Here is a 72,089-nt window from a genome sequence, read left to right as displayed (position 1 = left end):
GGTTGGTATATTTAAACAGATTTATCCAAATTTCCCTTTTCTTTTAGGAGGTTTTTTTTTTTGTTGTGTGAAAAAGTAAATAAATTATATATCCCCGTACGTTTTTTTTCATTCAAACAAACACAACTACACAAGGTTTGGTGAGAGATTGGATTGTTGAGGGAGTAGGTTGAATAAAAAGCAATCATTAAAGCATTATTATCCCCATTTTCACGTTAAATTTGCCTTAATTTTCACATGTTAGCTTTTAAAGTCAACATTTCCTAAAGAAATATTATTATTTACATAATTAATCTTAATGCGACTAGACATGACATTTATATTTATATTTATAGTATACTTAAAATGCATTTTCAGATGCACTTACATAAATCACTGTCGTAAAAATGTATTGCTTCTCATGCAAGTGGTACATCTTTTCTAGTATTTATTATTTGACATTCAAATTTTTCAATATTGTCACATTATTGTAAAACTTTTATCAAGTGAGAAAAGGCTAATATTTAACCATTCTCCCTGATATGAACTTAAATCGAGTGATTTATTAGTTAGTTATACGCTCTTAGATATTCTTTTATTTTAGACTTTGTGATGTGGGCTGTTTGGGGGCGTTATCGAGCAGCCACATAAGCACGATGACGCCTTGCATATCGCGTTGAGGCTTTAAAAGGAGCGCCATGGAGGGGTGCCACCATGTTAACAAGCCATTTCCCCTATCTTGTGGGTCATCATTTGTTCTTTTTCTCTGTCTACTCCTTAATTATTTCTTTCACTTCACAAACATCCTCTAGCTATTTTAAAACTAGTTAATCCGTAATGTTCAAGTTAAGGATGACTTAGTTAAAACCCCACAACTTAAAAGTAGATGTTTAGCAACTCAAAACCACCGTAACTCAAGTGACTTGGAGTATTTTTATCATGTAAGAAGAAATTTAGATTTCAATTTTTTTATCAACATTCTTAGTATTATAATATAAATTATTGCTCTTTATAATCAAGAAATTTTTCTTAGTAAGTAGTTTTGGTTAATTTTAAGTTTATAAAATGTGAATTAAGGCCTAAAATTGGATTGTTCAAATATATAATACTGCATCAAACTTATAATATAAACTCATGTTGAAAGTTTGATAATATATTTTAGATTAATTTTATTGATAATATTTTGGCATGTTTTGAGAATTTTAATATATGGAAGTGCAAGTTAGTTTATAGTCATGTGGTTAAGAAATTATGACATTAGAAAATGACTGAATTGATGAGTCATTTGAAAAATTAGTAACTAAAAGTCTAAAACAGAACAATCAAAACAAAGCACTAGTTGAAAATTCCTAAATCACTCAAATTCTTCAACCCTTTGCAAACAAATATTCAGTTTCTTTAAACATTGATTGATGATAATACAAAATCATTTCAAAGAAAACTTATTATTCGATCAAGAACACAAGAAAAAAAAACGCAGACGACGAAAATTACTAATGATGCGCATTCAGAAAGGCGTCAAGCTCCGGCACGGTTGGAAGCGCAGGGATCGCACCCTTTTTGGTGGTAGTGATCGCTCCACAAGCACACGCATATCTCAATATTTCTTTCAACTTTCCTTCATCCTGTAACATTATCATTAATACTATTATGCGGACCAATTTGAGTTGAGCAGAAACACTTTCATGAAAAATACAAGTTTTTTAACTTACCTCTAGCACGGATTGGTCATCAACGATCTTTGTCAAGAGAGCACCAACAAAAGAGTCACCTGCACCCGTTGTGTCCACTGCTTTCACTGCGAACGCACCCACCGTCCCATGAAAGTGCTGCAATTTTTAAATTCATAATAAGATATATTAAAAAACAAGATGAAAGCCTTTTAAACTCAATTTAATATTTTTAGAATAACTATTTTCTACATTTTGATTCCAGATCCAAGACTCACTGAATGTTTTACTTTCGGCATGAAATTAATAGTCAAATGTGTGCCACTAGGGATGAAAGGTGTTAGTTCATCATGATTCATGATGCAGGACTCTTTAGTAATATTTATTTAATGTAAAGCAGGAATAATAAACCTGGATGTGGGCCTTTTTTCTGTACTAATCAACTTTACAAACATATTTTTATATTTAGATGATATATTAATTAATTAAAGTGACCAATCCGGTCACTTAATAGATAAGACAGAATAATTGCAGATCATAACCTCAGCTATAGATATATAATTATTAAATACAATTCATATCTAAAATACTAATATCAAATATACCAGCATGTTACAATGTTACATACCTTGGTGTAGTAGTTGCAACCTTTGTCACCAAGAGTGACCAACAGAAGCTTCAAATTTGGGTGCCACAAAGACAATGCTGACTCATCATTAATCTCTTCACGTCCTGTGAGGAATTGAAGTTCGTTGTCGCTCACTTTGATGACCTCGGCTTTATCCCAAATGCTCATGATCTGCTCACGGGCCTCCTCTGATGACGGCCACAATGGCAGCCGGAGATTTGGGTCATAAGACAGAAGTGCTCCTGCCTCCTTTGCAACCTCCATTGCTTTAAGATGTGCTGATCTGCACGGCTCCACAATCAAGCTTATTGACCCGTAATGAAATACCTTTGCCTGCAGATTAACAATAAAGTTCAGTTGCCATTATGTTTATAGATTATTACATGTGTTATATCTTTATATAACACTACGTTAATATTTGAGTAGAAATCCGACATGCTAGACGATATTGTATGTAAATATTTTGTCGAATAACCGAAAACAACCAAATCATTTGTAAATTTAGAGAATGGTTCATAATAAACTTATAGATTTTTAAAAAAAAATCTAAAAAAAAGTTAAGATGTTAAAGAATTAACAAACACTAGTCTATAAAGTCATCTAAAAGTGTCAAACAAATTATCTTTTTCACTCAAATTAACAAACTTTATGTGATTAAACAAGAACCAAAATGCTTTATCAAAAATCTAACAAATAATTAACCATATCAAATGAGTAAACGCAAAGATATGTGTGGGAGAATGAAAGAAGAACAATAGTACTTTTATTTAAAATTTAAAATTATTGCAGCCATCTAAAAGCAGAGATACGTGAGAGAATGAAGGAAGAACAATATGCTTTTATTTTATTTTAATTTATAACTATCATTACTACCTCAAAGTGGGTATATAGGAATCTGAAAGTAGTTTTAAGGTATTGAAGAAACACTAAGTGACCCCGGCAGATTACGGATAATCTTAGGGTCAAGTAGATGTTTCCCACGAGGGTTAGGTCCGGCAAAGATGGTTATTCTTCTGATGACTTGCAAAACAGACACCGTGAGCTCGTCACTGAGAAGGGGGGGTACCTCTTTGTGACCACCCTCCGGCGTGAAAATCAGACTAGATTGCTCTGAATATAAATGTATATTAAGAGAAATAGCTAGAGCAGATAAGATATGTGATGGTATATGATAGTCTATGATAAGATAATGATACCGTTCCAAGATGTTGGAGTATTTATAGCCGAAGGTAGGTTTCCAAGCAGGTACAGCCAGCTGTATAATATTCCTTTTCTACCAACTGTGGGCTACGCACGTGCCATGCTGGTGGTTGGTGGGTAGGCAGCGGCTGATAGTGACATGGCCGGCTGTGTACTATTCCTTTTCCACCAACTGCAGGCTATGTACGTGCCACGATGAGGGTTGGTGAGTAGGCAGCGGCTGATAGTGACCTTAAGTACTAGAGTGTGCTGCTCGTCGTACTGTTGTTAGTGAGCTGTCACCCTGTGATTGGTTCATGGGCTACTTTGGTCAGATCTTGTCTATTTTGTCCATACCTTGGCAGGTATAGTACAAAAGATCCTCCAGAAGCGTACGGACTGGCTCATTTGGACGGGAGTATTCCCGCCTTGCTCATTCCTTCTTCAGGTGACATTACTGAATTATTGAGAGTTAGTGCCTTGTGCGTGTAGCCTTGCTATTAGTGCGGGTAGCCTTCCCTGATGGCTTGTATCCGCAGCTGCGGGAACAGGCGGGGTACTTTACCATTGGGAGGCTTTTCCTGCGGGAACAGCTTGCGTACTGCGCGTAAGGTCTTCATCTCTCTGAGCATGGTGGGTCCTGCGGAACCAGTTGGTCTCTGCGCAGACGTCCCTCTTCAAGGTTAGTCTTGCGGGTCCAACTGGGCTCTGCTGGAACCTACCTCTTCAGGTATTGAAGTATTTATTCGATATTTACTAAAAACAAAACCATCCAGAAACAAAGTATTTATTTGTACCAAAATAATAAAGAAAAAAACAATTTTATAATCAACAAAATATTAATGATAAAAAATAAAATTAAAAAAACGATGTCCTAATGGTACTAAACCACATGTAAGTACAACCGGCCTTCCTATGCTCTATTTCTGTGCATGAAAAATGTATCACACGGACCACACCAACCCTTTTTAAAATCTTTTCAATTAAAGTCTAGGGGCCATTTATGTTCATTTTAGAAATATTAGGGACTATAAATAAACATCTACATATCTTATATCTTTAAGCATTATAAATTATCCAAATCCAATATTCCATTTCGGTCAAATTTTCAATGTAATCATATATATCACAAAAATACAAGATCATCAAATAAGTTAAAATTGTGAAAAGTCCGTGCAAGCTAAGTATAAAATAAAAACCTACGAAAACTCTAGAAACTCATTCTCAATTACATGTTTTTAATTTTATTTAAATATTGTGGTCCAAAATTAAAGTGAATAAAAAATATAAATATAAATATAACTTTTTCTCTCACCTGAAAACATATATAAAAATTAGTAAAAAAATGTTAAAAAATAGCAAAACATTTTTTTTTATGTTTCGATATTTTGTATTAAATGTTACAACATATATTACATGTAACAAAAAAAAACAAAAACGATGTTACATAGGGTTTTCGCGGGTTTTCACAACTCATGTGGGTTTTTATTTTAACCTTACCCAGTCCATGCATACTTAAAAGGTACAAATATTTATAAAAAAATAAGATTTTTCAAATAAAAAAAAGTATTATTTAACCTTACACTATATCAAAAAACTATATTTTCAGATTTTAATTCCAGTGGGTGTCTCTCTCAAATCTCAATAAGCATTATCTTAAAACATTAATTTAATATACTAGTGATGAGTAGATCTCCAAAACTAAAATCACAAAAAAATATCAACTTGAATTAAAAAATATCACCATAATAATATTTCCAAATCCCTTCCTGAATCACGCTAACCCATATAAGTCAACAGAACCTGTCCTTTTATCAATTAATTAATTATAATTATATTAAATATCCAATTGTAGAATAGGTGAGTCTAACAAACGCGCGTGTAACACACGCCCTCCCACTGTTCCAACAGCAAATGACGTCAGGCATACAAATATAGATTCTCATTCTACTGTATGCATGCTCCCGCTAATCGCCTATTAATTCCTAATTAATCACTCCTCGTAACTCTACAAACTTATGTCGATTTGTCCAAATAAGTCAATTGAAAATTTTATATATTTTTCAATATATGTATTTTTGCATTTGAAATAATTTTCTATTTTAAAAAAATAGTAATCACATTTGAGATAATGACATTGAAAATTTTATTTATGATTTTCTTTTTCCAAAAAAATAGTAATTACATCACTAGTCACGAGTCCCAGCTACCCACTTTTTATATCTTCAAAATGTATAAATTTACCTATTTAAATTCCTATCTGATTAATCCTTCTTCATCCTATCGGTTTGTCGTGCGACATTTGTTCAAAATTAATCAAAATTGAAAATTTTATACATAAATTTAGAATATACATTTAAAAACTATACACACAACAAGCTTCGTCGCAACTTTTTTTTCTTTTCATATTTTCAAAATGTGTATTAGAAAATTTACTTATAAATTACGATACTAGATCTTAGTAATTCTGATTAATCAGTAATCCATACCCCACCGTCCGACTACAAAGTCACGGTTTTGTATATAATTACAAGAGAGAGAGAGAGAGAGAGAATACGTACAGATCTAATAAGCTCCAAATTAAGTTCCTCCGGCGTCAACAACATATCGGCGCTAGGGTTCCGGTAGAACATAAACTCACGATCACCGTCAGCTTTCAACGTCACAAACGCCAACGCCGTCCGTGCACCTTTGTCAAAATTAATCCCCTCGCCGGCGACGCCGTTATCCTTCAAGATCCCGGCGAGCATGTGCCCGAACTCGTCGTCTCCTAACTTTCCGACGAACGCCGACTTGCCGCCGAGTCTGGATACGGCGATAGCCACGTTCGCCGGAGCACCGCCGGGGGCTTTTAGGAAGCCCGGTGCTTCGGCGAGTGAGACGCCGGAGACGGTGGGGACGAAGTCGATAAGCATCTCGCCGAAGCTGACGATTAATCCGGTGTCGGTGAGTCCTCCATTGTTGGCGGCCATTGATGATGGATGAATAAGTTGCAGAGTTAATGGGAAACAGATGATGATAAGAGGTTGGGTGTTGGGGTTAATATATATAAGGCTGAGGGGTGTGGGGGCTCTAATGGGGGCTCCAGTGGGGGCTCCAACCAATAATATTATGAAGTGTGGCAGAGAGAGAAACTGGATAAGGGGGTGTTGGAGCCCCTGGCCCTGGTACGGGGGGCTTTAATGGGGTATAATTATATAGAAAAAATATTTTTTTTTTTTGGTTTGGTCGGCTCCCAACGGTCAAAAAACCATCAAATCCCGTGCTTTTCTCTCTCTTCTCCCGCTAACCAGCTTGCGCCTGCATGTTTTTCCGCGCTAGCGCCCCGGTGGTGTGGTGTTAGCGCCTGGGGGCGCGAGCGGAGGGGCTCTAGCGCCCCCGTTGAAGCCCCACACCCCTCAGCCTAAAGCCAATATCAACCTTCAAAGTTTGTGTACAATTAATATTAGTTATTATATCATTATTATTATTAATTTTGAAAAGTATTGACTATTTGCTAATTAGATAAAGGTGAAAAAAGATATTATATAGAGGATAAATACTATTAATGACTCTTGATCGTTGTAATAAGTATATGACATTTCGTTTGCAATTTTGTTTGGCTAATTTTGATATAAAGTTATATCATAATTAAGGTCACATCAGTAGCTATATATATTGAGAAGTTACGCAACATAGTAGTTGTATATATATCTAGTTTTAACTAATATATTGTTTTTTGAAGGGCGACTAAAATAGAATTAACGTGATACTCTGCTCAAATGCCACCCTTGGTTCGTATACCACCGATGAAACGTATGTTATTCTACTAAAAGTGATGGCAAAAATGAGTCTGGCTCATGTTTTGTCTATACACATTTTGCATATGGATGTATACGAATAATTGAGTAAATATTAGTATGAGTGGAAAATTTTGAACATGTTAATTTGTCGATGATCTATGCGTCAAGTGCAAATGGGTGCCACACAAGATGTCAAAGACCTAGAAGCGGTTGAGTGGAAATGACTTCTATGATACTTAATTATTGATGCGCGAACGAAAGGTGGTACACGAAAGAAAGGTTGCACACAAGTTCAGGGCTCGTCAAAGTTGTGATTTATATATTAGTTTGATTGATGAAATTAAGAGACACACGTTATGGTAGAAATGTGATAATTGTGACATGTAAAGTTTAACCCTGGGTATGTCTGGCAAAAGGTTTTAGAAGTTTTTAGGAGTTTCAAATTTCAAGCATTTAAGAAAAAATTCATCTTTAATAAAAATCTTTTTTTGGTTGAAGAAGCTTCAATTTTTAAGTTTGAAGAAAAAACTCCATTTTTAAACGCTACTAATACTAGCGTTTGAGGAAAAACTATAAGCTTTTACATTTGAATTTTTAGGTTTAGTACTTGAACTTTTATCAAGTTTTGTAAATTTATAAAATAATTACATATTTTACCCTTGTTGAAAACTAACTACCCAATGATTCTTTAAAAGACCATAACTTTTTCACACGTTAATAATTTTTAAATAGATTACATCATAAAAAAGAGCATTTTATTCCCTTTAATTTAAGTATGATATTGTTATACTTCTTTAACTTTAAAAAATTAGTATACTACGTGATTACCGGTTATGATTGGCAACAAGTTGAGTCAGACGAGCTCGAGTCATGTGTAAGGCCAAATTAGGGTCTGAATGAGTCGATACAAAAAGGGTTAATTTAATTCGGTTCGTGTCGGCACAGTTTTGAATCGAAAGGGGCCAAATCAGAACATGTTTCAGATTAAAACGGTGTCGGGTCAGAAAAGGGTTTCAAATCAAAAAAGGTTGGTTTAAAAAATTATCTATTTGAAATTACCGTATATTTGAGCTTTGTTTCTTGATTTTTGCCACCGGTTAAACGCTTATTGCCTTTGTACGAATTGCACATCTGTATTCGGATTATGTGTGCACTATTATCAAGTGAATCACGTACCTACACTAATTATACGGTTAATGTCAGGTTGCGCGCGCACTACGTTGCACCGCGCGGCCATCCAGTTAGTTTTATTAAAAGCTCCAGCTGCTCTGCCAAACACCTAAATATATTTAAAAAGCTACAGCTAACAGCTACCAGCTATAGCCACCAGCCTTCAACTTCCAGCTACCAAGCATCAGCTTCCAGCTAACGGCCTTTAACTAGTTTTGCCAAAACATACCCTGTATATATTTAGTTACTTAAAGGGGCAGAGGTATCATTTAGTGTAAGAGCATTCTCATCCCATTCCCTATCTTCAAACCAAAAATTACACTAAAACTCACTTTATTGTCTCTCTCCATTTCAATTAAATAATATTTTTTATACATTTTATCATTACCTTTTCTCTTTCCTTCACTCACAACCACTTTTAAAATATATTAAAAATTATAGGGGATGAACAGTAACTTTTCAAATATACAGAAAAATAACTACTTTTTCTAAAATATAAAAACTCTTCACTCACAACACCGTAAATCACTCTCTAAATTATAAAAACACCCCTCACATAATATGAGGGGTTGGATGAGAATGCTCTAAGAGCATTCTCATCCCACTCTCTATCTCCAAACCAAATATTACATTAAAACTCACTTTATTTTCTCTATTCATTTCAATTAAATAATACTTTTTATATCTTTTATCATTATCTTTTCTCTTTCCTTCACTCACAACCACTTTCAAAATATATTAAAAAATTATATTGGATGAACAGTAACTTTTCAAATATACAGAAAAATCACTTCTTTTTCTAAAATATAAAAACCCTTCACTCACAACACCCTAAATCACTCTCTAAATTATAAAAACACCCCTCACATAATATGAGGGGTTGGATGAGAATGCTCTAAGTATTTGTCTAAATCCATTTTTTTCTGTTTTATTTAGTGCGTATAGTACTGTATTAACGAACGAACTCATTCTCTTTCAACGATTGAACTCGTTGATATCTAAAATAAATGAACCTATTGATTATAAAAGTTTTAGTTAAAACCTTTTTAATTGATAACTTTTTAAATAAAATCTTTCAGCAAAATTATTAAAACTACTTAAACCATTGATATATAAATGGCCTAATTGAATTGATCAATTAGTGAATTGCACATATATTCTATTAAAAATTGGGTCGGATAATATCTAACTATACTATTAAAGCAAGATGATTTTTTCACATGACATCATTATAGAGTGTCCATATAGAATTCCACATATGCAGTTCCCTTAAATACATTTTCCACCCAGTTAACATTCATTAAATGCATAACAATTCATTAAATGCATAAAATTCTCTATCCATTATTTTTCATTTAATTACCATTATAAAGTTAAATTAACTTATTCATATAAAGTTAGAAAGACTAATCTTTAACCTTTCACAGTTCAATATAAAATTATTTATTGATTTTATTTTATAATTATTTAAATCAATAACAAAAGTCCGACTATATAAATCAACGCAATGTGTAAAATCTTGGAAAGTTATTAAATGCATGGACATATCTTCTAACATCTTTTATATACATGCATTTCAATTTTAATACTTTAAGTAATAATTTGATTTTAAATGAATATAAAATAAAAGTCATAAATAAAAAGTATTATATAAAATAATTGAATTTACCTATTGCATACAATATTATTTTATTTTTATTTAATTTTCGTCCGTGTGAAACACGGGATATAACCTAGTGTCAAAGTATGGCCCAAATCTATCCCATTATACTATTAAAACAATAATTTTTTTATAAATATTATACATTTTTATAATTTTTTAATAATAAAATAATTCAAAATTATATTAAATTACTCTCAAGTTAATTACATTCAACATAATCTAATATAATATATTATTGACAATAACAATGCATGTGTTCCTTAATGAGTTTGAGTTTTCTTTTCAAAGTTTCATAGTGGTTATTTTTTATTTTGGTTTCATTTCGGTTTTTGTTCGGCTTTAGTTTTTATAAAGATGTTTCGTTTCGGTTTTATTTTGAATTTTTTTTTAGTTTTCTTTTAGGTGGGTTTAACTTTATTCAGTTTTTCGTTTTGGTTTTTACAGTTTTGTTTTTTTGTTCGGTTTCAGATTTACCGGTTTTTAGTTTTTCAGTTTCATTTTGATTCTTGTTTGGGTTTGTTAGTATTTGGTTTTATTTAGGTTTTCGATTTTGGTTTTGTTTTAGTTTTTTTCAGTTTAGTTTCGTTTCAGTTTGTATTTAGTTTGTTTGGTGTTTGGTTTTAGTGCATATTGAAAAATGAAAGAATATGGAGGGTTCACAAATTAAGTGAAAGGTTCCCATAAGTTTCAGCTTTCAAGTGGGTTGAAGTCATTGAAACATTATATTTTTTTTATCTTCATAACCAATAATAATGAATTCGCATTTGGTAGAAAAGATTTCAAAAGCTAAAAGCGTTGTATGTGTTACCCTTCATTTTTCTTCTTAGTCTTCATGTGTGTTATTTCTATTTTCGCTTATGAAAATGGGTCATTTTAGAAAAATATTTCGATTTGCTTTGACTCGGGTCAAAATGGTTCATTTTACAAGGGTATCAGTTTAGTTACTGTAACACCCCGACCGAAGGCGGATTATACATCGGGGCGCCACATATTGCTTCATTACTCGCGACACTATTGGTGTCAATATTTATTAATACACATTTTATCGCGCACGCGCAACACCCCGACCAAAGGCGGATTATACATCGGGGCGCCACATATTGCTTCATTACTCGCGACACTATTGGTGTCAATATTTATTAATACACATTTTATCGCGCACGCGCAGCGGGGAAAATAAAGAACATAAATCAACATAAATCGATATATTATAAAGCATAATATTCAAATAACATAAACTTGTCTTGTTACATTTTAAATCTAGGTCCAAAACAAAAGTAAACATCCTATGTGTCCTCAAGCTTCAAAGCAGCTACTGTAAACCTGAACATGTGTTAAAATAAACGTCAAACACTTGCGTGTTGGTGAGAAATCAAGTTTAATAGATAACCATAGATAATCATAGATAATCATAGATAATAACAGCAAATCTGCGCACAACACGTGTATGTCTAGAGTTTAACAAGGGTGTAATCAGATTGTGATCAAGCCTAAGATAGTTCATAGATCATAGTTCAATCCATGCTCCCAATTGAGCATAAAAACGAGAAAACATCTGTGCAAGTGTAAACAAAGAAAACCGTAAACGATAGGTCTCCCGTGTTCAACTAATGGTACCAACGGAACTGCGGAATAGGCCGAACAAAGCGGTTAATGATACACATACAAATAAACAGCCAAGTAAACGTCCTCAACACATGGGATACTGCGCGACTAAAATTTCATAAACAGTTTAAGACTCAGTTTTGTATGAACACATGAACATCCCAAAGCATTTAAAAATAAAAAGGGATTAGATACGAGATAACTCACTTGATAAAGATGCGATGTAAGATAATGCAAGAACCAACTCTTAAACAAGCAAAGTTAACCTATAATTAAAGATTATGCTTCAACGATCGGTTTTAGGTCTAGGTAATAAGTTAGCATAATTAATAAGTAAATTATTATATATAATATTTTACCGGAAAAGCAGGAAGAACAAGGAGGAAGACGGAGGCAAGAGAGGAGGCGGCAGGAGGACAACGGCAGAGAGCAAGAGGGAGGAAGAGATAATAAGTGTAGTGTGTGAAGTGTTAAGAAAATAGTATTATATTTATAGGCAAACCCTAGGGGACATAAACCCTAGAAAAGATCTCCAAAAGTAAAAGAAAAGATAACAGCAAAAAGATTCCAAAAGCAAGATCTCAAAAGATAACAAAAGATATCAAAAGCAAAAAGTAAAAGATCTCAAAAGATATGGCAGCAGGAAAAGAGGAAAAGCAAAAGGGAAAGCTGTCAGGGAACAGTAAAAAGCATGGGCGGAGACAGAAAAAGGTACAGGTTAAGCATGGCAAAAGCAGATCCTCAAAAGATAATGTCAGTCACTTTATCTGCCAACCAATGGGGTTGGTGCGCATGCTGCGCCGAAAGTAACTTTTCAGACAAAGCAGATTAGGTCAACAGCTCAAAAGATAAGACAACACAAAAGCAAACGGCTAGATTTAAACAGAACTCAAAGGGTTCAGCGCGAGAAGGCTGAGTGCGCGAGCGCGAAGGCTGGCACAACAATCCTTAGCGCGCTGCGGGAAGAATCACAAATCCTTAGCGCACTGCGAGAACATAAATTCCTAGCGCGCCGCGGGAACTACAAATTCTTAGCGTGCTGCGTGAACTAGAATTCTTAGCGCATCGCGGGAAGAACATACATTCTTCGCGCGCTGCGAGAAGAGTTCTCTTCACGCATTGCAGGAACAAGATGTCTTCACGCAGGCTTCCTTAGCGCGTGGAGCTGCAGACATCCCTAGGCGGGAAGAACCAAAGGACAAGCAAAGGAGGGGTTCAAGGCTTAAGGGTTAAGCAGGAGGGCGGGACGGCGACAAGACAAAGAGGCGGGAATGAACAAATAAAAAAATATATTTAATTTACTCAGTTAAATTTACAAAGATTAATAATAAACTTTAAATCATAAAAAGAAACGGATCAGAGAAACGGGTACCTGGGTCGGGTCGGATTCGGGCAGTTGTCACAGTCTCCCCTACTTTAAGAAATTTCGTCCCGAAATTTAACTCGTAGTAGGTGGCGCAGAGAAAAGGTACGGGTACTTGATCTTCATCTGATCTTCCCTTTCCCACGTGAACTCGGCTCCGCGCTTGGACTGCCAACGAACTTTAACAATAGGGATGCGACTGCGCTTGGTTTTCTTCACCTCGCGATCCAAAATCTCCACGGGCTTCTCAACAAAATGCATAGATTCATCAACTTGAACTTCATCAAGAGGAATGTGAAGGTTCTCGTCAGCTAAACACTTCTTGAGATTGGATACATGGAAAGTTGGATGCACATTGCTGAGCGCGGGCGGCAGGTCAAGTTTGTAGGCAACTTTTCCTATACGCGCGAGAATCTTGAATGGTCCAACATAACGAGGCGCAAGTTTACCTTTCTTCCCAAAGCGGACAACACCCTTCCAAGGCGACACTTTGAGGAGAACAAGATCACCAACTAGAAATTCGAGAGGCTTTCGCCTGCGATCAGCATAACTCTTCTGTCGGCTTCTGGCAGTCAGCAGATGATCACGGATCTTGGCGATTTTATCGGTTGTCTCTTGAACTAGTTCGGGTCCTGTGATTTGAGTTTCACCCACTTCGCTCCAACAGATCGGGGAGCGGCACTTACGACCGTAAAGTGCTTCAAATGGGGCCATACCAATACTAGAATGATAGCTGTTATTATAAGAAAACTCGATCAAAGGTAGGTGTGAATCCCAATTACCTCCAAAATCAAGAACACAAGATCGAAGCATATCTTCAAGGGTTTGAATGGTTCGCTCAGACTGTCCATCAGTCTGAGGATGATATGCTGTACTCATGTCCAAACGAGTTCCTAGCGCAGCTTGGAGAGATTTCCAAAAGCGAGATATAAAACGGCCATCGCGATCGGATATGATGCTCAAAGGAGTACCATGGCGGCAGACAATTTCCTTGACGTAAAGCTGCGCGAGATGCTCAACATGGTAGGTTTCACGAATGGGCAGAAAATGAGCAGACTTGGTCAAACGATCCACTATTACCCAAATGCTATCATGTTTGCTTGCTGTCAAAGGTAACTTGGTAATAAAGTCCATTGCTATACCTTCCCACTTCCACGTAGGAATTTCTGGTTGTTCGAGCAAACCAGATGGGCGTTGGTGTTCAGCTTTAACTTTAGAACAAGTCAGGCACTTAGCTACGAACACAGCAATATCCTTTTTCATGCCAGGCCACCAATAAGTAATGCGCAAATCCTTGTACATCTTATCAGTGCCAGGATGAATAGAATATCGAGATTTGTGCGCTTCACAAAGGATATCAGCGCGAAGATTCTCATCACAAGGGATCCAGATGCGATTGAGATAGCAGAGAATTCCACTCAGATTAGGGACAAAATGCGCTTCCGCGCCACACGCTAACTCGGCGCGAAGGTTGCCATTGCTGATGGATGCGCGCTGCGAGTCGCGAATGCGCGATTCAAGACCGTTCAGGATCGGCGCGAAAAGAAGCTGGGTGCGCGGCAAGATACAGTTAAGCTGGCTGGGTTTACGGCTGAGCGCATCAGCTACCACATTAGCTTTACCAGGGTGATACCGGATCTCACAATCGTAATCGCTGATGAGTTCGTTCCATCGGCGTTGTCTCATGTTAAGTTCCTTTTGATCAAAGATATGCTGAAGGCTTTTATGGTCAGTGTAGAGGATACACTTGGTACCATAGAGGTAGTGTCTCCAGATTTTCAAGGCAAATACAACTGCACCAAGTTCGAGATCGTGAGTTGTATAATTCTTCTCGTGAATCTTAAGTTGCCTTGATGCGTAAGCGATAACCTTGCCTCGTTGCATAAGAACACAACCGAGACCTTGGTTAGAGGCATCACAATACACAACAAAATCATCACTTCCCTCAGGTAGCGCTAGAACAGGAGCTTCACACAACAAACGCTTGAGCGTTAGAAAGGCTTCTTCTTGCTTCGAGCCCCAAATATACGGCTTACCTTTGTGCGTTAGAGCTGTTAAAGGCAAAGCGATCTTTGAAAAGTTCGAAATAAAACGCCGGTAATAACCAGCTAAGCCCAAGAAGGAACGGATTTCGGTAGGAGTGGACGGTGTAATCCAGTTCTTGATTGCTTCAATTTTGGATGGGTCGACATGAATACCCATCTTGTTCACAATATGGCCAAGAAACTGTACTTCATCCGACCAGAAATCACACTTGGAGAGTTTGGCAAAGAGTTGCTCGGCTTGAAGCTTTTGCAACACCAAACGAAGATGCTGTTCATGTTCGGCCTTAGTCTTGGAATAAATCAGAACGTCATCGATAAACACAATCACGAATTTATCCAAGAAAGGCCTACACACCCGATTCATAAGATCCATGAAAACGGCGGGTGCGTTGGTTAAACCGAAGGACATGACCAAGAATTCAAAATGGCCATAACGAGTACGAAAAGCAGTCTTGGGAACATCTTCATCACGAACACGCAACTGGTGATAGCCAGAACGGAGATCGATCTTGGAGAAACAAGAGGCACCTTGGAGTTGATCAAAGAGATCGTCAATACGCGGTAAGGGATACCGGTTCTTAATGGTGAGTTTGTTCAACTCGCGGTAATCAATACACATGCGAAACGATCCATCTTTCTTTTTAACGAACAACACCGGAGCACCCCAGGGAGAAGAGCTAGGGCGAATGAATCCTTTAGCAGTCAACTCTTGAAGTTGGCTGGCCAATTCTTGCATCTCAGCGGGTGCAAGACGATAAGGAGATTTGGCTACGGGGGAAGCACCAGGGACAAGATCAATACGAAACTCGACTTCACGAGCGGGAGGGATACCAGGAAGATCATCAGGAAAAACTTCAGGGAAGTCACGCACAACAGGGATATCGCAAAGCTTCTTTCCTTCATCGGGTTTAACCACATGGGCTAGAAATGCAACACATTTCTTCCGCATGAGTTTCCGGGCTTCGGCGCAAGACATAAGCTTAAGGCCGCGGGAGGGTTTCTCGCCAAAGATATGAAGATCACCATCTTCACGAGGAATGCGAATCAACTTCTTAGCGCAAATAACTTCGGCGCGATTATGCGAGAGCCAATCCATACCAATGATAACATCAAAACTTCCAAGAGGCATAGGAATGAGGTCAATTAGAAAATCGTTTTCGTTAAGGTTAAGCGTACAATCTTTAATCACAGCGTTTATTAAAATAGTTTCACCATTAGCCAATTCAACTGAAAAATCTTCTTTTAAATCGCTGCGCGGTCGCGCAAGCTTCTGCTCGAAGGCGCGAGAAATAAAACTTCTATCGGCGCCAGTATCAAAAAGTACAGATGCATAGTGACCGTTAAGTAAAAATGTACCATTAACTACGTCATTATTCGCTTGCGCTTGGTGCGCTGTTATGTTAAAGGCTCGGCCTCGCGCCACTTGGTTCGAAATTTGGTTCACCGGATTCGCTTGAGTAATCTGGACTTGTAGCCTCGGGCACGCGTTCCGGAAATGACTGGGATCACCGCAGTTATAGCACGACCTGGGTCGTGGATTTTGGTAAGTTGGTTGTGGGTTATGCGGGTAGGCTGGTGGTGTTTGCACAATTGGGTTGGCTGAAGGGACTCTACAGTACTCAGTAGTATGACCAGTGCGGCCACATCTGTTACATTGTCGACACGGGGTTTGAGGTGGGTGATGAAGTCTACAGGTTGGGCAGAAGGGTTGGTTTCCTGTGTAAGGTTTCTTAGTTGGCGGGGCAGGAAGTGCTGGAGTGGTTAAGGCATAGTTGTGGACTGCAGGAGGTGCTGGGTAGGTTGACAGTGGGTTAGGCGCGTAAACTGGGGATTGATAAATGGGTTGCTGGACAATGGGAGGGTTGGTAAGCGCATAGGCTCTGCGCTTGCGTTTGGGGTTATTATGGTGTGAGGGTTCTGGTTTGGTTTCTGATGGTTCAGGGACAGTCTTGGTGGGTTTGGTCTTCTCAGCTCCCCGCAGGAACAGGGTTCCTGCTCTGACATGGTTGTCGCTGAGCACAGCGGCCAACTCGATGGCGTCAGAGAGGGTTGCTGGGTTTCTGGCCCATACGGAGTCTTGAATTTCCATGGGGAGACCCCCAAGGAACTTCTCGATGGCTCGGCGGGTAGGGGTAACAAGGTGAGGGACCAGTAAGCTTAGCTCGTGGAAGCGCGTCGCGTACTCGCGCGCTTCGCCGCTGTACTGTTTCAAGTTCCAGAATTCTTCTTCCAGGCGCTTGACTTCGTTGGGAGGGCAGAATTCTCGCATTAGGAGATCCTTAAATTCTTCCCAAGGTACGCTAGAAGCAGCTTCTGCGCCACGCGCATGAGCTACTCCATTCCACCATGTAAGCGCCCTAGATTCCAGGACACTTGAGGCATAGAGGGTTCGTCTGTCTGAAGGGCATTGGGTATGGAGGAATGTGTTTTCAATTTTCTCCAGCCACTGGAGCATCACGGTGGCTCCCTCGAGACCTGTGAACTTGGGTGGTTTACCCGCATGAAAGGATTTAATGTTGTATCCGGAGGTGTTGGCATTGTTTTGGTTTAAGGCTTGGGCTATTGCGGCGGCCATTTCCTGGGAACGTTGCTGTTTACGCCTGCGCGATGCTTCTCTCTGGCGATAGCGAGCTGATAGTGGAGGCATTCTATAAAAGTTTTAGTTTTAGTTAATAACTTGGTTTCAGCGCAAAGTATAACCTTATAAAACTTGTTTCGCGAAGTTACATGCTATCAAATGCTGAAGTAAAACATGAATTTAAATGCAAACTTAATACAGATAACGAATTCGAATTTGGGAATCGACAATTCATGTATCACCATGACTTTCCGAATTCTCAATTTAAAATATACGAGTAAATATGTATTGGAGATTGACGATTCATGTATCACCATGACTTTTCAATCTTCAATATAAAACATACAAGAAATAAGCATTGGAGATTGACAATTCATGTATCACCATGACTTTTCAATCTTCAATTCAAAAACATAAAGTAAATGGGAATTGAAAGTCAACTATTCATGTATCACCATGACTTTTCGGATTTTCAATTCCAACAAACGAATAAAAATCGAAAAATCGCGAAATAAAACATAAAATCATATACTGCGCAAGCGCGAGCATATTCACAAATAACGAGTAATTAACAATAAGCGCGCAAACATGAGATTTCTCTCATGCGCGAGAAGGGACTCTTAGGTATTCTAGGTCGTTACGTCTAACCACCTATCCTAAAGTCAACGAGCTCTGATACCAATCTGTAACACCCCGACCAAAGGCGGATTATACATCGGGGCGCCACATATTGCTTCATTACTCGCGACACTATTGGTGTCAATATTTATTAATACACATTTTATCGCGCACGCGCAGCGGGGAAAATAAAGAACATAAATCAACATAAATCGATATATTATAAAGCATAATATTCAAATAACATAAACTTGTCTTGTTACATTTTAAATCTAGGTCCAAAACAAAAGTAAACATCCTATGTGTCCTCAAGCTTCAAAGCAGCTACTGTAAACCTGAACATGTGTTAAAATAAACGTCAAACACTTGCGTGTTGGTGAGAAATCAAGTTTAATAGATAACCATAGATAATCATAGATAATCATAGATAATAACAGCAAATCTGCGCACAACACGTGTATGTCTAGAGTTTAACAAGGGTGTAATCAGATTGTGATCAAGCCTAAGATAGTTCATAGATCATAGTTCAATCCATGCTCCCAATTGAGCATAAAAACGAGAAAACATCTGTGCAAGTGTAAACAAAGAAAACCGTAAACGATAGGTCTCCCGTGTTCAACTAATGGTACCAACGGAACTGCGGAATAGGCCGAACAAAGCGGTTAATGATACACATACAAATAAACAGCCAAGTAAACGTCCTCAACACATGGGATACTGCGCGACTAAAATTTCATAAACAGTTTAAGACTCAGTTTTGTATGAACACATGAACATCCCAAAGCATTTAAAAATAAAAAGGGATTAGATACGAGATAACTCACTTGATAAAGATGCGATGTAAGATAATGCAAGAACCAACTCTTAAACAAGCAAAGTTAACCTATAATTAAAGATTATGCTTCAACGATCGGTTTTAGGTCTAGGTAATAAGTTAGCATAATTAATAAGTAAATTATTATATATAATATTTTACCGGAAAAGCAGGAAGAACAAGGAGGAAGACGGAGGCAAGAGAGGAGGCGGCAGGAGGACAACGGCAGAGAGCAAGAGGGAGGAAGAGATAATAAGTGTAGTGTGTGAAGTGTTAAGAAAATAGTATTATATTTATAGGCAAACCCTAGGGGACATAAACCCTAGAAAAGATCTCCAAAAGTAAAAGAAAAGATAACAGCAAAAAGATTCCAAAAGCAAGATCTCAAAAGATAACAAAAGATATCAAAAGCAAAAAGTAAAAGATCTCAAAAGATATGGCAGCAGGAAAAGAGGAAAAGCAAAAGGGAAAGCTGTCAGGGAACAGTAAAAAGCATGGGCGGAGACAGAAAAAGGTACAGGTTAAGCATGGCAAAAGCAGATCCTCAAAAGATAATGTCAGTCACTTTATCTGCCAACCAATGGGGTTGGTGCGCATGCTGCGCCGAAAGTAACTTTTCAGACAAAGCAGATTAGGTCAACAGCTCAAAAGATAAGACAACACAAAAGCAAACGGCTAGATTTAAACAGAACTCAAAGGGTTCAGCGCGAGAAGGCTGAGTGCGCGAGCGCGAAGGCTGGCACAACAATCCTTAGCGCGCTGCGGGAAGAATCACAAATCCTTAGCGCACTGCGAGAACATAAATTCCTAGCGCGCCGCGGGAACTACAAATTCTTAGCGTGCTGCGTGAACTAGAATTCTTAGCGCATCGCGGGAAGAACATACATTCTTCGCGCGCTGCGAGAAGAGTTCTCTTCACGCATTGCAGGAACAAGATGTCTTCACGCAGGCTTCCTTAGCGCGTGGAGCTGCAGACATCCCTAGGCGGGAAGAACCAAAGGACAAGCAAAGGAGGGGTTCAAGGCTTAAGGGTTAAGCAGGAGGGCGGGACGGCGACAAGACAAAGAGGCGGGAATGAACAAATAAAAAAATATATTTAATTTACTCAGTTAAATTTACAAAGATTAATAATAAACTTTAAATCATAAAAAGAAACGGATCAGAGAAACGGGTACCTGGGTCGGGTCGGATTCGGGCAGTTGTCACAGTTATGGTCAACGAGTCAATATCATAAGGTATAGATTTTGTTCGGGTTTCAACAGGTCTTTTTAAAATCATATCGATTTGGTTCGGGTCATAACGGGTCAATTTTAGAAGATATTGATTTGATTCGGGTTAAAATGAGTCATTCTTAAAATGTAACGATTTGACTCTGGTCAAAACGTGTCATTTTAAAAAGGTTTCGATTTGATTATGTTCTTAAATGCGCTTTAACGTGCTTCAGTTTATCATGGTGCAAAACTTTTCACATGAAATGTAAAAATAGTTTTTGTAGTCAGTTAGTCACTACGCTTGATAAATTGGTGTATGAATGTTTATGTTATCAACTGTATTCCAGTCCAGGAAGAAAAGTAGCCCGAATCATTCTTAGATGCTTATCGGGAATCTTTTCTGGATACTTATTTTCTGATTAGTTTGCTTTCCAGACTAATGTTGGTGAAGTTTGTTTGTTTTCTGTTAAAATTATTTTTTAAAGTTTTTTAAGTTTATGTTTTGAAGTTTTAAATTTTCTTCGTAAACATTCGACTATGTAAAGTTATTGTTTGTAAGTTTATGCATTCAAATATTTTGTGTGCGTATGAATATAAATTGCAATTAGAAATTAAGTTGTTGTCTCAAAAAATATATTAAAAAATAACTTTTAGTTTGAAATTATATATGTTTTTACTTGATGATTTCTATATTTCCACTCGTGTCGTGCACGGGTCAATAATCTAGTAGATAAATAAAAATGGTGCCCTTAACATTTCAGATGTAATTAACAATTAAATAAAATTGGATATCACAAATTAATTATTGGATTCCGCCAAGCGACCACAACTATTCCTCTCCCTCTGTTCAGCATTTCGACTAGTCCTCCCCGACTCGAAGTAATAGTAAATCCACAATCCCAATTGGCAATCACAAATCGAAATTCAATTTGTAGAATTCAATCAAATCCAATGACTACAACTAATCAAGGTTAGTTTTCACCCTTTTTGTTCCAATGTACTATTTTGAAAGTTACGATTAAAGATGTTACAAATCATTTTCAAAACATAAAACACGTAAAGAACAATTATTATTAATATGTGTTTTCTTTTTTTCTTTTTATTTTAAATTACTTTGTCTGTTATTGAATGTCAGCAATCTATTATGATATTACATTTTTTATTATGTGGCCCCACCCGATCCAAAATGTTTCCAAATAATATAAATACAAGGATTGTAAAATACTGAATTTATAGTAAAAATTTATAACTTCGTCAATGGTTACTTATATGATTATATTATGTATGACGTTCTAAAAAAATTGCTAGTTTTGTAATTGTTCTTCAGCTAACCTGATTTGATAACAATTACCAAATTTAAAACTAAAAACCAAAACCACTTTAAAGAATAAAGATGGTTAATGTAATTCATGTGTTAAGGCTAAGGGTTATGGGGCTTGGTTGAGCCCCAAGTAAATCAACATCTTCATGACACGTGGCGCTGACTAGGCATGCCAACCAAGCCCCTAGACCAAGCCTCAAAGAGTGTAATGGTCCAGGTGAGCCGGGGCTTGGTTGAGTTTTTTTTTTAATACTATATCCTAAAAAAATATTAATAATACTAAATTAAAACATTTCATTAAAACATAAATAAAAAGGAAAATAAAAACAAAAATTTAAAATGCAACAACCTCTAAAAAATACATAAAAATAGCGTTTTTAATTTTTTTTCGTCAATTCCTTCCGAATACGATCTTTTTCTTCCTCCATTATCACTTGGTCGGATGGCGGTAGGTGGCTAAAGTCTTTGGCTAGAAATTCCAAACTCCTCATTCGGTTTCTATTATGTTTAGCTTGATCAATCGACTCGAGATCAATTGACATTCTAGCAATCTCTTTTCTGAAGTCGTGATCGGCGGTTCTTTTCCTACGTTCCCTACCCGGGGGGCGGCTAGAGCCTTGCTCTTTCAAATCACCCTCGGACAAGTTTAGGTCGAAGTTAATTTGAGTCTCCGAGCCGCTAGAAGAGACGTAGGAGCCGGACTCGCTAGTTTTGGTACGTTTAGCCGATTTTTCACGCCCTCAAAATCCACTAACGGAGTTTTACCGTCAGAGGGTGTGAACTAACAGGATCGGAATCATTAGTTATAATCAAACCATAAAAACGTTTAAATGAAAATAAGTGCGGAAGCGTAAAAACCAAAAGATAAAAGTTGCGTCACGCAGGACGACTCAAAACCCCATAATAACAGTTTAAAATCAGGTTGCATAAACAAAAGCGTTTCAAACAATGCATGATCCTATACCGCGCACCCGCCTCGGCTACCTGAGAATAACATACTAAAAGTGTCAACACGAGGTTGGTGAGTTCACAAGTTTATATAAAATAAAGCGTTTAGCGTTTGTGTAACGATTCCGACGAAACCAAGTATACCCTAGCCGGTAGACAATAGTTACGTTATATTTAATGTCGGGTACATGAATTACCATAGTAATTATACGAGAATACATGGTTCACTGTATTGATTGTACGTGAATATATAATTCATCGTATCGAATATGCGATTAATCGATCGATAGTTATTGAAACCCGAACGAATCGAGGGTTCAATTATAGACGATATCTATAATATTTAGTGATTTTACGAAGCATTAATGCTTCGGGATAAGTAAAGTACGGCACAGAAAAAGAATTTTCGATTTAATGGTACGTCGGTACGTTAAACGAAACCTTTAATACCAAACCGAGCAAGAGACGATCGATCAAGCCGAAAAAGATGCGCAATAATTAATAATGTGATGTTTTAAGTTAATAAATGTCATGGTTTAAGTTTTTAAAGTCTTTAAATCGGTTTTATATAAATTTCATTTTTTTTAAGCCGAAAACGACCGTTTTAGCCTCGTTTTAAGCCGAATTAAACATTTAACCGAAAAACGAACTGAACCAGATTATCCAAAACATTATCCGGATTCCTGAAATCCAAACATGTGGCTAAGAATGGAGAAGTGGGTCCCACCCCACCCCCCTATGTGGTCCGATCGGCTTGGGGTAACACCCCTAGCCTTTCATTTCTTTTTTTCATCCAACCATTCAACAATCTTCATTTTCTCTCAACTCCATGGACTAAAAACCGAGATATTTAGCAAGAAAACCGAGGTAAAAATCGAGTTATTTACGTGTTCATCTTCGTTTCTTGAGTTTTCTTGCAAGAAAATGAGGTTTTCAAGTGAAAAGGGTGAAAACCCGAGATGAAACCGATTCTTGCATGATCAAGTGATGTATACGGGTTATACAAGGGATCTTGGTCCAAGAAAGGAGTTAAACGAACCAAAAACGAATTTTCACGGTTAAATCTTTGTTTTTAAATCATAACCGAAACCATGAAAGAAATGGCTTGATTGTGGGTGTAACTTGCTTGGTGTGGTGTTATTGTGCTTGCAGGTGTTGTATCTAGTTGTTAGCAAAGGCTAGAAAGCGAGATCCTTGCGATTTGAAGCTAGAAACACAAGGTAGTTTGGTTTTTGTATGATGTTTGTGATTTGGACAGATTGTGATATGTTTAGAGTTAGGTCATGAAATTTTACAGAGGTGTTAGATATATGAAAATATGAGTTCTGTGAAATTTTGGTAATTTTTGGACAAAGGATGAATATTTGGTGAATTTAATGCTCGGTTTTGGCTAAAAATGGTGAAAAATAGTTAAATATCATGAAAAATTCTGGAAAATTCCAGATAAGCTTTTTATAACATTTAAAAGTCACACACAAAAGTTTAGGTCCGTTGGAGGAGTCTAAGTAGGCTTTTCGGTTAAACGAGTTCTAGGATTTTCTAGCTCGGTTTTAGTGAAAATGGCATGTAAAAAGAGATTTTGGTTCAGGAAAAATTACAGGGGACTATGTGGATGGCAGGGGTCATCCAGGAAAAATTTGGGATTTTTCTAAGGTCGTTTGGTATTTACGACATATTTAGTGTTTAAATGGTGTTGAAAAATAGATAAATAAATTTTAAATATAAAAATTAATTCTGGAAATATTTTTATAAAATTCCCCACTGTCAAAAAGTGATTTGTGCAAAATTTCAAGATCCGAGACTAAACGGATAATTATTTGTGCTAAAAAGAAAATAAAACGCGTAAACCGGTAAAGTTCGCCTAAACGAGCTGACCGGTGTATAAAACCCTAAAAATGAACTATTTTCATATAATTGAGTTAAACAAGTAAAAAATAAATCATCCGAAAATAATTCGGATGATTTGAGTAATTTTGTTCGATTTAACAGTTTCCGGTGCACTAAAGACGGAAACGGGTCCCGCGGCCAATCGGGGCGTCTAAACCGAGCTCTAATTTCACAACTTTACTCAAATTATCAGTCAACCACTATTTTCGGGTCGTGTGTGACCAAACTCATTTTTGAAACGTAAAAACAGATAACCGTGCTAGGCACGCAAAACGAGGAAAACAAACTAATAGTAATTTTGACTGTAGAAATCTAAACGATATCACAATATGAGTCCGGAGAAGTGTTTCTGGGTTAACATTGCCCCCGGAATGGGTACAGTACTGGGTTAACAGTGTCCCCAGATGTCCCTAGAAGTGTTTCTGGGTTAACATTGCCCCCGGAACGGGTACAGTACTGGGTTAACAGTGTCCCCAGATGTACCGGTTAACACGGTTAAAGTTATATTAATAGTGAGTGTATAGTAACGATCGTAGGGATCATATTACAGATTGGACGTGTTAACTGATAATGACTGTTGTTACCTGCTTGCATGTGCTAAGGTGAGTTTCACGAGCCCCTTTTTCTGAATTGTTTTTAAATATTTTCTCGGGGCGGAAGCATGTTACTACTGAAATGTTTAAGTACATACTGAACGCATGGATTTGCGTGGATTTATATATTTTTTATTGTACGGGAATCGTACGGAAATGTACTAAGATGGTAATTGTCTGAGTTGCTAACATTCTAAGGCCCCGGAACACGAGTGATTAACTGAAAGCCGGTAGAGTGTGGATAGTACTATTGGTCTGACAAACCCAACTGGTCCGGCATGGATTTGCTGATGTTTCCCAGCCAGTTGCACATGTCTATTTTGTTGTTATATATATTTTGCTATGTAATGTTAGACATAGCGGTTTGGGGCAGGTCCGTGGGCGGAGTATGCCACGGGGGTTGTGTGTGTGGATAGTCAGAGGTTTCACTTGTGGGCTCAGCATAATTACATCGATAATATTATATTTTGATAATGATTTATCATGGTTTACTCGAATTGTGAAACTCACCAACTATTCGTAGTTGACCCGTTTTCTCACATGCTTTTCAGGTACAATTAAGATGAAGTGATTGCTTACGTGCTAAGTGCTTGATGTGTGTAAGATTTGCGTGCGGGATGTTAGGATACATTATAATAAATAGAATTATGTATCGTATTGTATGATGTGTGTATCACCTAGACGGTAATGAAATAAGAGATAATGTAATTTGAAGTATATCAATGTATTCAGTTTTCTTTATAAACAATGTGGTTGATATCAGAGGTGTCTGTTGCGCCCCGTTTACGTTTCCGCTGCGGTTACGGGGTGTTACAGTTTGCGTTCAGCGTTTTGCGTTACCAGATAGTGTTAAATCAATTATATATTGATAGGTAGCTAGCCTATACAACAAGTATTACTAAGTGTTCGACACCGAAGCTGACTGTTTATCAAGTGCCTTGCCACCAGGTCATCCAGACCATGGTATGTGTTAGCCAAAATTACACCCGCTCGACCTCCAGTCGAGTTTTGCGTTGGGTGGGGTTTGTCAAACCCAGTAGTACTACTCAACAGTGACTCGCTATTATCCAAATATTAACCGGTTCGATGTGTAGGACTTCAATTGTTTCGTTTGCCACTTAGCCTTTACAAGTGATATATAATCTACTAACAAAATCTTAAATGCGTTTTCGGAGTATGTTATCTCCCCCAAGTGAAAAGCGTTTAAAACAGTTTAAAGGGGTAAGTGAAACTCACTGTTTGCGAAGTATTCCCAAAATAATTCACCAAGATGCGCGTCACAGAAAAACTCTCTCTAGCGTTCTAAAACAACAAAGAGATTTTTCTAAGTGTCAGAATATTATCGAGTCTCTAGACCCGGCACATAATACCTATGCACACAACATGTTTCGTGTTTCGTTTGTGAATCGTGTGTGACTTAACGAGTACATTTGTGATACGATACGTGTGTGAGCAATTATTTACGTGTCATGTATTAATAATGTACATCACTTGCAATTACTCCCCGTAAGGGCAATTTGGTCACACATAACAATTAACTAGCAATTATTCCCCGCAAGGGCAATTTGGTCAAAACACGACAACTATTTAGCAAGTATTCCCCGCAGGGGCAAATTGGACAAAACATAACAATTAACTAGCAATTATCATGTTTCATGCATTTTCACAAAATTCAGCAGCTAGTTTCACCGAGACAGAAATTCTACTTGAAAGATTGTATTATTCCACCGATCATAGCATCTCAATTAATTTACCAAAAATCATCACTAAAGCATGCATGTGTTAGGTTTCCAGAACATATTTTATTTTATTTTTATTCCACATAGATTTCTCATAATGATCAAAACACTACAGCAAGCTCATAACAGTCAAATTCATGCGCAACAGAATTTTATTTGAAATTACCGTTAAATGAAAAATCCAATAATTGCAAGACCACTTGGGTTTGGTTCCTAACTCAACAAGTCAACTTCCAGAAGTGGAACCAACCCAATTGGTCTCGTAGTTCATGAGATATAATATTTACAAAACAACCTAACAGCAGGACTAACAACTCAGCTTTGCACAACGTTTTTGTAAAATCATAAAGGTTAACTTTTACACGTCCAAAAATTGCAAATTTACATTCTTTAGAAACTAGACTCAACCTAGTTTACTGTAGTATCAATTATCTCAATCAATTTTCACATTTACACCTCGTTACAGTCAATTGAACATCAACAATACAATCTGTCCAGAAACTGTTTGCAACAAAACTCAACCTATTAACTATCTATGGACCTAATCCGTTCATGTGATCTTATAGACACCATAATCATTATCCATGCACATCAAATACACATTACATCCATGATTAGGGTTTTACTTGAACTCAAAATCAAGAAACAAACGATTAACATGCAATAACAGCAATACTAGCTATCAATTCAACAATCAATACATCTTTCAATCAAAACAAGACATATGAACATCATGTATATAATTTCCAGATTCTAGGGTTTATAATTATACCTTCCAAAACACAAAAATAAGCAAGGGGAAGGTAGAAGATGACTAGAATCGGGTGTAGGATGCTTCAATTGTGAAAACCAAGATAAAAAACCAAGCAATATGTGTGTGTGTGTGAGCCGATCGTGAAGAGAGGGGGGGGGGGGGGTAGCTGCCGTCGGGTTTGGGGAGGGAGAGAAGGAGGTTAGGGTTTAGGTTTATATTAATAATAATAATATAATACACTTTGGTCCCTTAACTTTCAAATGTTACTTTTCTAGTTTAATTAACTAGTTCTAGCACATTGAGTTAACGTTATATAACATGTTATCACATAACACATAAGTCTAACACATAATTATCACATAATTATTGTTTTGACGTTTTTCGTTTATTCACCAATTGTTTGCGTCAACTCGTTTGCGTTTCGGTGCAATTCCCGAAAGACTACACATGTAGTAAGTGTTAAGCGTCATTTAAACCCTAGTTTAAATGTAATGAGGTGCGCGTTATAGATTCAGTGATCTTTAAGTTTGAATTGACGGAGTTGAGTTAACGGAGTTAACGGAGTTAACCTGAAATTGACGATTGTCACACGATTCTTTTCCGACATCCGCATCCAGAGTAACTAACATAATCCATTTCGAGCACTTCTTGAGCACGTCCCACAAGTAGCGCTCGTCAAACGTCTTCACCATCCCGTACTTCCTTAACACCTCCGCTTTCCACTCGTCGCAAGTGAATTGAAAAACTTGAAGATGACCCACTCTGTCGCATTCGGTTTGCATTTCGCGTTTTGAGATGCCATTTGATCTTGAAAGGCCTCGTCAGACATGTAGTCCAACCCCTGCATCTGAAATTAAGCGTTGTAGTTGAAATTTCCCGAACCCGACATGATTTTTTAACAAACTTTGGAAAATCAAATGAGAGGTATTAGTAGAAATATTGAGAGAAAGAGAATGAGATGGGTGATTTTAAAAGAAAATGAATTGTGATATTTATAATAAGTTAGAATTTTTTTTTTATTTTAATAGCCCAACGGCTCTCCCCAACGGTCACCCCACGCGAACTGCCCCGCGCCGGCCATCCACACCCCCATCCGCGCCAAGGTGGTAGCGGTGTTCGCGAGTCAGGTGGCCACGCCGGGCCCCATCCACGCCCCATTACCCTTAGCCTAAGAGTAAAGATTGTGGTATTGAAAATCCCCAATTCTAATCTCACTATTTTTTTATATGATTTAAAATTTCCATTAAATTTCAGCAGATGGGTATTCCTGTAGTTAATCCGTTTATAAAATTTAGGCAGTAACATTTTATTTTTTATTATTTACTTTGTTCAATGCCCATACTAGCTAGTACTACAAAGCTTGCTAGAGAACAAAATAATTTACTATCTTGATTAATTTTTAAAATCTGGGGAGTGTTGGTTGGGTGGTGTTCAGAAATCAGAAGTCGCCCAAGGTTTTTGCATGTTGTTTTTCTAGTGTAATTTTATAAATTATAATAATATATACACACTCATCAATAAAGCCAATGGGGGGGTGGGGTGATGGACTAGAAGCCAAGTAATGTTGGTTGTTTTGAGGAAAAATATAGTTTCAAATCAAGAACCCATGTTCTCACTCAACATACAACCCCTAACTTGATTAGGGTAACTTGTAAATTTTGAAAGCTGGTTTAATGTTTTTGTTTCGGAGTACATTATAAAAGGCTTTTATGTGCCGTATAAGTACTTTTATTTTTTCATTTTAATTTAAACTTTTTATGGTGTCGTGGTTATTAATATATGCTAGAGTAGTAGTAAATAATTTTAAAAATAAGTTTAATGTCACGTGATGAGAACCCGTAAATAAAATTATAAGAAAACTAAGGGGTTTTTTTTCTTCTTATTTTCTTTTACTCATTTTACTAGTTTTAAGCCCGTGTCACACACGGGAAAATTCAAATTATAAAATCATAAGTAAAACAAATAATTACATAGCGTAATGAAAATAAAATGTATTGCATCTATGCTTGTATCTATACAATATGTACATAAATTGATTTTATTTATATCACAAAATGATTTTTTTAAATAAACTTAATAAAAAGAATACCCGTGCAAAATCGTACCCGAGAATGCTTATTTCTATTGAAAAATTCATTCTCGGTGTCATATATGTATAATTGAAAGAATTTTGGTTATGAACCAATTTCGAAAATAAAATTTCATACGATAGTAGTTCTAACCACTCAGCCTAAATACAAAAGAGACGTTACCTTTATTGATATATTTATCAATTTACCACCCATCAAAGGAAAATATGATATTAAATTGTAGCAATGAATGTTGTTCAAGAACTATGTTTTTTTAAGCCACACCATAAAAAAGATTTTGATAAGTTTCAGAGGACTTCTCGACTTTGCCATAATGACAACATAAAAAATAACATGGTAACCCGTTCAATTTTGTGAATATTTTGTTTCATTTGAGCATAGTTTTGCATGACATGCTTCCCACACAACGTTCTGATCACCATTGAAGGAAAAATTAATGTTAATATAAATATTTCAAATTTGATAAAAGTTAGAAGTATTGATAGACATTGGGATGGCAAGTTGAAAGTGTTCGCAATATTTTCCTAAATTTTAATAATTGAGGAAAAAATAGTTAACTTGTCAAATCCTGAACCTTTTAATTATTTCAAAAAATGTCTTTAAAAATAAACTTGAAACCCGAATCATGTTTAAAATTCTAACTTTCATACTTTTGACATTTTAAAGTCAACACTTTGAATCCATAACAAATTTGAGGATAAATCTATTTTGCATTCTCAAACTTTTAAAAATACTTAAAATTTTCATTTTTGACCCGTAATAAATTTTGCCTAAATGTAGTTAACTTGTACCAAACAATCTATTTACCAACTTTTGACCCGTAAAATCAAATTTAACTTCCACAAAAAACCCAAAAAAATTTTCATCTGAGCAACATGATTTGTTGTTGATTTTTGAAATTCATCATGTATTTTGAAATATATAGTAAAATAATATGTTAATATTTATATTTATAAAAATATATAGATAGTATATAAATATAGTGTAAAAGAAAAGTGAATAATTATTGATTTATTACATATATTAGAGTATATTAGTTTTTGAGGGAAAAAAATTGTGAGAATTAACTAAAACATGAGAATTATCCATATTTATTTTACTTTATTAGAATAAGTAGATATACTAGCGGAAGTATAAATTCTTAGTCGAGATTTATCATAAGGTTATTACTCCACCGACAATAAGCATAGTATAATACAAAATAGAATTCATTATTTGTTAGATGTTAAGAGTTTCAATGGCATAAATGTGTTGAATTTTAGATTTAGCTGTGATCCATGTGATGTCCATACTATAAAACAACAAACACAGCCAATTGACCGCGTGCTTACATGAAACATTCACGTAAGGGTATGTTCGTTTCATATAATGGAATAAAATTGAAATTAGAATTTGCATAGAATTTGGAATTGGAAGGAATTGATTTTGGAATCTGAACATTTCAATAGAAATTAGAATTTGAAGGAATTGAAATCCAATTTCATTATTGATGTGTTCTGGAATCAGTTTTTTTCTTTTTTTTAAGAGGATAATGGTAGAAACATTTTAGTTTTTTTAGATGTTTTGTTTTTTATTTATATTTTACGTTATAAAAAAAGACTAAAATATTTTATTCGTTGTCCTCGTTAAAAAAAAAAAAAACTTGAGAAAAGATTCCAATGAATTTACTTAAAATCCTCCACATTTTGAAAGAATTTAGAATTCCTTTATTTAAAGGAATTTGAAGTTGAATTCCAATTCCAATTACGATTCTGACAACTGAACACAAAATAGAATTAAGATTCCAATTCCAACGAAACGAACATGCATGTCATGGAATTTTAATTTCAATTCTTTTAAATTCCTATGAATTCTGTGAAACGAACACACCCAAAGAGAAAAATGCCATCCATCTTTCTAGCTAAACCTGGCTTGTGTAACTTAAAGATTCGAGGTCGAAATTTCTGGGATTTTTGAAAAGGCCATTTTTGTCCAAGAGGTGAGTGAAAGAGGCAAACAATGAAGTTTTGGAATTTTGGGTTTTGGAGTATATTTTTTAGAACTTTTAAGATATCATATATGCATAGTAACTCATATATGTTCCTATAATGTCCATCAAAAGCATCATAAGCAAAACACCAAGAGCAACATTAACATCACGGCCAATCCACAATTTGATAGTGGACAAGTGTCAACTCGTTGGCTAAAGCACTATTTGATTCCAAAATGGCATCAATCAAACACTCGGTCTCACAGTGAGGCCGTGTAACGATCGTGCCACCTCTGGACAAAACTTAAAAACCTATGACATGCTCAAATGACAACAAATCATATATACATTTCATGTGGGTGTATTATCTCAAGAGTATATTTATTTAATACATATCTACTCCGTTACTAATAAATATCCAAAAGATTTTATAAAGTAGTTTTAATAAAGTATTTTTGAGTCAAACAAAATATTGGGAATCTTTTGTATTTTAAAATAAAAACTAAAGAGAGTTTGATTTACGCAATGACGCGTTAGGGAAAGATGTTTAACGTATTAAGTATTGTTCTTTCTCTTATAGTCTTATTTCTAGGTGCTTAAGCTTAATTAACGGTCAAAATTAATTTTTGAACATATTAAAACGGACTTATTTTTAAGAGACGAGAAGGGATAGACGTACCATGGTTGATGCACATCATGTTTGTTAAATTATCTTTCTGGTAAAGAGGAGACACCAAAATCCGTTATAAATTTATAACTCATTATAGAAAGAGGAAAAGAAACGTGGTATATAATTTATCCTACAAGTCATCTCTAGACAAAACTAATTTATATATGATAATTATCTTTCTTGGTTGGTGCTTGCTTGTGTGATCCTCTAATGTCCTATGATGTTGAAAACAATGTCATGCTGCTGTGTATTGTCCACACAATCTAGCAAAATGATCAAGATGGCTTTAGTTAACGAACAAAACTTATTCTTTGTGTAGTGGTTGACTTATTTTAGTAATGAGTTTGCCTATAAATTTGACTTTCTTTTCAATAGTCAATATGAACATGCTAAAATTTTTTTTTTAATAGAAAATTTTAAAAGGATGAGCTGGTATGTTAGGAGAGAGAAAGAGAGATAATGGGTTTTAGGAGTTCCGTATTTGAAATGGCGGATGCCAGAATATAGATATAGTCTGTCAGTTTTTGTCGGGTGAGTTTGATAATTAGCAAGTGTTCCGTCTTTTGAAATGGCGGATTTGATACATTTTTATGTGTTCCGCCATTTCAAATGGTGAATGTCACTTTTTTTGATCCGCCACTTTGACTGGCGGTTCACGATTCCTAAAATAGTTTGCCCCTGTATGTCACAATGCCTTTTGACAGACATCTGCCATTTGAAATGGCAAGTGTTCTCTGAACATCCGTCATTTCAAATGACAAATGTGAATAGTAACCATACTACCAGATCTAACCTTTGATTGACAACTCCAATAGGCCATTTTTCTTTTTATATTTATTGTATACTAGGTTAGTAACCCGTGTAATACACGGGCTGAATAAAAAATATTACATCAATAAAAAAGATATTTATATACATGGTATAATTTAGGAATGCATAATAATTTCTCATATATGAAATTAAATATTACATTATATATATATAAAAATTTGAAAAAAGATTAAATACAAAAATTATTCATAAAACCTTCAAATATCTCATTGTACATAACATATACGGTTTTTCCATATTAATTTTCAATGGTACGAAAGGATAACTTTAATGTTTTAAAATGGTAAAATAAATCAAGAGTCAAGCCAAGTTTAACTAATTTTCATATAAGACAAATTATGGGTATTTAGATGTACGCGTGCTTGAAAAAACACTTTTAATAGTTCAGGCATATGTTAGTTGTTTTACCCAAATCAAAAGAATATTTATAATAATAATTTTTTAAAATAAAGTTTTTAAAAATTAGTTTAAAAGACGTAATAAATAAATAAACATTAAACTTTTTTTATTTCTAAAAATCACATTAAACGAGAGTTAATGAAAATTTAATTTAGGAATTCTAAAAATAATTGTAAATGTAGCAAATTAATTTAATAAATTTAAATAGGGTTTAATTTTAGAAATAACTTATGTGTCATCCTATGTAGACACTTTAGAAATATGTCATGTGTCCACATTGTTTTGCTTTAATATATTAGTAATATGTTTTTTACTTTTTAAAAAGAAATTATATATAAAATAATATAATTAATAATTTGTATTATTAAAAAAAGACTAATATGTTTTTAATTTTAATTATTTATTAATAATTAATTACTATTATTAAAAAGATTAATAATTATAATTAGTATTATTAATTAACATTAATTAGTAGGGTAAAGTTAAAATACAAATGACAACAAAAATAAGAAGAGTGAGGATGAATCTAATCAATTGATCTTAGATTTGAATGGTGGAGATTAATTTAAGAAAATAAATTGATGATAAGAGCATAAAAGTAATAACCCATTTTTGTTGACTTTCTCTTTCCACATGCAAGACACAATGATAAAATCTAAGACACATGCCGATTCCCCCATCATTTTAAAACGTCCATAACTTTTTTCATGCAACATTATTTTTTTAAAAAAAATTTCACCATAATAGCAAGCGTTTTCTTATCTTTAATATGAGTACCATATTGTTGTATAAAAATAAAAAAAAATAGTGGAGTTTTATATTGTGTTATTGGTTGTTCATTATGATTTTTAATTGGGTTTTTCTATGCATTGTGTTATAGATTTTGATTATTGTATTATCAATTGATACTCGTATTAAAGATAACAATTAAAACAAAGATTATGTCATTGTGTCTTCTTATTTGTCAGTGTGTCTTTGTGCTCATCATTTGTCTTTCTACTTATAATTGTGTTTTAGTCATTGTGTATTACGTTTATGTCATTGCGTAATATGTAGTTTCCATTGTGTTTTACGTTTCATGTCATTGTGTTATATGTATTCATCATTGTGCTTTGCGTTTCATGTAATTGTGTAATATGCATTCATCATTGTGTTTTATGTATTAGATAATTTGTTGTTATTTTATCATTATATTTACGTATTATTATTACACAACCGTATTATTAGCATTTAAAAAAACACAATGACAAACAGAAAGACATAATGACGAAAAGACACAAAGACACAATGACGTTTTTTTTAATGTTTATATAATAAAGTCATACTCATATTAAAGATAAAAAACGCTTGTTATTATGGTGATTTTTGTTTTAAAAACTAATATCATATGAAAAAATTATGGTCATTTTAAAATGATGGAGAAATTGACATGTAACTTGCATGTGGAGAGAGAAAATATGTACTACTACTTTTGTACCTTTTACCTTTGGTCCCCACTTAACACATGTCAATAAACTATGTCTTCTCACACTTCTCATTTTTATTAACCTTTTTAGAATAACTCAACCCTTAATTAGTATATTAATATTACTTTTAATTAATAAATATAATATTAGTTGAGTTCAGTCATATTTTTTTCGATAAGGTCCAGAGGACACTTGCCATTTCAAATGGCAAAACTCAACTTTATCAAAAAATCGCTTGTAAAAAATATGACATAACTCAATTAATATTACATTTATTAATAAAAATAATATTTATATCAGAAACTAAACAATTAATATTAATAATACTAATCATAATTTTTAATAAAAAAAGATTAATAAATAAAATAAAACATTAAAAGCCTAAGTTGTTAAATCTGGGTAGTACGGCTACTGTTCACACTTTTCATTTGAAATGACGGATGTTCAGAGAACATTTGCCATTTCAAATGACAGAACTTTTATAGAACTCGGAAAAAAATATGGCCGAACTCAATTAATATTATATTTATTAATTAAAAGATATATTAATATACTAATTAATGTTAATTAATAATGCTAATTATTAGTCTTTTTAATAGTAGCAATTAATTAGTAATAAATAATTTTTTTAATAATTAAAATTAAAAACATATGAATCTTTTTAAAATAATACAAATTATTAATTATATTATTTTATAAAGGAAAATTGGTTTTAAATAATCACAACTATCACCTATTGGCAAATAACAGGCCCAACTTTGCACTTGGCTGGTGGCGGTCATAACTAAAGGGGTATTTGTTTTTAATGGGCCGCGATTAACGGATGTTAACCCCGTTAGTGATTTGCTGACGTTGACCTTCTTCTCCGGCTGGAAACTTGCAACTCGCCTCCATTATCCCTAATATCGTTACGCCGTCTCTCTCTCTATCTTTCCCCTCATACGAAACCTAACCGACGTGTCGCCGTTGTTCTCCGGTGAAGTCCACCCTCGTCAATCGTTCGTCATTCGAGGTAATTGACACTTCATTTGACTTGTTTTGACTCCCGTAACAAAAGCCCTATGCTTATTTTGTAGATCGAGTAACATTGATTTCGAATTTTTGAAAATAAGATCTGGTTTGGTATCTAGGAATTGGCCATGGAAGAAGATGTCATGTACTTCATTTTCAAATTTCCGATGTGTTTTGAAGAGGGAGGGAGACAGTGTGATGATATTAGGGAGAATGGAGGCGAGTTGCAGGTTTTCGGCCGGAGAAGAAGGTCAACATCAGCAAATCACTAACGGGGTTAATATCCGTTAGTCGCGGCCCGTTAAAAACAAATACCCCTTTAGTTAGGACCGCCACCAACCAAGTACAAAGTTGGGCCTGTTATTTGCCAATAGGTGATAGTTGGGATTATTTAAAACCAATTTTCCTTTTACAAATAAATAATGTTTTTTTAAAAAATAAAATAAAAGTAAAAAACATGTACAATAAATATAAAAAGAAAAGTGGTCTATTAGAGTTGTCAATAAAAGGTCAAATATGGTAGTACGGTTACTATTTACACCTGCCATTTAAAATAACGGATGTCCGGAGGACACTTGCCATTTCAAACGACAGATGTCTGTCAAAAGGCATTTTGACATATAGGGGCAAGCTACTTTGGGATTCGTGAACCACCCGTCAAAGTGGCGGATCAGAAAAAGTGACATCCGTCATTTGAAATGACGGAAAACACAAAAAATGTACAAGATCCGCCATTTCAAATGACGGAACACTTGCTAATTGTCCAACTTACCCAACAAAAACTGACAGCCCCTATATATATTCTGATATCCACTATTTCAAATGACGAAACTCCTATAAACTATTACCACCCTTTCTTTCTCCTAGAAACCATTTTATCCTTCTAAAATTTCCTATTTAAAAAAAAATTACATGTTAAATACTTAAATGTTAATGCCATTAGTGATATGATTATAGGAGAAAACAAGTTGCACCAGAGTCGCTCACAATGGTAGAGGCCTATAAGGCTAAGCAAGTGAATTAACGGTTAGGATCAATGTGCTATGCAAATAAGTAAACGACCAAAAATAACTGGACCAAGTTAGCTCTACTTTCAACTACTTCTGGTCCAACATTTATATAAGCCAAGAAGTTAGAGCCAAAACGGACTAGAATTATTAACAAACTAATTAATAAGAGTTACGCCATCTTTAATATGATGTTCACACAAACTTGTGAGTTTTTAATTATATTTAACAAAATAACTATTTATTTTTTCAAACTGAAAACAAAAGTGTAAATGTTTATGACCCGATCCAACCCGTTAGACATGTAATAGAACTGTTTATCTAATGTGGCCCTGACCCTCAAAACCCGATAAATATAAATGATAGTACCAAAACCAAGGACGTAAATACCAACATGGCAACATACCAAATTATAACTACACATACAAATTAGAGTATTGATTCTACTTTGACAAAACAGTGCACTATTTATTGTTCTAATCAATGTTGTAAAACTCCCGAGTAGGCGGCCGAGTACTTCCCGATTACTCCCCGCCTAGATCGAGTACTCCCTGCCTCGGCCGAGTACTCCTTAGGTATTTTCCGAGTAATCCCTGACTACTCCCGAGTACTTGTAACTCCCCAGTCGACCGCCTAACGACTTTTACAACATTGGTTCTAATCATGACATAAAGAGGAGATTGAGGACCAAAATGAGATCGACATGTGCATGTGATGGTGGACATTTTAAGTACGTTGGGAATAAAGAAAAGTTGTTCTAGTTTGAGTAAAGTTTTAACTTTTAAAAGCATCAATATCGATTCGGTGATAAAAAAGATATGATTAAACATATTGTCTTCTTAAATGCAAACAAAACCTATCTTTTCACATGGACATTTCAACAACTTAATCATAAGTTTTGCATCTAGTGCACTCTTAAAAGGTTCATTTTGATGCATCAAGTTAGGTTGGTGGATGTAGCATGTAGATTTGGTAATGAATCAGATTCAAACCTAATCATCCCATGCTTCAATCTGATCCACTAATCATGATTCTGGTCCAAGTCACTATCATGGTCCACTAGTAGTCTAGTACACATGATTAAGATGGCCAACAATGTATGTAAATCACTTTACAGCCTTAAAGGTTTAAATGTCTTCTTAGATGGTCTGACTTTGCCTCCAAGAAGCATCACTCCCATCATTTTTTTTAAAAAGGTGCACTTGCTTTTTTCACATCAAAACAAACAACTTAAAATTTTGGTATATTGGTTTTTAACGATCTCAACTATTATATTTTGGTCACTGCTAATGTGGCCAGTGGCGGACCCAGGATTTTTTGACAACGGGGTCCCGTTATTTTCGGCGTTCAAATTTTTGGGTCGGTCGTTGTTTGGGTCGGGTCGGGTCGGGTCGGGTCGGGTCGAGTGGAGAAACATAATAGAAAACAATATCATTATAATAAAACACACACAATACGATGTCATTCGAAACGATAAGAGAAAACATTACAATCATGATATGAACAAGTTACATGCTTCCATCTGCAAAATCAAAGCTTTGCCATTACGAAATAGAAAGTAAATAAATACGGGCTCCAAATATTTCTTTTGCTACTAATTTAACATGACTAAACCCATTTTAGATATTTACCGCATTTCTCACAAAATTCCTCATACTCGTAAATAGCTAGACCATCTAAGTTATGCTTAATTAACTTATTATGTTACAACTCTATTCAACAAGAGTTTAGTGGTCAAAGCCAGTTTCGACCTGAACAAAATTAAAATTTTGAAAAAAGAATCGTTTTGACCCGAGCCAAATTGAAGCACTCTTAAATGAACCGTTTTTGCACGATCTAAACCGTGCTACTCTCCTCAAACCCTAACTCCATAGCATGGCTCTTCTCTAAATCTATAATATATATATGTGTATATATATATATATATAACAATACCCCATCTTCAAACCCTTTCCCCATTCTTTTCAATTATTCTTGCATAACTAACCTTAAAATTAAGTTTTTGACATAACAAAGTCGTAATCTAACAATAACATACAACATACAGTTACTAATCTAAGTAAATAATTGCATAAAATCAATCAATTGGATATCTTTATTTTATGGAGTAAGTGTTTAAAATTACCTGAAAGTTGTGGCAAAATCAGAAATCAATGAAGACAGAGGAGCGCCAAAGGGATGGATGGTGGCTGAGAAGGGCGGCGGCGGCAGGTGGTGGGTTGGTGGCGGTCTTGCGGAGGCTTGAGCAGTGTTGAGGAGTTGAGGTTGAGCAACAACGTTCAGATCTGTTCTGGTTGATGTTATAAACTTAAAAAACCCTAATTATTATATTGACTATTTGACTAAAAAAGAAAATAGCAAAAACATAGAAAAAACGGATTGTGGATGAGACTTGAACCTGGGACATTCCACACCCAAAACAAGGATCTTTCCCAGCAGAGCAGATCTGTAACATTGTTATGGGGTCCAAGTGATAATTTATATGGGGTCCTTCAAAAATTTTCTATATCGCTTCTAAATAAATTTTAAAAAACATTGGTGTCCCGGGACCCCGACGGCTACTATGTAGGTCCGCCCCTGAATGTGGCTACTAATGGTTCCTACTTTTAAAGTATTTGTTCATAACGATCCGCGACTAACAGAATCCTAACGTCATTAGTTTCAGGTCGCGGAAAAACAGTTTTGGCCGGAAAACTCAATTTTTTTTCCCGAAAACTCAACATTTTCGTCCCAAACATCTTGGTAACTTCATATCGGACATTTAGGAACCTTTTTCTAGTAAAAACCCCAATTATTGAGGTCACCTGAAACCCTAGAACCATCGTCGGAATCAGTTGATGGTGCTCAAATGGTGGTAGTGGTTAGCGGTGAGCCAATTGGCGGTGGTTGCGGTATTCAGGTGGTGTTTTCCGGCAACAAACGGCGTTAGAATTTTGTTAGTCTCGGACCATTAGGAACAAATACTTTAAAAGTTGGGACCATCAGTAGCCAATTCATTAGTTGGGACTAGTAGTGACCAAAAGACAATAGTTGGAATCATTAAAAACCAATATACCTAAAAATTTTGATATATAGAGGTGTAAATTTTGTCTGATTTACTTATGAATAGATTGATTTGGTTTAAGTTAAATAATAAATGGGTCAAACAATATTATATTTATAATAATACTTTACACGCTAAATACTTATAACCGAATCCTACCCGTTTTGACATGCTTCACAACGTACCCGACCTGCACATTTTGCCACCTCAAGTGATATGATAACAAAATGCTAACCTTAATGACGATTTTATATTTGATAAAGGGTTAAGACTTTAAGCGTCACATTAAGTTTCTACATAGCAAGAATCCGATTCGGTACTAGACTCGACTGTGCATGTCATATCGCTTACGATCATATCATCATCGTCGTCGTCAGTACTAGACTCCTCTGTGCATGTCATATCACTTAGGACCACATCGTCATCATCTTCAATTTCTGATAATTCCTCATTGGTGCTATCAATTCCTGCAACCGTCTCTGGTTCTAATGCGCCTTCACTTGCATCACTAATGACAGTTTTAGGGTCACCATAAAGCGCAATGTGCCTATGATATAGTTCTAGCTCCTTTTCAGATATAGCAATGAAATGCCTTACACTTTCGAGTGATTGTTCATATTTTGACTTTTCTAGCGCCTGCGTGAATCAGAAGACAAATGAGAAAACCAGAACATGTAAAGTGAAGTTGTCATTTTTATGGGCCAATTAAAAATAGAAACAGAAAATGACACTAGAATGATCACTAGTGGCTTGTCATCACATCATTCTATACATTTCTAGTTTTCTACCCTTAATCCGAAACAATCTCTCTTGTGGATAAGCTGACTGCTAGAATTTCAAAATGGACCAACAGTTTAGTCAGCTTCTTAGAAAAATTGAAGGTATTCACTAATGGACCAACTACTTTACTTGATAAGGTTGATTTTTAAAAAGTATGATTGGTCAAAAGTACATCATGTAAACCATGACTTTTCTTCAAAGAAAATTTTGTCATAAGATCATTCCATTTTTTCCAACAAAATTGTCATTAATAAAACAATCACATTAGAAAATTGACATAATGAAAGTATGAAAGTAATCCGACTTTTAGGAACACAATTTTATATTACTTTCTAAAGGATGTAGATCAGCTTATTTCTCAAAATTTTGGAGATGTAACACAAGCCATGTTTTTAGAAAGTTTGTGTTGAGCAAGGGCATGAACTTTTATATACATATTGAATTTCGTTTTCAATAAAAAAGTATTTACATAATGAAAGCATTATTAGAAAGTAACTGTATTTTAAAAGTTGTCATCAGAAAAACACTCACATTTTAAAAATACAACCATATTAAAATCGTTAATACTGATGTTTTATATTTATATATATCATAATACTAAAGAGGGGGATTGGAGATGTATGGAGGAAGCGGATGACATGTGAGATGGGGAGGGTATTTAGTAATAAATATGAGAGTTAAATCAGATATGGATTAATAAAAGATTAAACATGTAGCTTAATAAAACATCACAATAGAGCGGGCCGGGTTGGAACCGGTTGGTTTATGAGAAAAAATGTTCAGGTTTGCCCTGTTTGAAACCTAGTTTGACTGGGTTCAAACCGGTTTCAATGTAAAGGGTTACAACCCCATTTCAACTCTACGGGTAGGATCCAAACCTTTTCAAGACCGGTTCCGGTACCCGAACTAATCTTTTGTGACACCTCTAGGTTTATACTTGATATTTAAACGAATTAACCCAAGTATTGACCCACCTAAATGGGCCATCCATAGAATCTTATATACCTTCATAATTATTCAAACTTCTTGGTTATCACTCATGCAAGGCCACAAGGGTATTGCCAGCTTCCAGAATGGATGTTTGAATTTTACCTCAATAGCGTGTCATGATTTAGCATTCTTACTAATAAGAAGATAAATGAAACCTTACTAATGGTTTCCTCTTTCAGCTATACCATGTATGATTTAGTAACACACATGCATTGATTCTTACTAATCAGTAGATATATGAAATCTAATTTCTAATTTTCTAGCGGAAAACTTCATATGCAGACAATTAAAATGTTAACTAAAACATAACTCTACACTGCTAAAAGTAATTTAAACAAATGCAAGAAGGATGCTGACCTTTTTCTTGGACAAGGTGTCAATTGGACTCATAACCTCAGGCTGCACATAATCCTTTCCACGATAAAAGACAATTGTGTCATCACCAATTATCTGAACCGGGATTCCGCCACTCAATCTTGCAATTTCATTAGCATAATCTTGTACTTGACCAGGTTTACAAGGCTTGCAGATAACCTTTACCGTCTCGTGCTTTTTCCAATGCATATGCATATTAAGAATCACACCTCCAAATATACCTCTTCTTCCAACCGGCACATAATTCGACCCTTTTTGTGCCATCTTTTTCATGTAGAATCTTTCTTCACCTGTTATCTCAACCGGTTTCACCATTGGTCCTTGAAGTCTAGAAACTTCATACCGCTTCAGTCTTTCGATTAGTAAAGATTCCTTGATTCTTGCCTGAAATACCAAAACACTCGATGAATATGTACATTTCCTATTACATTCTCATCACTTTGATCCTATGGCAGTGTTATAACTTATAACCACAAAGATTCTCCCTCCCTTCAAAAAAAGGTGTGATTTTGACTTTTAAGGGCAAATGAACTGTATCGATTCAATGTCACACTTGAACTTTGTGATGGAGGTAACACCAAGACTATAACTTTTTTGCGATATTTAAAGAAACAATGCGTTTTCTTGGAAATTGAGAAAGTCTAGATTAGTTTTGTATAGGCCTATAAACGAACTAAACGTTCAGTGAACAGCTTGGGTGAAGTTCATTTATGTTCGTTTACTTAATAAACAAATGAACATGAACAAAATACTTTGTTCATTTAGTTAAACAAACAAGCATGAACACATATCTTTTCCGTTCATTAATTCGACTGTGTTCATTCATTTATGTTCGTTAATATATTCATCTAAATTTTTTGGCCGATTACAACTTAATCTAGATTTAGTAACTTTTTAGACACAACATTGCTTTTCACATTACTTTTAACTAGTTACTTTATGCTGGTTCGTTTATGTTCGTGACAAGTTCATTACTTTATGTTCGTTCGTGACAGTTCATTTATAAACGAACACGAACATGTTCATTTTCTTGGCGAACTAACACAAACAAGAAAACCTTTTCGAGCTTATATCTGATTCGTTCTCCAGCATTAGCAAACCGGCTTTTCGTTTTCGATCCCTTGACGATGAGCCGACGGGGGTCTTTCTTATTAGCAGCTTTTCTTTTCTTCTTCTCTTTCTTCCTCTTCAACTTGAGCCTCTTCTTTGTCTGCCACTTGTACTTCTTGGGCGGATCAACTTCAAATACCTCGAATTTGGGTTTGCCTTCTGAAATCACGCAGCGTATAGATGACGCGTGTGATGTTGGTGTCCCGTATTGCCTTAAAAAGGTCAGGTTTTTTAATGCCCACCAAGTGTTCGACGAAATGCTTGAAGGTAAAGTGGGTTGTTGACGTAAAATTGGCCTGGATTAAGTTCAGTAAACGGTTAATTGGGTGTGTTTGCGTGACATGTATCGAGTAATTAAGCAATTGAGATGGATGGATTGGGTACCTGTGAGAGTCATCTGACAAAGTGGGTTTGATAAATGAAGCAAAACATCGTCTTGTTAAGCCACTAATTGAATGATACGACTTATTCCGTGCGTTAAGCATAATCGTCAAGCTAATTACTTATGAAGATTGCCGATGATTCGATGAATTTGAACAAAGAACAATAGTGTGAATTTTAGCTACACATATCAGGGATTACCATTTGTTAATTGGTAGAGGTAACGAAATCGGTATAGATTTGGTACCGTCGGTACCGAATCGGTACCAAAGTTTTGAGTTTTGGGATCGGTACGGTACCGGTATTTCCCAAACTTTTGCCTTCAATATGGTACTGTCCCGGTACCGAAACGAATATTTCGGTACCGGTACCGGAACGAAGATTTGGCGATTTTCGGGATCGGTATTTTCGGTACCGGTACGGTACCGAGCTCGTCTCTAACACATATTGTATACAACAATTGTTTCCACATGTGATTAATATAAACGAGAGTTAATCGTTTTATTCGTGTTTGATTATTGATCCGGAACTTGAATTTAGTAACGATTTTTTTATTCTTTTAGACAAGTGTTTTAGGTGATGAAGCTGAGCCACCCACATGCCACCTCGCATATTAACCCGCCACCAAACCAAGTTGTCTTCTTAGGTGTCACCCACCTGACCCACTCATCAAATGGGTGACACCTAAGAGGATAAAAAAGGCGGCGCCCACCCAATTTCGGTCAATCATTTATTTTAACATCCACTTAAACCGTAACATCCTTGTTAAATGGTTAATTAGTTAAAGCTCGAGACTTTAAGTAACCAAACCACAACACATAAAACATAGTCTAATAATTATTAAATGTGTTCATTTGTCAGGTAAATCAAAATTGATACGCCAATGAGTTGGTGTGGAGTGGAGTGGTAAGTGAGAGACTTGATGTTCCATATGCCCTAAGTTCGATTCATACCCCCCAACATTTAGTTTCAGCAACGCCGAGTGATGATGGGAGACTAGGCGAGTAGGTGACATTCACTAGCTGGATTCTTGAACAGAACGAGTTTTATCTCACTACACTGTCGCGCCTTTGGACGAGTGTTCACAGGCGTTGATATTAGGTTAGGGTTTTTTCAGATCAAAAGACGAGTGTACCTTAATATAATGAATTTAACCAGCAACCCATTTAAAGAATTACTGAAAATAAAAATAAATAAATAAAAAATAAAAATTGATACATCATATATATATATATATATATATATATATATATATATATGTAGAAACTTAAGGTCAACCCCTTCCCCAAATCCACCGGCAATCATCAATCATCAGAGGCTATTTTGGGCTCAAACCACTTTGACCTATCTAACACACGCCTTCCTTGACCTATTCTTCTTCGCCTTCCATCCAATCAATCAATACCCTCTCATCATCATCATTCCAATTCCAAGTTTACAGTAAGTCTTCCTTCTTCTCTTCTCCTAGATTTCAATGCAAACCCATCTCAATTCTCCAATCTTTCTTTCAAATAAATGCACCCAATCAAACATTAGGGTTTGGTTAAACAATAATTCGTTAATTCCCATTTAATTTGATATTTTTGTTTGTATTTGATTAATTGATTTATTTAGTAGTAAAAGGGAAAACTTTATGAAATTCTAATGCTTGCTGATACAATACACTTACTTTCCAATTGTCTACTTTGGGCTCTTATTCGGGTCGTGTTCCCCGGGTTTGAGAATTTTGAATCTAGAACCGAAACCCCACTCTAACCTCTCCGGGGTTGAGTTAATCGGGTTTCGAGTATTTGACCTAGAAAACTAAATATATAAATAAAAAGTAAAAGTCTGACTGAGTATTGAGAGCAGAGATGGATACGATTGAGTAAAACCTGTAGAATTGAACAAACACTGATCGAACAAAACATGCAGAATCGAACGAACTTGAAGTTGATTGAATCAAAGCCTCTAGAATTATTGAAGAGAAACTTAAAAGTGTAAAATTTGTGAAGTTTGTAGAATAAATAAGCAATTAGAAGTTACAAGTAGAATAGTCATAGAACTTGAAATCAATGAAATGCCAATCGAAGAGTCGAATGAATCTGTGATGGGATGCCTTTTGTGTTGATTTTGACTTTGATCCTTAATGGTTTCAGTGGATTTTGAGGTTGATGATGATGTCAGCAGTGAGGTGTTACTGAACTCTGCTGACATGGAAATCAGAAAAGTGGATGAAGATGGTATGGTAGGGTGTTCAGTTGAAGCCATGTTTCAAAACAATAACCATGATATTAAAATCGATCAAGATGAATCAGAAAGAGGCGAGTTTGCGTTAGACGGGGCCCACACGGTCAACAACTCGATTGTTGTTGAAGAACCGTATGTCGGGCAGGAGTTTGATTCCGAAGCAGCAGCACATGCGTTTTACAATGCGTATGCTTCACGGGTCGGGTTTGTTATCCGTGTGAGCAAGTTATCTAGGTCAAGACGTGATGGGACCGCCATTGGAAGGGCCCTTGTTTGTAATAAAGAGGGGTTTAGAACGCCTGATAAACGGGAGAAGATTGTTAGACAACGGGCTGAAACGCGGGTCGGTTGTAGAGCGATGGTTTTGGTTAGGAAAGTGAGTTCGGGGAAATGGGTGATCACGAAGTTTGTTAAGGAGCATACTCATCCGTTGACGCCTGGCAAGGGGCGTAAAGATTTGATTTATGACCAATATCCGGTATGTATTGTCTAATACTCTGTTTAATTCCATGCTTGGCTATCTGTTTAATAACTAACTTGTTACCTTTAGGTGTAGAACTGAACTATTGAAGTAGGGTTGTATATATAGAAGTGGCCCGGGCATTATTTGAGAATTTTAAGATGAATAAGAGGGGAATTATGGAGATATAGTTCTAGAACTTAATCATATGAAGGAAACTAGTGACTGATAAACAATGAGATGAATAAAAGTTGAATATTAAGCCACATTCATTCATGTTACTTGAGCCCATGCTTGGTTATCATCAGATTTGAGAGCCTATGCTTGGTTATCGTCAGGTTTATAAAATGAGTAAGAACATTATGTATACGCCTCATCACGGTTGTACGCGTTGATGGGCTAATGAACCCTCAGGCCTCAATTGTTTCTTATCATTCCCCAACTAATCATTGAATCAAGTCTAGTTTCAAAGCTTTAATTCTCATCGTTGCTTTAAAATAATGAGATTTTATAGTTTAATATGAACACTGAATAGTGTATGCATCTGCTTAGACATAGGCTTAAACACGCTTACATAATTAAGTGCTAAACTTAAATTGAACAATTATACCAAGTCCTACATGGATCTTTTATCCTATCATTCATGTCATCAACTTATAATAGAATACTTTATGAATAAGAAAGTATGGTGTGTAAAATGCTGAATAACTTAATGAAAACAACTAATATATAATATGATATTTTATAATTTATAACCTAACACATATTTTACCACTAGGTGCTTGCTCAAGAGGAAACTGTTCAAATTGGACAAAAGTTGCCGAATATATATTGTAAATTCGGTTGTAAATCACTATATCAAAATTAAATTATTATTCTAACAATATGATGTTTTTCAAAAATATGTAATAAGATTACATCCCATTTATCACAATTTTTAATCTTTTTTTTTTTGCAGAATGAGCATGATAAGATCCGGGAGCTATCGCAACAACTAGCAATAGAGAAACGAAGATCAGCAACCTATAAAAGACATCTGGAAATGATTTTTGAGCACATTGAAGAACACAATCAATCGTTGTCAAAAAAGATTCAAACCATTGTAAACAATGTGACTGAGATGGAATCCAAAGAGATTGAAGCAAGTAGATAGTAAGTTTGGCCCGCTCTTTGGACAGAATAAGTCAAATTCTTTACACACCGGGAATCTTTAGGCATGTTGATTTGCAACTTTGGTTGTAGATGCACATTATTATGTTGTTAATCATTTTACAAACCTTTTTTTTTTCTTTCATTTTTGAAAGATTTGTGTACAATTGGAAAACTTATATAGTAATTATAGATGTGTTCTTGTTGACACCGGGAACCTTTTAAATGACACTGGGAACTGAATGATAATTATTGTTGGTTTAATGTGTATTTTGTGCTGTTTTATTCGTGTTTTTCTGCGCTTATCATTAACTGGAGGTGTTGATTAAATTCAGTAAATATGGAATCATGTCAAATATGGGTCAAGTTGAACATGTCAAATGGTTCAAAGTCCGCGTAATATTTAATTCAAATGCTTGCAGTCTCCTAAATTGTTTTATTTAGAAGAGATTCTATTAGTGCTTTAGTAGAGTGTACTTTTTCTCATCATATTTTAACATATATTAGAAGAGAGACCGATCGCAACTCAGACCAATTTTGCAGGCTCGAGCTCGTTTTGTTGCAACTCCAGGTTTAATACTTCTACACAACGACTTGAAGGACGAAATGTTGAAGAGACTGGTCATGAGTCGGTTGGGAGTGGGCTTTGTGCATCTTTCACCACTTTATGATCAGATTTAACAATTATGCTAGTAGAAGAAAGTTGTTCCTTACAACTACATAGAAAATTTATGTACTCTGATTTTACTAAAATTACCAAATTTCTCAAACTAGGTAATGTCATACGTGACTGTAAAAAACCTCATATGAAAGACAATCACAATATATGAGTGTGGCTAATAAAAGCAAATCAATGTGCATGTTTAACTTAGTTCATTTCCGTTTAGTTTTGGTGATTTTCTAGACGATGATTTTACTATATTATTATTACTAGTTTGAGGCCCGTGTATTGCACGTGTGAGTGATGAAAATTTAAACTTCAATCATAAGATGAAATATAGTCAACAAAAACAAAATAATCATATATTGTTAATACAATTACAATTTACGTTAAAATTATAGAAATTACATAATTAAGATTAATCAAAAATATTATAATAAAATTACTGTCTACTTGTATTGATAGACTACATTTGTGATTGTATGACATACATTGTTTATCAAAAATCAAAATCTTTAATCCATGTCTGCTTGTAATTCTTGATAAGGTAACATATAAATTCTGCTTATAACTCTTCTGTGTGAGAAGTAAGGTTCTTCAAGTACGTACATGACAACCTTAGATAAATGATAATGTATCCATGAAACTAACAAAAAAAATATTCATACACATAAAATATCATACAGTTTAATCAATTAATATGATGTCATTTGAGATCATTTGTTCATGTTTATCCAAAAAACATGATTATCCCAAAACCCAGATTACCTGAACTTTGATAATATAATCACCCTTTAGATTTTTTGAAATTGATTGATATTGATATATTTGTTATCATCAATATTCTATGTATGAAGAATTTTTAATTGATTTTATATTTTACAATTAACAATTGCACAATCAAGCAACACATATAAACCAAAAATTAAAATATAACAAATTAATTTATTTCATTTCGTATGAATGTTATAGTCAGGAAAATGACAAAGACATACTAACCTTAAAGTCATGTTCAAAAAACAGTGATTAATCTGAGTTAACAGAATATTAGAAGATTTAAAGTTGCATAACGTGAATGCAGCAATTGTTATTTATAATAGTTGAAAGTATTGGATTAGGAATGTTTAAATGTTGAATACTAATCCCGTGTTATTAGTTAATATTATAGAAAGTTGTTGGAATATTTAATTAATTGATATATATATATTTTAACAACATATAGAAAAAAAAAGCAAAGATTTCAGATTTTATGGGAGCATGGTAAATAACTTTTAACCAAACTAACTATTTTATATATAAAAAAATAATGAAAATATAATATCCTTGAAATGTAGTGAGGAGCAAGATTAAGTTACATATAATAAAAATTAAAATAAAAATATAAATAATAAATATTTTTATTAAGTTATATTATAATTAAGATATGAATCTTAATGAATTTTTATACCATATTTTAAAAATAAATGTTATAAATGTAATTTTTTTTAAAGTGTATAGCTTTATTATTTTGAATATAAACGATAATAAACACTTTAATAATGTGCAAACCAACATGTAAACTAACACAGCCCTAGTTCGTTGTATTTGAATAAAAAATAAAATTAATAAGTTAATATAATATCAAAATTATGTAAATAATTTATGAAAAGTAATATTTTAGGTTTCAATATCCTAAATGATTTTTGGAAAGCAAAAATAGTGGAATTGGATTGAAACATATTTTAATTGTTTAACATTTTGAATGCTTTTAATTAAGTAATTTGTCTTATAAGACATATTAAATTTAATGTATAAAAAAAGTATAAATCAATCCATAAAATATATATTTTTGAAGCATTTTAGTCTGAGTTATGAAATAAAATATGAAAACTAAATATTGATTTTCTTATTTGCTTAAACCCTTTATACTACACAAAAAAGTCATATAAATAAATAAAAATAGTTCATAGAGTAAACAGTTATACAAATGGATTATAATGATAATGTTCAAGATATATAATAGGTATTATCCATGTTTGCAATATTTATACAAAATATTTGAAGAAAATTAAGAAAATACATATTTTCCTGATGCATATGAGAAAACTTTAAATCCAATTTTGAAATCAATCTTATATAAAAATTATGCACTGCTGCTCGAATCCCAATTTAAAACAATTTGTATTTTACCATACAAATCCAAATTCTTCGACAATTATGTACCTTTATTTTCTTTAATTTTTAATTACCTGTTACTTTAAAATTTTATTATAACAGGCCTGCCACTTCAATTTTTATATTTTCTAATTTTCTTATTTCATCATTAATGTTAATGAATGAATCGGTTATGATTTGCATTTAATAAAAATATTGAATTCATATATTGAAATGACTTAAAAGATAAGGACCATATATTGAAAATGGTTGAAAAAAGATGAGAATGGCTAAGAGATTGACAAGTGGCAAGAATATGTATTCTTTTATTAGAATAGATAGATTATTATTATTATTATTATCTACCTATTCTAATAAAGTAAAATAACTAGGGACGCATGCCAGTTGAAGATTCATTCTTAGCCAAAATTTTCCGCTCAAATTAGCTTTCTATTTTTAATGAAAACTTATTTATGTCAGTGTAATCAAAATATATCAATTCATCATTTAATCAAATAACTAATTACTTAAATAATAGAGATTACAAATATAGGAGTATTTATGTCAGTATAATAAACATACTTATATCTTTAATAAAATCATATGTACCTTTTTTTATTAAATAAATTTATACACACTTTTCAGTGTAGGAGATGAATGTGAACGATATTTATAAGTCTAAGAAGATAATAACAGGAAAAAATTATGAATGACTAGCAATTTATTCTCACGTATTCATTCAACTTCCATGGATCCATGAAGTTAGCATCAATCTCTTTCAAATTTGTAAAATAAAAGCGTGTTTTAGTCATGCTAATTTTATATATGATGTTATGTTTTTATGTCATTTATAATGAACATCTCATTATCTTTTGTTAGAATTCGTTATTCCATTAAAAAATATAATTACAACTTAAATAAATCAATAGGTGCATCTATTTCGTGATTATAAAGAAATTATGTGAGAATGCTCCACGTATTCGTATGACTATTCAATTATTAGAAAATATAATTTGAACTTATTAAAATATTTAATTTGATACAATATATATGTTTTTTTTAATTAATCATTTAATATTTATAGTTTAATTGTATTCCTTTTGAGCTTCCCGTGCATCACACGGGTTCTAAAGCTAATTATTATTATATACAAAGAAATAGCCATTGACGGTCCCCTATTTCGATCATCAACATGTCATAATTAAATTAGTAAAAAAAATCATGTTATTGTACATATTATTAGTTTATATATGTGATAACACGCCTACGGATACTAACTAATCCGTACTTATGGTATTGAAAACAGTTGTTGGCATGAATTAAATATGCCATGGGTTGATCGGAAGGCTTGTTGACTGCACTCGCGGATTGAAACAATAATCATATTTTGACCAGACGGGCCTATATTATAAACATGTTTATTAAACTATTTTGGTTATGTTTTTCTCTCTAACGAGCCAAATTAGTTTTTGGCATGTAAATGAATTTTGATGTTACGACTGTTGTGATTTAAATATTAATCTCATGTTCCATCATTTTAGATTCCATTAGATGGGTTTCAAGTTGCTTTCAAGCTCAAGATTTCAGAGCTTTTCTCAAATACCGTTCATAAGACCGCGAAGAATTTATGAGCACTTTGTACCGTTAATATACACACCATAATACACACTCACGTTTAGAATTTATGATCTAACTTCATTATAGAGTTGCACACAAATCAGTTGATTTTGTCATGCTTGAGTACATTATTTTTACTTCAATGATCTATAATAGCAGAAAATTTAAAGGTTTGGTTTATCAGGTTTTTGTTGTTAGGTTTCTTGGGCATTCTTTAAATTATGAACTCAGATAGTGTATTTATGTAAGAATGACATGGTGAATGGAATTACTTAGTGTGAGGGAATGAAAAAAATTATGTTTGACTGGTCAATTAAATAAAATCGACGATTATGTAAGGACTCTCATTCCATTAAATTATATACACACAATAATATTAACAAAAAACCTAAATAAACCCGTGTAAGCTAGTATAAATATATATGCAATATATAACCTAGATAGGTGATACATCTTCCTCATTTAGCATGATCGACCTCCGATAAAATTTAGCATTGAACCCCCAGCCACCTCCTTCGTGAACCCTGGAGAGAAGTTTGACAGCCGTGTCTAATAAGCCGATTCCGTGACTTTAGTTTATTTCCCGAAAATCAAGTGTTTTAAAATTAACTCAAATACCGTCCTTGATAGAATTAAAAACCCTAAATATAAATACATACGTATTCAATCATATAATCGGCGCACCTCAACTTTTTACTGTCTCGTTTTCAACTCCGGCCAGGTACGTAATCCCATTACCTTTCATCAATCCGTGGTTTAATATTATGTTTGTTAATAAAAACTATATAGGTTATAGCCCAGAACTAGTACACATGTTTTGGCTAATTTTGCATAGCTAGCCTTATAAAGAATAAAAGAAATATATATATAATCATACAAAAACAACTTTATTGCTGATTTTCTTGTTTTTTGTTTGTTTGTTTATAGACATGACTGCTTTCCACATACCTGATGATATTATTTGCAATATAACTGCTCGGCTTTCGGCAAAGCCTTTACTACGATTCCGGTGTTTATCAAGATACTGGTATCGCAGGCTTAGGGAACCAAACTTTATGAAGTTGAGATCACGCAAAAGCATCATTCTCCCCTTAAATGACACTTTTAAGTTGATGGACGACACGTCTAATTTGATAGTCGTCGATCGCTGTCATCCTTTGCATACCGGTCCCTATAGGCTTACTGTTGTTGGAACACTGAATGGGCTAGTCCTTTTGGCAATATCAGAGTATCTCATCGTATACAATCCGTTGACAGGCGCATCCAGACAACTTCCACGTCCACCTAGTGGGTATCATAGAGATGCACATGGGTTCGGCTATGGTGCCTCCCCGGATGACCTAAAGATTGTTAGGTTCTCAAAGTATTTTGATATCTGAAGAGGTAAGGTCCCAGCAGAGCCCAGTTGGACTCGCAAGACTCGCCTCAAAGAGGGACGTCTGCGCAGTTGAACCCGCAAGACTCACCAACAGGGACGTCTGCGCAAAGGCTAAACTCGCAACCCCTTGAAGAGGGACGTCTGCGCAGAAACCAACTGGGCCCGCAGGACCCACCATGCTCAGAGACGTGACGTCCTTACGCGCAGTACGCAAGCTGTTCCCGCAGGAAAAGCCTCCCAATGGTGTACTCCGCCTGTTCCCGCAGCTGCGGATACAAGCCATCAGGGAAGGTTACCTGCGCAGCAAGGCTACACGCACAAGGCACTTAACTCTTAAATAATTCAGTAATGTCACCTGAAGAGGAGATGAGCAAGCCGGGAACACTCCCGCACAAAGCCGGGAACACTCCCGCCCAAATGAGCCAGTCCGTATGATACTGGAGGATCTTTTGTACTGTACCTGACGAGGTATGGACAAAAGATCTGACCAAGGATACGACAGCTCACTGACAACAGTATGACGAGCAGTATGCTCTTGTACTGTATGTCACTATTAGCCGCTGCCTACTCACCAACCTGTCGGAGGACGTGCATAGCCTGCAGTTGGTGGAACAGGAATAGTACACAGCCGGCCTGGTCACTATCAGCCGCTGCCTACCCACCAACCACCAGCATGGCATGTGCGTAGCCCACAGTTGGCAGAACAGGAACACTATTCAGCCGGCTTTACCTGCTTGGAAACCTACCTTCGGCTATAAATACTCCAACACCTTGGAATGGTATGATCTTATCATATATCTCATATCTTGATATATTACCTGATATCTGCTCTAGTCATTCTCTTAATATACACTTATGTTCAAGAGCAATCTAGTCTGATTCTCACGCCGGAGGGTGGTCACAAGGAGGTACCCCCCCTTCTCAGTGACGAGCTCACGGTGTCTGTTTTGCAGGTTATCAGAAGAACCATCTTCGCCGGATCTAACCCCTCGTGGGAAACATCTATTTAACCCCCAGATTATCCGTAATCTGCCCGGGGTCGATTAGTGTTTCTTCATTGGCGCCATCCGTGCATAAAAGCTAGAACTAATTCTCAGTTTTTTTTTTCAAAACCTCCGAAAAGATGGTTAATGTTACTCAGGTCCCCAGGCCAGGGAGTAACCAAGAAACCCCGGTAACCACAACCCCAGCTACTGGGAGGAACACCGGCGAGCACACAAATTTTACGAACACTACCCCAGTTACCCGAGCTGGGGCAAGTGCAGTAAATAATCTTTCACTGGGATTCATCGATACCCAGTTAGAGAGACAACGGACGAGGCTCCCCCGCCAAACACTCGATGAAGTTAAAGCGTGGGCGGAAGCACGTCAAAAAGAATTCCAAGCTGAGTTGGATGAACGCTTACGTTCACTCCAACAGGCTGATGAATTCGGCGAATACCTGGACGATGATTCGGAGGAATCCGATAGTGACGCAAACCCTCGTCATAGGGCGAAAGGGAAGCGTAAGAAAACGGACTCCCCACCGAGAAGGCATTTTGGAGAAACCTTCAAACCAAAAAACGCGGGTGGAAACCCACGTGACTTCTCCAAAACCTTCAGACCAACTGCTGCAAATGCGGGAACGTCCAAATTTGCGAGGGACATTGCGGAAGCAATCGCCCCGAAAAGTGCCAAACAGATGTCCAACATCGGCACATACGATGGTATATCTGACCCAGACGATCATTTGAACAGATTCATAGCGGGGGCAACCGTCAGTAGTTGGACGGAACCTACGTGGTGTTACATGTTCCAAATGACGCTTGTTGGGGCAGCCAGAGCGTGGTTTGACCGTCTACCAGTCCACCACATCTACGATTGGGCAGACTTCCATCAGAAGTTCAGCCAACTTTTCAGTCAACAAAGAAAATATACCGAGGAGCAATGGACAATCCTCAACTGCATCCGAGAGGAAGATGAGTCTTTACTAGACTTCATCACGCGCTTCAATTCAAAGAAACTAAGTCTGGGCACTATTAGCGAAGATCTTGTTCGCGCTGCTTTCATCCAGGGCGCGAAAGACCCAGAGCTCATCCGCACCTTAACGGGTAAAGATGGCATGCCGTCCACATGGGATGCCATCATGACAGCAGCTAAACGCTTTGCGGAAACGGAGAAGCAACTGGGTAGAGATCTCCCTCAGAGCACAAACCTTTACACCCAGAAAACAAGAGAAAACAATGTCCTTACCGCCCGACTGAACAAGAAGAGGAAGCTAGGCATTTGGCAGTCAAGGGTAAACTTTGACACCTCATCCGGCACGCAACCTCGGTTACGCGGAAAGGATAACATGCGGTCGTCGTACCATAACTCCAGATGGACGCCACTCACCAAAAGCGTCACCGAGATATTTGACACCGAGAGGCTCCCGTGGCCAAAGGCTCCAATAATCCGAGAGCGTCACAACGCTGATCTGTTGAAGGACAAAAGGACAAAAGGCCACAACACAGAAGAATGCACAGACTTGAAGGACATCGTCGAAGCATTTGTCAGAGATGGGACGCTCGCGCACCTCGTGGCGTAACGAACGATGAGCAGGCTAATGCGTATAGAACCCCAGTTGGGGAAAACACGAATAAAACTGCAGCTTCAATGTTGGAGACTACATACTGCGTAAACAACGAGATCCCGAACCAGGTGCATATCGGCTCGATGGCACTCCCATCCCAACAACATGGAAGGGAGCTCAATTACACAGTGCATGTAAATCAATTCCAAACTTGTAAAGGCCCAGAGCCACTTCTAATGGAAATGATTCTCCTTAGAACATTGATGCTGATGGTCTTACATTTATACTTATGAACCTTCCACACTAATATGCCGGTCTTCACCGCATACATAAGTGGGGAAGTAAGTCGTTGCGTGTGGAAGGCGGCAAAACCCGCATAAACACAAAAAACGGCAAACCTTCACGCAGGTCAGTCATAGGTAAAGTTTGGTCATCCCACCAAATCAAAGTGCCGGTCTTAGCCGCACAAATCATGATAGAAGAAACTGAACAAACCTATTGACAACCGCGCGTCGAACGGTTAATTTATTCAACACTGATGCCGGTTTTCACCGCATAAATAAGTGTAAAGAAATCGTTGCGTGTGGAAGGCGGCAAAACCCGCGTAACCACAAAAAAACATATGAAGACAGCCTTCACGCAGGTCAGTTATAGGTAAAGTCTGGTGATCCCACTAAATGAAAGTGCCGGTCCTAACCACACAAATCATGATAGAGGAAACCTTACTAACCTATTGACAACCGCGCGTCGAATGGTTAACTTAAAACACTTAGAAAATTTCTAACAAGATGAGGAAAACCTCCACGCAGGTGAGATATAGGTAAAGTTTAGTCATTCTACTAAGTGCAAGTGACGGTCTTACCCGCACAATCACGAAGGAGGAAGCAAAACTTCAACCTATTATCTACCATGTTCAAAGGTTAACTTATTCTAAACACTTAGAAAATTTCTAAGATGAGGAAAACCTCCACGCAGGAAAACCAGGATGCGGGAAGGCAGCATACTGGTTCACTGCTTGGTCATAAGCAGCTTCAGTATCCACATCATATAAAGGGAAGTTGGAAGGCGGGATGCCCTTCTCAACGAACCCTAGACCAAGCAGGAAGCCAGCCTTTTCCCCATCATCATGAGAAGCGTTGAGGGCTGCGCTCATGGCATCGTCATATGATGTGTCCGTGAAGACTCGATGCACAACCTACAAAACAAAATACAAGTATCAAAACCTTTTCTAAGTATAAAGAAAAGCGTGAAGACATTATGAAGCTAAGCTTACATGCGACAACGCTTCTCGTAAAAGCCATTTCTTGGCAACCAGAGCTTCCTGGAGGGCAGCTTGAGCTTGGTTACGGGCTCGTTCGGCTTCACTCTTGTTAAGGTTGGCGAGCAACACTTCCTTAGCAGCAGCCTCTTCAACGCCCTTTAGCTTCCGCTCAGTGTGGTCAAGCACGCCCCTCTGGTCCAAGATCTCTTGGAGCTTCTTGGCGTCTTCCATAGCCAAGGCATCATGAGCCTGCTGGAGCCTCTCTAGCTTGGCTTTAAGCTCCTCATTCTCAATGCGTAGAGGCTCGGCAACAGCTTCAGCCTTGGTGGCCCTCTCAGTTGCGTTCCGTGCAGTTTCCTTAGCCAGCCGAAGCTCTTCGTTAACAGCTTGGGCAGCCTTGGAACGGGCCTCGAGCCGGGCCTGAACTTCAACTTCAAGGGCCTTGAAGGCCTTCTCCTTTTCCGCAGCCACTGCGGCAAGCCTCTTGTTCTCCTCCCGGACAGCCCGCGCCTGAGCCACTTCTTGGATCCGAGTTGCTTTTAACTTGTCGTTTTCACGACAAAGCAGCTCGACGCGCGGCTGCATCCGGGCAAGGAGAATCCGCAGTTCATTAGACAGCCTACCCTCCTGGTAGCTGGACATGGCTTCCCCCAGCGCACCGCAGTTCAATATCTTTGATGTTTATAATTATTTAGAGAGGGATCGTGGAGTAGATTGAGCTTGCCTAAGCACTGTCGTTTCATTGACTTTGAGTATCCGGTGGGTGGTTTTGTAAATGGATTTTTGTACTGGATTGCAAATAATAGGAGCGTGCTGATCGCCGTCAATGTTAAAGATATGGCTATTTCAGAGATGCATCCACCTTTTGAGATTAGAAGGGGGGCTTGGTTGAATCCTTTGGGTACCGTGGATGGATGCCTGTGCTCACTAAAGCCAATCACTACTAACAAATTCGACATGTGGGTTATGAAGGAACAGAACCTATGGTCTATAATGTATTCCTTTGAGTTGGTTGGGTTACCTTTGCATGATTTTTATCCTTACTACGCTATTTGCATTTTAGAGAATAAAAGAATCCTTATGCGGAGTCCTTGCTCGAAGAATGTCATAATCTATGACGCCTCCAAGGGTTCATATAAAACGTTGAACATTTCAATTTCAACATAATCTTACTTTGTATGGGAAATGCAAGCGTTCGAGTACGTGGAGACTCTGGTTTCACCTACGTATTTGTGTCCCTCAAGTTTTGAGAGAAGAAGAAGAACAAGAAGAAGGGGCAAGGGAGATAAAAGAGGGAATAATAGAAAGAAAATTAGTAGATATGCTTGTTCTTGAGTAGAAAAAAACACACGTGTTTTTCTATCATTAAGATTAGTGATGAATGTTTTTGATCCGGTTTATTTTGTGGATTTGATGTTTGGTTGGACTGGTAAGTCGATGTTTATATCCTACGGTTAGATATATGTTAGGTTTTTTTCCTCCTTATTCTTCTTTCTTATGCATGGACGCCGTATAGCCATTCTAGGTGTCATTCGTTGCTTAACTGAATTTAGAGTAAAGTATCATTTGCATCTCTGCAATGAAAAGGCCGGAAAATGTTGCAACCCTATTTTGAAAAATAGCCCACTTGACCCGTGACATCTACATTACTCTCCAATATGCGTCTAGCCCTATTAATTATTGCTTTCAAAAAGAGTAGGGACTAGGGTCAAAATCGTCTTTTCACATATTGGCCAAACCCTACTAACAACATTCATCTTTCACTTATCCATCAAGAAAATCACATCTCAGATCTTCAACCTGTAGGTCCCGACACCAGATCTAACAACAAGTTCTTGAATCAATCTCACTTACTATAGCTAACGGAAATCACTAGTAAGCAACCGAGATCTCGGATCTTGGAGTCGTTTTGTTATTACCGTAAGTGGAAAGAATGGAAGAGAGAGAGAGGAGTTAGTAAAATGGATAAGTACAATAGTATGGCAAAAGGTTATGGATGCATGTCAATGCTTCCCTATTTCTAGGGGAAGCATGGCATGCATATGCTTCATTACTTACAGCCCAATAGGCTCAATATACAAGGCCTTGGGTTCAAACATACATTAGCAAAACTGACAAGCTAATAAAATATATATAGTGTGGTTTAAACTATAATCATTTCCACATTTCGTTGAGGGGAATTCACCAATATCATTGGGATAAATAGCTCTTGGCAGTACTGGATTTTGCTTACCAATAAATTACTATATCAATGTCATCGATCATCATGTACGTACGTTGTTAATTGTATGAAATAGAAAATAATGGAATAAAGATCCAAACCCACGTAAATATGTTCTTACTTGGTTTCATGGCCACAGTTTACCCACACCCAAATCATTTTAAAACATATTCTATAAATTTTTACGAGGATCATAGGCATTTTTTTCCTGGACTTCTCTATGCCATAATCTAGTATTTTACAAGACTATATTATTTCATTTTATTTTTTAATATTTTTGGCAAGCCTCAACCCCGGCCCTTTTGAAATTTCAATATTTTCATAACGGACTGGTCATTGGATCTTACCGGCCAGTTCGGTTTTGAAGACCATATAACTTGTACGATTTACATGTTAACAAAATATTAAATCTTAAGTAAAAAACTCTAGTGTTTTAAATGGGTTTAAATAAGATTAAATAGACTAATATTCAACTCTACAATTTTTTTAACTGCAGATTTTATCAACACAACTAAAACACACAATTCCAATTCAATCAATCGTTCCAAAAAATTTCATACACAGATATCATAAAATTATATAAACATCATCTAGATAGTTAAGATAAAACACAAAACAACCGTTTAAACATAACATAGAGTAGCTAGTCCAAAATATTTTCATTCTTCTTCCTCGTCCATGTCATCTTGGTCCAAAAGATCATTATTCTTTCTTGATCCCTTTTTCGAGGAGGCCAAGGCAATATGTTGTGAAATGCGAGCTAGAAATTCCGGGTCGCTAAAAATTCTATCAAGTTGAGCCTATAAGTAAAAAAAATAATTAATTACCAACATGGGTCAAAATTACCGAAACCAAATTACCAACATAATATATATATATATATATATATATATATATATATATATATATATATATATACCGGTGTAAAGAATGGTTGTGGTGTCTGCTCCTGCTCACATTGATCCGCGACACTCAACGATGTGGCTATAGAAGGTTTAGGCCCGACACCTCTCGTGCAGCCGCGTCGAGGACCCAACACCTTTTCAATATTCCGACCACATTTGAAATCGGCTCATTACTTTCTTCGAATTCACCTTCGCTATTAGGCTCGGTTTGCTCCTCGAACTCTCACCTTAATTCATTCTATATCTTACAACAATATACAACAGATGATTAATATAGATAGGTATAAATATATTTGAAAAATATACTTTAATAAATACATACGTATTGACGCTCTGCCACCTCATTATCAAAAGTGCCATCACGTCGACAATGAGTTTTGTTAAACACTTGGAGCACGTTCAGACTCTGTATAACATTAAATATTAGATCATACACTAAATATATAATTTTTGTGTGAGTGAAAATATAAAGCATTACATCTTTGTAGCCATAGCTGCTATATGATGTCGTCCCTCCCCCCCGGTTTATGTACTGTCGCTTTTGTCGATTCGCTTTGTTGACCGACGACCGGTTTTCATGTGACTCGGTCTTGAAAAGGTCGACAACTTTCTTCCAATTTTCTTCACCTGTCTCCTTGACTGCGGGGGGGTGGGGGGGGGGGGTGTTTGCTCTTTGTTAACTCTAAATTAGCCTTTCCACCCATGGCATTATAATGACCTTTTGCTTTGCTTTTTCGATCTATATCGCTTTGAGATCACAAATTCAATGTCACCCATTAGCAGATTCTTTTGGGGGTCTCGCTCAATCTTTTGCAGATTATATGGATTACCTTTTCGAGAAACCACTTCGAAAATTTGGTTTTAACATCATCTTGGGGATGTTCATATTTGAATTCACTACATTGATGACAAAAATATAGACCCAATAAAAAAAGAGAAAGTACTTAACATATTATTAACGGTTAAATAAAGGAACATTTACTTCATATAATCCCTAACTTCTTGACAGCTATCGAGGACAAACTATTCGAAATTGAGCTTTTCGTTGATAGTAAGATATTTAATCTTTTTTGCGCTAGCCGGGCGACATTTAGACTCAAGCACCCACAACTTAGTTTTCTCGACAACGACATCTTCGTTTCTTTCGGGGCGATTGAACCGAGTTTGAACATCTGGAAGGTACATCAAACAAAATGATAGAGCCTCTTCTGCAACATAACCTTCAGCTAACTTGCACAATATCAAAAAAACGTCTTTCTTTACTTTCTTCATATCATCTACCAATAGTGTTCTTGAACAAAGCTGCTTAAAGAATGTGCAAAGGAGGAATTAAACTTTCGCTATGATAGATCCACTCAGTGTACATCCGACAAAAGCCATATGCACACATAGGAGCTTTCATATTTTTGTAAGGTATTAATTCAGAGTTCTGACATTTTGCACGCACACATCTTACAAGGCCTCTGCTATCAACATGGTTTTTGCACATCTCGATAAAAAACTCGAGTCCTTGCTGATACTCAGTTGATCTAATGCTTGGATTGGTAATCCAGTTTTTATCGGCAGACATGATCATGCAACTGAAACATAATTTAGGGTTTCAGGCTGCGGGAAAATATTAGAAGATTGTTTGGGCAGCGGATTAGGTATTTACAAGCGTAGGCTGTTAAACCAACCTTTTGAATACTTTATCTCATATATGAATATGCATTACACGATTGTTTGTTTAAGAAAAATTCGGCAGCATTTCGCCTTAGCTCCCAAGTATGTATGTGTATATATATATATATATATATATATATATATATATATATATATATATATATATATATATATATATGTCACACCCCATTAAGTAATTTGCGGAAGCGTAAAACGGTAATGTAGAAGGCACCCCTGATATCAACCACGTTGCTTATAAAGAAACATTATTAACTAATTTACAATATATTACATTAGATTCTTGACATTCATGCCATAATCAAGTTAGTTTGTTCATTTGCAGTAGATCTTGGCATACATGTCATACTCAACTTAGTTTGTTTAGTTACAGCAGAACTTGGCATATAAGCCATACTCAACTTAGTTTGTTTAGTTGTAGCAGAACTTGGCATATAAGCCATACTCAACTTAGCTTGTTTAGCTGCAGTAGAACCTGACATATAAGCCATACTCAACTTAGTTTGTTTAGTTGCAGCAGAACTTAGCATATAAGCCATACTTAAATAATTGGTAAGATTAATTTTTAATTTAATGAGATGTTATAACCCGTTTAAGCGCTATCTGGTTTGGTAAGACTCTTACCTCTGAATTTGGGTTAAATCAACGAGAGACCTCCATTTAAAAATCAAGCAATCTGGTGGCTTCCATAAAAGGGGGGAGCGACCACATCGCGACACGCGGGATTTTAGGGTCTTTTTTTATATATATTATAGATAGATAAACAAAAAGATAAACAAAACACAATGGTCTTTTTCACTCAACATTGTGTCTTTTTTTTAAGAACGAGGAAGACGGCGGAAACATTTTTGTGTTTTTACTTTTTGTTTTTTTATTAAATTTTGAGTTATGATTTTTTATTTATTTATTTTTATTTTTTTGAAGAGTTTTTTTATGTAGCTATAAATCCTTCTCATCCTTCTCATTTTTGTTTCCTTTTATAGAATAACTTGAACTTTATTTCAAATTAGTTTTCAAGTGTGAGCCAAACATTGATTGTTTAGTTTATAAATAGGGATTTCTTGTATAATAAATTAGTTTCTTGTTACCGTCAACAAAAGAAAGAAGGTTTCGAAGTTCCATAAATATGTTCCTTTCATCCGATCTCATAAATTAAAAAGTCATCACATATATAATACTAGGTTAGGTATCCGTGTAGAATATTAGTTAAAATAAATAAATTTATTTAAATAATAACACAATGTGAAATATAAAAATATGCTCAACATATAAAAAATATAATATATGGTTGAATAAATTACATAATACACGATATGAAAATAAAACGTTGAAATTTCGTAAATCTCTAAATATTTTTTATACGATATTTATAATTTAATTTGTAACTTTATCCATCATATAAAAATTAGTAGTTTCACTTTGTTTTTTGTTTCAACTCTAGATATTGAAATACACAGATGACCATGAGTTAAAACAGGTTTCTCAAAAACAAACAAACCATCTAAAGCGATTGGTGTTAGCTTTTATTAATCTTCATTGCAAACAAACATAAAGTGAAAGTTTCTTTATTTGAAATTAATTATTTTATCTAATCAAAGTGAAATCCGTTACTTATAAAAGCTTAATATTAATAACTAATACAATATATTTATATAAAACTAAATAATATATTTATCTTGGTATTAAATTTTTTAAACCATGAAATAATTATTAAAGAATAAAATAAAAGATTAAGAAGAAAAAGGATTTAAATATAAAACTATTAATAAGAAAAGAAATATGCATTTAACACGAGAGAACCTGGAAAAATTTTGTAAGAATCACTCATATGTAAAAGCATATAGCCTTAAGACCCTTGTGGAACACAAGTTAGAATAAATAAATTTATTTAAAAAATAACAGTCGGTAAAACCTAAGCGTTGTTGGTTTCGGGTTTTGTGGTGGTTAGTCGACACAAATTTAATTTGTTTCAAATCCTAACATAACTCAAAACAACAAATTTTCAAGCTAAACAATAAGAATTTTAAATGATATGATTTATCCGGTTGGTTATTCTCCTTCTACTCGATAGTTAGGTAAGGGGCCTTTTTTTTTTTTTTTTGTCATGAATAAATTTGGTTTGGACGGGTCGGGCTGCTTATCAACGTTTATTTCTCGCACACTTCTTTCTGTCTAAATTTCTTTTTAAAGTATCACTTTTATGAGCCTTCCAATACCTATATTGTTTGTTTTTATTTTTATTTTTTTAAGCTTGATGTTTATTCATTTGTAAATAAAAGATTAGTTGATATGCAAAAGGCGACCCTGAAACAAGGGCCGTCTTCAAGAATTCAAAAAAATTCTAGAGTTTGGGACGAGCTAAAAAAATGGTCCGCTAAAATATGAACTCAATTACTCATATAATTTATATAATTGTGATAACAATTTGTAGCAAAGTGATCTAATTTAAATATTTAAACAAATCATGAACCTCTCATAATATTATTGAAAGAAATTTCTCGCTCAACTTTTTTATCCATATTCTCTAATATATCCTTTTCAATACCAATAATGATATAAATGTGCAAACGGTAATGTGAATATATGATTTAAATAGACTAAAAGGTCAGCATTGTCACATAAGACAATCACATATACTAAATAAGTAATCAACAATCATAAAACGATTAAGATATAAACTTAATAACTTCATTTGTGTGAATATAGCTTTTCTCGAAGTAGTAGGAGAGCTAAATTCGTTATTTTGTGCCCGCTTTGCATTTCTTCCCACTTTATTTCTATAAAATTGGATTTCTAATAACTTTATTTGGCAGATATATAGCTGGAGGGTTTTAAATTTCAATTTATATGATTCTCTTTGTATTTGTAGTCACCCATTAGACTATTTAATAAGTGTGTGTTTTGGGCTAAATATGAGGATAAGAATTTTGGGATTCAAAAATCAACAAATAATATATTTTTATAAGCCATTCTTGTAACGCCCTAGTTTCAATAAATAATAAAATAAAGTAATTCGGGTATAGTTTAGTTGTCGAGTCGAGAGACGTTATTAAATTAATTAAATAATATATAGAGTATGGATAAGATTAAGAGGAGTTAATGGACTTAAAGTGATTATGGGTCTAAAAGCCTTTGGGCTTAGCCTATTTAAACCCCTAAACCCTAATTTCCATCATTATCCTTATCATTCCATCATCAATTCCCCAATCATTGTGACACACAACCTCAACCTTCTGTACCAAACACTCCAAATCCGATTTCATCCATCCTAGATCTAGCTCAACCACACCAAAAAGGTAAACGTTATATTTATTGCAATTCATTTCTCGATAAGACTATTAACACATAAACCGAGCCAAACCAACATAAAACGAACCGATGTAAACAAGCTTCAAACAAATCTAATAATAATAATAACAATAACATGAGAAATGGACAAGTAATACTAATAATAATATATGCATGTTTGGCTTGAATTCATACAGTGGTGTAAATCTGTATATATGTATATACATTCATATATATATATAGCAAATATAAAATAAAAACCCAACCAAGTTTAAAAAACTCTTGCAAACTCTATATGTGGTCTACAATACACCACATCACCATGTTCATATATAATTAGATTTTTCATAAGAAGGGCAAATTAGTCCAATATATTTTTCGTGTACCTGCATCCCTTAGGCTGAGGGGTGTGGGGGGCTCTAATGGGGGCGCGAGTGGGGGCTCCAGCCAATAATATTATGACGTGTGGCAGAGAGAGAACTGGATAAGGGGGTGGTGGAGCCCCGTTGGAGCCCCTGGCCCTGGTGTGGAGGGGCTCCAGCGGATTTTTTTTTTATTTTTTTATAAATATATTCAAAAAACGTATTATTAAAAAAACTCATAAATTATTAAAAAAAACACACATTAATGAAAAAAAGTTTGGAAGATGGGTCGTCAATATAATCTGAATCTAGGTTTGGGTACCAATTTCCAGCCATGTTTTTAAAAAAAAGTTTGGAAGATGGGTTGATTTTGGGTTTTTTTTTGAAGTTGTGGTAATTGTTTTATGTGAAATGGGTTATATATAGGAAGAAAAAACTTTTTTTTTATTAAATAAGAGCCCAACGGCTCATTTTAAATGTCCAACGGCTAGATCACACATTCCCATGCATCTTTATGCCCATCCTCAGCCGCTAAGGGGCTTGCGCCTGCTTTGTTTTTCGTGCTCGCGCCCCTCTCGCGCCCCGGGGGTGTGGTGCTAGCGCCTGGGGGCGCGAGCGGAGGGGCTCTAGCGCCCCCGTTAAAGCCCCACACCCCTCAGCCTAAACACAGATTTCATGTTCTTCGAGAATTCTGATCCAAGATTACATCCACCTTGATTTGACCTTAAATATAAGAGGCGTCATCTGAATGTTAATTTAAACATAAACCACCCACCAAACATTATCTCATTAATCCTCTTCCTTTTATCCCACCTAATATTATCTCATTAATCCTCTTCCTTTTTTACATTGTTTTACTTATGTTCATAAAATTAAAATGTTAACACATATTGAAATGGTAACATAAATAAAATTACACGTTAACCTTAAATATTTGTTAACATGTACTATACCTTTGAATTTTCCTTGGTTATCACCCGGCGAAGTGTCCACCCTTGCCGTGGCCAACGGACTATCATCCTTTCCACCAACATCCTCTTCATTAAGAGTAGAGTTTGCATTCTCATCCGCTAAATCATCCGACTCATCAACATTTGCCTCACCCAACGGGCTATCCACCCTAACCTCAACCCCACCCCCTATTATCATGAAAAACAATGACACACTAACTGTTAAAACTGTTTTATATGTCCCATTTTTTTTACACAAATAACAATTTATGTTTTTATATAGGTGAACATAAATATAGTTTACGTTAACAACATATTTATGTTAACATAAATATTTAAACACATGTCACATAATTAAAAAAAATAATGTTAACACAATTTGAATTGCAGTGGGGTAACATGAATAAAATTATATGTTAACCTTAAATATACGGTAACACAAAAACAACATTTTTGTTTCACAATACTTACCTATATTATCTCCGTCCGTATAGTTTTCCTCTACATCAGACTTCTCAGCCACGTCCTTCCCCAAGCTACTCATCACATTTTGTATCATCTCATCTGCCTGCGCTTGATCGCTTTTTTTCTGTCTCTGCCATTTCGGATTTTTTCAAGCATCCTTTTTTAATGTACTCATTAAATCCAACAACTTATCATTATCTGGTATCCTCCTACGTAACCTCCGTAACTTTTTCTCCACTGCTCGTTTATCGCAAATCAGATTATTTAGCTCCTTATCAACCTCTTGCAATCTAACCTATTACAATTCGATTAACAAGGTTTTACAAACAACTCCTAATATATTTAAGCGTAAAACAAGGTTACATGAACATATTAACAAAATTAAATATTAAAGTATAGTAAAATCGAAACAATCTATATCCTCAACGGTATCTCGGAAGCGGCCGTGACTGGTGCACTCCACCATTATTGATTGGAACAGCATCAGGAAGTTCAACCTAAAATCGAAACAATCTATATCCTCAGCGCTTTCAATCCTCCAGACCAGTTCCGTCGGCGTAACGAACCGGTTTGGGAACCTCTTTTTCCATCTCTTTATCCTCTCAGTCAATACATCATATTTACACATTCTTTCTAACTTCAAACCACCTGGCGGGATACTGAACATATCATTAATAGCTGTCGTGTCGTCCCCTTCGGAATCTCAATCACCATGTTCAATGGATCAAAATGTTCAACAACGTAACGCGACATTGACAAAAGAATACCGTCCACTCTAAACCTTAGTAGACCACCGAATCCCATTGCTCTGACAGCTTTTTTTTCATTTTCCTCAATATCTTTACACATCTTGCGAGCTGCAACGGGCACGAGCGTGTGTACAGCGGCACCCCCTTATCGACTTTTCGGACCCTTTTCGACCTATTTTCAACATTCTCCTGTTCCCTCTTCCTTTTCTTAGAATCGTCGGCTTCACCCCTCACATCGCTTTGTTTCCCCATCTCACAGGATGTCCCTTCTCCCCTCTTCTGTTTTCTGGAAGTATAGCTGTCACGAGTTTCTTGCATTTACAAAACATTTTTAAAACACATTACATTAAAATACAGAACCAACTTTTTTACATTTAAAATTAAAAAATTTAAACAAATGACTACCTTTCGGTTTTTTACTAGACGAATCATCAATTTGGATCACCTTCTGACCCCTTGTGCGTCCTGCCACGTATGTAAGGGTTTGGGTTAACTTAAAAAATTGTATTTCAACAAACTTCAATACTTGAATACAAAACAAACATACCTCTCGACGTCAAGGGGGTTTCCATGTTGTCAACATCAATGGGGTCGTCGGACGTGTTCATAAATGACCCCAATGCCAACCGCGCAATCCGGGCGCTTTTCCTCCCTACATAAAAACGAATATTGATAAACCTAAAAAACAGTGACTTTTGATAAACATAAAAAACACATAAAAATTTCCACATAGTACATACCAGTTGTCATCTTCAAAGTCTTCACACAAACCTCCGCCCCCTGCAAAAATAGACCATGAAACCAAATACACTATAAAACAAACTTTTCCAAAAAACAAATACCAATAAAACACTATTATACAGTATTAAACCAAAACCAATATCATAACTGTTTAACAAAACAACCCCAAAGTCTATAACACAAAAACACTATTAAACGATACTAAACCAACATCAACAAAACAACATAACACAAAACACTACTTCACCTTTTCAATTGGTGTTTATCGCATTCACTATTTTATTTTACAAAACCCCAGATCGATTAAACATAACAACGAACAACAAAACACTACTATCATCTAGAAAACTAACAATATCAGACGATATTTTTCAAGCCATACCTTCAATCGCTGTTTATAGCCTTTGATTGGTGTTTCCACCCTTCAAGTCGGTGAGTCGCATACAATATCAGACGATATTTTTTGTTCAAAAGGGTTATGGAGGGAATCGTGAAGCAGAAAACGCCGGGTCACTTTTTGTATGATGTGATTTGTTGTAATGGTGAGAGAGTCTGGCGAGAGAAAGCATGTGTTTATAAGCAATTTACCCAAACTGCCCCCATGTGTACTTATAAACATTTAAATAAGCATTTATAACACCCACCAGATTGAATCTGGTCCATCCATCCAAACGATCAATGGACAGAAATGGGTTTCAAAGGTTTTCTCCACTAAAGGGTGTAGGGGTGGCCGGCGTCGGGCTGCCGGAAAACGGAAGTGGCGGCTGTGGTGGTCTTGCAGGAAGTAAGAAAGAAGGAAAAGGATGAGGGTAGGTTAAATGAGGGAGGTGGGAGTTGGTGAGTGCTTATTAAATAATAATAATAATAATAATAATAATAATAATAATAATAAAAGTAAAAGTAATTAATAATAATAAAATAATAAGACTTATAATAATAATAATAAAAGTGTAAGCTAGATACAAAAACTTAAACGAAACCCGAACCCGAGACCTGACTCGTTTAGAACTCACAACCCGCCTCATGCCAAACCAACGATTTATGGGACCCGATTGGAAGCACTTAGACGTAAGAGTTCGTTACAAAGGGGAAAATTAAAAAGAGAGAACGAACGAAGGATAACTACAAATATAAATTATTATATAATAATAATAAAAACGAATAGTAAAGAACTAATATAATAATAAATATAAATACGATAATAATAAATGTCATTAAGAATGTAAATTAATAAAGACGGTCCAATAATAAGATAAGGCCTAGTATAATAAATTAATATGAACAGTTAAAAATGAATGCACGTCGGTTCAGTTAGCTTAAGAGTTAACTCCGTTAACTAAAGAAAATAAATAGCAAACAAATATAGAGATTAATGTGTATACGTTATTAACAGTTAGTCGAGCACAGTTGAAGGGACGCATTACGATTAACTCAGAAAGGAATCGTCTACATGTGAGTTCTAGCCCCCTTTTTCCTTTAAACGTTTTTGGGGCTGTATACATACTCCTATGTGAAAGAATAGATATATGTGACTTTAGTACATGACATGTATCTTGTAGGAATGTGTTTATATATATATTAATTTATTAATATATATATATTTGAATGTTGAATGATAGCTAGGATAGAAAGAGTTAAGGAATATATCCTACTAATGTTTGTGTAGAAGGTTATACCAATATTAATGAGTATGAATGCTATGTATAGAAGAATGTGTATAGGTTCATGCGTAGAGCCTTCGGGCCTCATGTATGCAGAATAAGTTAGGATAGCAAATCCCTATAACTTTAACTTTATAGGGCTCGGTTAAGAGCAAGGAAGGCTCGGTTATGAGCAAAGATAGAAAGGGCTCGGTTATAAGCAAAGATATGAAGGGCTCGGTTATGAGCAAAGATAGGAAGGCTCGGTCACGAGCAAAGATAGGAAGGGCTCGGTTATGAGTAAGAGTAGGAGGCTCAGTTACGAGCAGGCGTATAATAATATAGTTATAAAATGATTGATAGACAGAGATAGAGGAAGTAAATAAAGAATTATAAACGCTATGATATATATAAATGCTTGAAAGATGAGAATTGCTTATAAATCGTATTTGTGAACGCAAAGAAACGTTAGAACTCACTCAGCGTGTGGCTGACTTTTAGTATGCATGCAGGTATTATTGATGACGTGGTAAGATTGAGGCGCATATGAGGCTATCCATATTGAAGATCTAGTTGGAGTTAGAAGTATTTTATAAAAGTTTAAATTTTCGTTGCAATTTGTATAGACTTCCGCTGTAACAAACTATGTTTATGAGTAAATCCAACGCTAAAGTAGGGCACCCGAGCTCAGGGCCTTACAATCCTAAATTATTATTGGGCGGGTATTGGTCAAAAAGAAATTCTACAAGTTATTATCTTAATTTTGTGTTGATGTATTTGAAAGTTTAGGAATGGAAAACGCTTCTCAATCATAGAAGCGAATGCGGCGAACATTTGGGTGACATAAAGACTCTCGGTTTCCTTTGGCTAAAAAATAGATTGTCTCACAAATCTATTACTTGGAAAGTTTTGTGTGATTTCTTATTCTTGTAATTATGTAATCGCTTCTTTGTTGTGTTGTTTGCCCTTGTGTATGCTCCAGATTTTTTAATAAAATTCGTCTTTCTTAATAAATAAATAAAAAACGTAGAAGTAACGACTGTATAACTATATAAGTTTAAGTTTAGCCTCTTAACTAGATCATAAACACATCTATAGTCAATTGATTACTTTGTACAAGAAACATTGGGTGATATATTAAATGAATTTTCTTTTCAAACAATTAATTCTGCATATAATTTGATTTTTGTTTAATAACTTATAATACTTAACATTTTATAAAACATTAAAAGCACAGTCTTGTTTATTTATTTGTTTTTACGAACATTATAAGTTTTATTAAAAACGGAATTCTTTTAAAAGTATTTATTTTTTTAATATGAGTTAGTAAGATTTTTTTTTCTTTTCTTTTTTATACGTGTAAATAAATTATTAGGTTCGAAACAAAATTATTAGATTTTTTTCTTTTCTTTTTTATACTTGATATAAATTTTATTAAAAACAAAGTACTTTTTAATTAGAAATAAATGTTTAGTTTATTTAAAACTAAGTAATTTAAAAAAATATGTTTTTATCTTTTTTTTTAAATTTTAATATATTTTTTATACTTCAAATAATATTGTTTCAAACAACAAATGTTTTTATAATTTAAATAAGTTTATAGAACAAATTAAAACATAAATAAGATATAGGTAATAATAAATTGGTTCGGGTTGGGTTGCAAATAAAAGTGAAAAGTTGGGTTAGGTTGAGTTGTATAGTTGGTAGAAAGAGAAATTAATTTTTAATTAAAAGTTGGGTTGAGAATAAAGTTAGTCTAAGACATACAACCGCTACAAACCACTGGTTCTACAAGAACATTAATTAAGTTGTCAGCTATGAAGAGATAATTAAGTAAAGTCCTTCAAGCCATAGCATTCACTTTTAAAGGAACCTAACTATATCAATCTACGATGTTAATTGTTTCTAAAAAAAGGGTGAACGTGGTACGTATAAAAGCGAGGTGCTCATAGGCCGTAGGTTCTACAAGCCGAGGTGTGC

The 72,089-nt window shown here is 35.3% G+C and overlaps 4 protein-coding genes across 4 annotated transcripts; 2 read left to right on the top strand and 2 right to left on the bottom strand.

Moving 5' to 3' along the window:
- Positions 1 to 1,327: 1,327 nt before the first annotated feature.
- Positions 1,328 to 6,428, bottom strand: LOC143548218 (fructokinase-2). The gene is made up of 4 exons (XM_077039444.1): positions 6,018 to 6,428; positions 2,278 to 2,610; positions 1,692 to 1,808; positions 1,328 to 1,604 (listed from the first exon to the last, which is right to left on the bottom strand). The coding sequence occupies exons 1-4, from the start codon at positions 6,426 to 6,428 to the stop codon at positions 1,473 to 1,475; spliced, it is 993 nt and encodes a 330-aa protein (XP_076895559.1). The 3' UTR covers positions 1,328 to 1,472.
- Positions 6,429 to 40,175: 33,747 nt separating this feature from the next.
- Positions 40,176 to 43,773, bottom strand: LOC143548235 (uncharacterized). Its single transcript, XM_077039459.1, has 4 exons — positions 43,673 to 43,773; positions 43,236 to 43,584; positions 42,161 to 42,562; positions 40,176 to 40,669 (listed from the first exon to the last, which is right to left on the bottom strand). Exons 1-4 carry the CDS (start codon positions 43,771 to 43,773, stop codon positions 40,319 to 40,321), a joined length of 1,203 nt encoding a protein of 400 aa, XP_076895574.1. The 3' UTR covers positions 40,176 to 40,318.
- Positions 43,774 to 45,083: 1,310 nt separating this feature from the next.
- LOC143548217 (protein FAR1-RELATED SEQUENCE 6-like) lies at positions 45,084 to 47,571 on the top strand. Its single transcript, XM_077039443.1, has 3 exons — positions 45,084 to 45,109; positions 45,808 to 46,376; positions 47,317 to 47,571. Coding segments are annotated over exons 1-3 (765 nt in total). The 5' UTR covers positions 45,084 to 45,108; the 3' UTR covers positions 47,512 to 47,571.
- A 5,276-nt stretch (positions 47,572 to 52,847) lies between these two features.
- Positions 52,848 to 53,297, top strand: LOC143548234 (putative F-box protein At4g38870). The gene has a single exon (XM_077039458.1). It carries the CDS (start codon positions 52,848 to 52,850, stop codon positions 53,295 to 53,297), a length of 450 nt encoding a protein of 149 aa, XP_076895573.1.
- The last annotated feature ends 18,792 nt before the right edge of the window (positions 53,298 to 72,089 follow it).

This window comes from Bidens hawaiensis, unplaced genomic scaffold (genome assembly GCF_021521415.1).
Source record: "Bidens hawaiensis isolate Kalapana, Puna unplaced genomic scaffold, B.hawaiensis_p1.1 tig00014981_1, whole genome shotgun sequence".
In the NCBI taxonomy this organism is placed as follows: domain Eukaryota; kingdom Viridiplantae; phylum Streptophyta; class Magnoliopsida; order Asterales; family Asteraceae; genus Bidens; species Bidens hawaiensis.
Note: the sequence above shows the minus strand (reverse complement) of the source record. Positions and strands in the feature narration are given on the sequence as shown.

Coding starts and splice junctions, on each gene's coding strand:
- LOC143548218 (XM_077039444.1), bottom strand. CDS start 6,428: ATGGCCGCCAACAATGGAGGACTCACCGACACCGGATTAATCGTCAGC. Junction 2,611..6,017: donor ATTTGGAGCTTATTAGATCT/GTACGTATTCTC, acceptor GTTAATCTGCAG/GCAAAGGTATTTCATTACGG. Junction 1,605..1,691: donor ATGACCAATCCGTGCTAGAG/GTAAGTTAAAAA, acceptor ATAATGTTACAG/GATGAAGGAAAGTTGAAAGA.
- LOC143548235 (XM_077039459.1), bottom strand. CDS start 43,773: ATGCTTAACGCACGGAATAAGTCGTATCATTCAATTAGTGGCTTAACA. Junction 42,563..43,235: donor TCAGATATAAGCTCGAAAAG/GTTTTCTTGTTT, acceptor TTGGTATTTCAG/GCAAGAATCAAGGAATCTTT. Junction 40,670..42,160: donor ACACCTTGTCCAAGAAAAAG/GTCAGCATCCTT, acceptor TGATTCACGCAG/GCGCTAGAAAAGTCAAAATA.
- LOC143548217 (XM_077039443.1), top strand. Junction 46,377..47,316: donor TGATTTATGACCAATATCCG/GTATGTATTGTC, acceptor TTTTTTTTGCAG/AATGAGCATGATAAGATCCG.
- LOC143548234 (XM_077039458.1), top strand. CDS start 52,848: ATGACTGCTTTCCACATACCTGATGATATTATTTGCAATATAACTGCT.